Here is a 72,089-nt window from a genome sequence, read left to right on the forward strand (position 1 = left end):
AAAATAGTCCCAAAGGCTCACAAGTTGTGCTTGATTGCAGATTTGATCAACAAGGTGACAAGATGTCAAAAAAAAACTCAAAAAGGAGTGAAACTTGTACAAGTACCAAGACAAGACAAAGCTTAGTCAAACAGGGCCAAGCACACCATTCTGTGCGGTCCGCACAAGTGAAGTTCAGAGAGGTTGTTATTCAGTCCAAAAGGCAATGCGGTGGCAAAAGGTTTTGTGCGGTCCGCATTGGGATCATTGCAGCCGCACTCGATTTAGTGCGGTCCGCGGAGCCAAGGTTCAGAGAGGTGGTATTTTAGAAGTTGAAGCTCAATGCGGTCTGCGGTCCTTTTTGTGCGGACCGCAATGGAAGCCACCGCGATCGCACTCGATTTCTTGCGGTCCGCATTGCCCAAGTTCAGAGAGCTAATTATTCAAGCCCAGAGCCTTAGTGTGGCCGCACTCAATTTTGTGCGGTCTGCACTAGCCCTGCAGGGATATTTTTGTCCAGGATTTTTAGCCTAGTATAAATAGATTCTTTTCCTATTTTTAGGTCATCAGATAGTTTGTACTGAGAGCTGCGCTCGTGACTTCGTTCCTTTTAGCTATTTCGAGTAATTTTAGCGTGATTTCAACATTGAATCTTCAAGTTTAATTTAGCAATTAATTATTATGAGTTTCTCTTCATCTATTTCTTTATTTTCTTCCTAATTATGAGTAGCTAGACCCATCAGCTAGGGTTGTGGCTCAACCCTAGTATGGGTAATTGATGGGTCTTGTATTTTGATGCTTGATTGTCTATGGGTGTTTGATATTTGGGATAATTTAGGGTTTTAATTGTGAATTAGTGGTTGAAAACACTAGTTTATGCCTAGTAGACTTCGGCTCTTCTTGGGAAAGAGAGACTAAGTCCATGAAATTAGTCCAACAAGGAATTGAGGCGTACTCAAGAGATTGATAGCCCCAATTAAAGGGTTAAACTTAGAGATAATAATACCCGACTTGAACCTTGATTGCTTGTGCAAATTTGCATACCCAATTGGTCTTGAGAAAGTCAATTCGAGCAAAATCACTCAAACTACCGAGAGGTATAGAGTGAGTAGAATCGTGCAATGGTTTTATCATACTCCCCAAATGTGACAATCTAGCTTTAGACTTAAGAATCCGTCAATTGACCACCTAGGCGAAAGTTGCTACCCTAGTGCCTTTTAATCATTTGAACAACTCGCAATAGTTTAACCTTAGCTTTATTTAGTATAATTGAGCATTGTAGTTTTATAAACTTAGAATTATAAATCAAACCAAAAATATGTAGAAGTGCAATTAAGAGCAAATACACAACTCCGCTTTAGATAGACACCCGACTCCAATATCTAGCTCCCTGTGGAAATCGATCCCGACCTTAATCGGGTAAAAGCTGCTCCGACCTTTCTCGCTACTCCATAGCAGTGCAGGTTTGACCTCGATCAATACTCAACAGTGGTCAATTACCAAAAAATTATCATAAGTCTTGTTCAACATGGATAATCATCAATTTAAGCATGGACAATACATGATAAGAGTCACAACAGTCACAGTATAAGATTCATGGGCATGCTGGACACCAACATATAGATACTCGTCAGAGTCGTCACCACACCTATACGTCGTACTCAACACTAACACGTACCAAATAAGACGACAACACGTATTCCCTCAAGCTAAGGTTAGGCCAAACACTTACCTCGATTCCACGACCAAAATCAAGCCTCAAATACCGCTTTCCCTCTAAATTCCACCTCCAATCCGCTTGTATTTAGCCATAATTAACTTAACAACATCAATAAATGCTAAAGAATTCAACTTCAATGCTTAATTATAGGTTTTCTATCATTTTTCTCAAAAAGTCAAAAATTAACCCCGAGCATGCTTGGTCAAAACTCGAGGTTCGGACCAAAACCCATTCACCCACGAGCCCAAATGTGTAATTAGTTTCAGATTCCGACCCCAAATCGAGGTCTAAATCCCCAATTTCCCCCCCAAATCTCTAATTCTACCATGAAAGAACAAGATTTAGGCCTAGAAATCTAATGGGTGTTGATGGAAAAAATAAAAGACGAGTTTAAGAATACAAACCTATGATTTGGTGATGAAATCTCTCTTCAAAAATCGCTCAAGGTCTAGTTCTATGGAAGAAAATATGAAATTTTGGTCAAATCCCATGCTGGTTCTATTTTAAATTCGCTGGACAGACCTTCATCGCGTTCACGAGAGGTCTGTCGTGATCGCGATACACAACGGCCTAAGGCCTTCGCGTTCGCGAGTCCATCCACTCATTCACATAAGGCAATTCCCCCCAAGCCATCGCATTTGCGACCCAGTGGTCGCATTCGCGTAGAAGGACAAGACTTCCCTCCCCCAGGTCCCTTGTCATCACGTTCGCGGGATGATGAGCACGTTCGCGAAGGGTACCACCCCAGTGCTTCGCGTTCCTCGCGTTCGCGAAGAAGAAATTTCTCCCTCAGACAATTTTCATTTTGCAATCGCGAGAATTGCTTCGCGATCGTGAAGCACAAGATACCTGTGCATGTGCAACAACAAACAACAGAATTTCCTAAGTCCAAAACATCCCGAAACCTATCCAAAACTCACACGAGCCCTTGGGCTCCAAATCAAACATGCACACAAGTCTAAAAACATACGGACTTGTTCGCGCGATTAAATCGGCAAAATAAAACTTAGAAGTATGAATTTAGCATTAAAATCAATGAAAATCTCAAGAACTCTTAATAGTATTCGGAATTTCTCAAGAAGCTTCGGAATTTATCACACCATAATAGTATTACTTCTCATTCTCAGGCAGAATTAGGGTTACTAAACAAAGTTGTACTCCCAATTGAAAACTGAGTTGGTAGGCGTATCCACCGTAACTACTATTGTGGGGGTGAACTAATTAATAGGTTGCTTGGTTGATCAGATTAATTTCTTACAATAAAAAATAACTAATCATCTAAGGATGCATTTTCTTACGAATGTTGTCCTCACTAGCTGTTTTCTAATGGATAAGTGTGTTCCTTCATGACTTGAATGTATGAATATCCAGTGCATTTATATGTTCATAAAATAATACCATTTGCACCTTTGTGTCTACTGTATTTTCTAAAAAATATTTTTTATAAAAATTATATTTAATATTTTCCGCACAACACGTTGGTACGGATACTAGTATTGATTTAAAAGATAATCACAAGAGGTATTTATTCCTTATGACATAATTCATGCAAACAAAAATATTTTCATTCTAATTGTCACTAAATGCAATTTAATTAATTTATATAACCTCAAGGAGTGTTATTAATTCATTACTTTCAAGTGAAAAAAATATAATTATATTAGCAATAAACAATTATTCTTTTGCAAAATATGTTAAATTAGATTATAATATAATATTATTATCATGTGAATTCAATGATTCCTAATTTTTGGGCCTTCCCTTTGGTTTATTTAAGTATTTTACAAATTTATGACACTGCTCTCCTTTAATCAACTGGTTCCCTTGAATGGTAACTAAGACTATATAAATATGTAGCACATATGGTTTTAGTTCTTGTGGGAACGAACTATACTATAATTTGGCAAAGTCCGAGCAGAAGTTTAGATTCATATTGGCCTCGTCGATATATTTCACATTTCTCATCGACACTAGTAATTGATTGCCCGTGTTGCGCACGAGCCCAACAAACATATGCAAAATATTAGACTATAAATTTTGGGATCTTCATACAGATAGACGGTTATTGTTTTCTTTTTTAGCCGGAATAAACAAAATATACACTAATGATACATGATATATATATACACACACACACACACATTTAACGGGCATTTTTAGCTTAAGCAGTGGGATGGACGGTTATTTAATTTAATTCTTTGTACTTTTTCATTATTAAAGAAGTTTTTGTTTTAAGAGTCCATCTCCAAAGAGTCCTAACGTTAATCTTAAACCATCTAAAATAATTGAAAATGAAAAAGAATATAATTTTATAGGTCCCACCTATTAATTGAAATACAAATTTTAAAAGGAGTCTGCTTTATAAGCATGTTGTGCTAATTAACACGAGCAAATTTTTTGCTTAACTTATGCTGAATGATCGGACCTAATATTATTTTTATATAAGATTTTATAAATGAGTATGCTACAAATGGATGAAATTTAATTTGCAATGAAGGATATAAAAATGGGGTTTTCTATATACTTTTTAAAGTTTATGTTGGAGAAGAAAATATTTTAAAGCACATTACTAAAACATTATAAGTTAGACTCTAGCACACTTGTGAATTTACAAGAGCATGTGTCACTTTCACGCGACATCATCAACAATAATGCCTTTTTGGATGTTGAAATAAGTCCCTGGTATTCATTGGATTTACAAAATTGTATAAGTGCATTTACCGTTAAACAAACAAAAGTAGGGGCAAAATAAAACTTAAAAAATTGCCGCAATTCAATCCATTACCTGTACAAGTATACAATGGAAATTAAAAGAAATAATGCTGATTTTTCAGCAAAAAGTCAAATTTTTAGACCGGACAATGCAATACCCTATGCCAGGTAGGCATATTAACGGAGACTTGCTTAACTCTCTCTTATAGAATAAGGGAATATAGGAAAAGAATCTATTAAAAACGCTCCTAACCCAATTCCTTCCTCCATAAAGCACATGTATTGTAAGTGATCTGAACTTGCCCGGATCGACCCTCCCATAGAGGCGTAGATTCAGAATTGAGCCTGAACTGTCGAAGCAAAGTCACTTTTGGAATTATACTTCCTACAATTAATATGTGTTCTTTTATTATCTATAATTATTTGAAGATAAACTTATTGTATATTAACTTAATATCTACGTAGAAACTCATAAATTTTAAAAGCTATATCTCTCTATTGCTTTCATTATCTATAATTATTTGAAAATAAATTTATTGTATATTAACTTAATATCTATGTAGAAACCCATAAATTTTAAAACCGACACCTGCTTCTGTTATTAGTATTGCTTATACTTCATTTGTAGCTGCATAAATTTTGGAGATGAATAAAATAAAAAACAGCAATTAAAGCATACGTAATTGCTGCCAATAATTTTAAATTTATTCTAATTGTCTAATTATTATAATTCCTTAAATTAACAAATAACTCGTTAAAAATCTCCCGTGGCTAACAAAATCTCAATAATTATTCCCAGAAGAAAAACAAAATATTATCGTTAAAATAAGGATACTATCGTCATAGATTATGAATAGTTTAAGTATTTCTATATTTTTAATTAGACGAAACGAAAAAGAAAAAGAAAACGAAAAAGAAAAAGAAAAAGAAAAAGAAAAAGAAAAAAAGGAATATTAACCAAAATAAAACAGAATATTTTAGTTCTGGCCTGTTTTACACCTTTCTGAATCTCGGAAGCTGCGTTAAACCCAGTTCCTAAAACCCCAGAACCTCTCGTACAGAGAAAAGCAAGTTTGATCTGATACTGTTCGATAAATATGCAGAAGAAGAGCTTCACTCTCCTACAGACAATTGCAATTTCAGGTGTATTCTCTGCCGTTTCTGGCTGGTAATTACCTTTCTATGTATCTCTCTCGTACACACATGTATGCAAAAATATGGCTCTTTTATGCTCTTTTTCTATTAGATATAGGGGTTTAATTTCATTAAAAGAAAAAAAAATTGAAAACTGATTTTTATTTGAATTTACAAATTTATTGTTATTGTTATTAATTAGGTATGGGTTCATGTTCGGGAGAGAGTCAGCTCGGAAGGAGCTAGGAGGTTTGATTGAAAGTCTCCGCAATCCCAATTCTGACTCCGTTTCACCTCCCCCCTCTCACTCCTAATTCTAGCAGGTATTCTACACTTTTCTTCTCTATAACCGTTTTTATGTAACATTATTTGATTGCGCACAAGAGTTTTTAGAAAAATAAAATAAAATAAAAAAATACTTTTGAAACTTGTGGCTATGGCTATAAATGATCTTATTAAGGGTAAAGTGAGAATTTATAAGTTAAATTGTTTCTAGGGAGAAGGGACAAATATCTACATTTAACCTCCGTTATATTATCCGACCAAATTTACCCCTACCGTTATACTATCCGGTCAAATTTATCTCTACCATCAGCAAACTTTTAAAAATACCCCTTGATCGGTTAAGTAATCCAAAATCTCCCAATTTTCTTTTATTTAAATCACTTGTTGTTCTTCTTATTCCACTATTTCCAGAAATTACTATTGACGTGAATGCTAAAGTTACCAGACTATACAAATTATTCATGGATATTGTTAATTACCAATGTACCCATTTCTCTTCTTGTGATAATGAGTTTGGAATTGGTTTACAATTTTATTTATTTTTCAATCATATACACATTGTAGAATTTAGTGGGTCTATTTATTATGTAGTATATGCAGCTGATCATCATGTATGTACATGTATATTCGAATATATTTTGTTATTGTCTAGTTAGTATAGAGTTCGATCGACTAACTTAAGAGTGCATAATGCGTAGGGATTTGATTGAAGCAAAGTTGAATTTGACAATGTAAAGTCTCCAAGGAACTTCAACTTCTATCACTAATGCTTGCAAAGTCTCCATATTTTTGGTGCAACGAATTCATTAAAGTTGGGGTATTGTAAATACTTTTGGAATTTAGACAAGCTACCTAATTTGGATCCTTCAATTTACTATACTTTGTTTACTAACTATTGTATTATTTTAATATTTCTTTCTCTTATTTTTTTCAATTAAGAAAGCAGGTAAATGCCAATTATTTCGAAAATAGTGTATCAAGAAGAAGAATAAGTGACTTAATTAAAATGATAAGGAAAATTCTGGGTCACCTAACGGACTGAGGGATAATTTTTAAACGTTTGCTAATGGTAAAGTTAAATTTGGCGGGATAGTATAACAATAGGGGTAAACTTGGCTGGATAGTATAACGGAGGGTAAATGTAGACAATATTCGAAAGTAGAGGGGTATATTTGGCCTTTTTTGTGATAGACTAAAAAAAGAAAGTGTAGGACGGATGGAGTAATATTTAAGAAGTATTTGGATAAGTTGTTATAAGAAAATAATGTTAACTCCGGAATAGTAATAGTGCCTAACTAATTGGTATGAATGTAATATAACTTTAAGCTACTTAGATGTATCTTTTTTTTTGATAATCGAGAAATCCCTAAGGCTGGTGGCACATGGTTCGAAACTCGGGGTATAAAGGGCCCACCCTCCTATCCTTCTCCACTCTAGCTTATATGTTTTAAGTTAATTGGATTTGACTGCAATGTGCTCAATTATGAATCTTGGAAAAAGGTTACAATATGAATGCTATCATTTCATTTACACTCAATAGTATGTTGACTTGCGATGAATAGATATGATTCTACTTTGATGTGTGATGTGATGTGCTTCTGGTCACAACTAGTGTTTCAAAAGGCATTTTTTGGGCGACCGCTGGGTGAGGCGTACCAAAAACGCATTGAGGCGTACTGGCGGGGCGTAAGTACCGTGAGGCGTGAGCCCCAACATTCTGAGCATTCGCTAGGCGTGAGTCCCAATGTTCTGAGCGTTCATTGGGGTGTAAGCCTCGAATTATTTTTCAAATTTGAACTAAAATTGTGTAAATTTTTTTTCTCAACTTAAATATGCAAAAGTTAACTCTAATAAATTTTCAAACTAAAAATCTCAAAAGCCAAATGTTTTTTTCTAATTGTTTATCCTAATCTCATAATTTACTGCTGAGTAACAAATACACTTAGAACATTTTATTTATTTTTTTGCAAAAAAAACTACAAAATAAAGAGTTTTGTTCTCCAATTCTTACTTTGCTTTTGCACTTGCATTTTCCTTCTTTATGCTTCATTTTCTTCAAATATTTTAATTCTTTATTTATTCTTTTCAAGTTAGTTTTTGATTTCAAAATTTCTTTTGGTATCGCTCTAGGTTAGATATTATTTTGATGATTCTATTTTGGCTATTTGCATTATACAATGAGTATTTGTGATTTGTTATCTAGTTTTAGGTTTTTAAAATATAGTAACTTTATATCATTATTATTTTTATTATTTGAAAAATTAGGAACTAGAATATCATTTTACAACTCTAAGTATATTCTATCATAGTCATTTTATAGGTGTAATGCATCATTACGTCTTTCACTTTTTTTAATTTTATTTTGGTATGTTTCATGCACATGTTAGCATGTTTAGAGATATATACTTTTTTCTATTAATTTTATAGTCTTATTGATATTTTTACAATTTTAATATATTTTTTATTTGTATATTTATTTTATTAATTTATAAATATTAAATATTAAATACTCATGTGGCTTACACCCCGTGCATCAGGGCTTTCGCCTTGCCCCGTGATAGATAAAATGCCTTGCCTCTTGTCCACGCCTTTTAACACACTGGGCTCACAACATGGTCACTACTAGTTTACGATGCTTGCATGTGCTACGGAAAAACTGTAATTACAATTTGCTAAATTGAAGATGACTTTTTGCTTTAGGGATGTTGTTTGTGATGGAAATACTACGAGAACATTGCCCATTTTGGTCGTTTAAGCTTCTGAACTTTTACAGTTTAAGTAAGAGACTTTATAACTTTTGGAAGGTAGGTATATTTTGAAACGACTACAAGTAAGATTTTGGTGAAAGTTAGTGAAGTTACTCTTTTTCTTATTAAAATTTAGAGAAAGTTTGTTTATACAAATTCTTGAAGGATTTGCGAGATGGCCAATCTTTTTGCTATTTCTATTTTCTTGTCTTAGGTTTATTAGCTCTATTTATGAGCAGGTCTTTGACATAGGTCATGGTCTTACTTCCACAAAAGTTTACTTAACAGGTATTATTTTCATTTTTAGCATGGGATAGCTAAGAATTCATTTTAGAAAAAGGAAAGATATTAATTGTGATATCTTTGGATTCTGAAGTGAAAAAATTCCTTGTTAGTTATCAGTTATCACCCGGACAAGTTAGAAAAAGTATTGCTTTCTAGAAATTTTGGTGGAAGTGGCTGAGGAAACGCTAAAATAGAGCTGGAAAGTTAGTTCTGGATATTCACATAAGGTAAACAGCGAATTTTAGGTCTCACAGCAAGGCTTTCTAGCCTGAAGCTGTTGTCATTGACCTTTATGTAATATCATTCAACCAGGCTTAAAGTTTTGTCCCGCCTAGATCACGTTGCTTGATACCATCTGTAGACATGACAAATTTTAAGAGGAAAAATGATATGCAGGTTTTATATTGCCACACATTTTGTCAAGGGTTCAAGACTTGTATGAAAGAACCCATCAAAGTTATAGTTGCAACTGATTAAAATAATTCACATTTCATCACCAGAACTAATCTTGTTATCTTCATAGAAGCAATCCTTTTCTAATCTTAGTCTTCAATTTGCAGGTGCTAAAGAAAGGTAAGATAACACAAGTTTGCATGATGGAAGAAAATGAGTGCCTCATCTCTTCTTGAAGCTGAGACAACTGAAGGCACCTGGACCTTGGTAGAAAGCTCTTTGAGATCGTCACAACAACTTAGATTTCATATTTTTCTCGTTCCTCTGCTGGAAAATTTACTTCCTTGTTCATGATAACTAAATTGCCTGTACTATCGAGATAGAAGTCTGTATAATGATGTTCTTCATTGAGAAGGAAGTAGTGAAATTGTGCTAGATATCAGATATCAATTGTTGACTACTGCTTTACTTTGCCTACTCCATGCAACTATGGAAAATTCTGCAGTAGCAGCTCTTTATCGGGAAAGTTCCATGTTAAAAGTAGTACTAAGTCACATTCTAGTTCTGTAGATTTTGGGGAAGGTAATAGTGTTTTTATGGTTCTGAGGGTTTGAAGGGGGCTGGGCTTTTAAATCTAGCTTCAGTTAAGAAGTATGGCGAATGGAAGTACGCAGTCCATAAATTTCCTCCGTGGGAGGAAAAGTCATGGTAGGCTGTATTATTATTCTGCTTTAGGTTAATCTCTTGGAAACCATGGAATATATCTATGAAGTGCATAGGCTGTGGACCATGTATAAAACAAGTTGATATTGCTGTCACTTATGATTTTTTTCTACAGTACCTGTCTGTTTCTTTTCAGTTTCCTTTGTTATAAAAACACTCAAGATCTTTACATTTTTGTTATGGCTGAGAAGATAACATATGTGTGACAAATATCTTTAATGGGTGAACTTTGTTCAATAATCTTGTCAAATATTCTTAAACATGGCTAAACAGATATTCCTAAGAGGTCCAATGTAATTCTGCGGAGGCTCTAAAGCCTGACTTATCACCATGTTGCTGATATGCTTGTAATCTTTCAGCATAAGTTGTTCCATTGAATGGTTATCTACAAAGGATTGGGGTAGTGGTGATCTTCTCTACTCGAAATGTTCTTTGGACTAGCGATATGTTTATCAGACACTCAAGTAAGTTGCTCGTTGATAATTAATACCTCGAAGGAAGAAAGCAGAAATAATAACGGGAAATAAGTCTGTAAGAAGCAATTGTATGAGGTGTTTTATTTCAATAATAATAAACTTAGAAGGCAGAAAAAAGTTGTTTTAGTACAAAGAAAAGAACATGCCCATTCAAATCTTTGTATGATACTGTCTCATCATTCCAATGACCCGGAGCTTTGCAATCACTGGACCAAAATAGGAAAGATTGACACACTAAGCTTCTTTTTCTTGTCGTCTATAGTTTAGTTTCAGACACAGGTTCAAATTCTTGTGGACTCTTTTAGGTGCTATGAGTATGGCACTTTAACATGTCCGTGTGGTAGAAAAGATCCTTCGCACTTTAACACCTAAATTTGATTTTGTGGTGTGTGCTATTGAGGAGTCTAAAGATTTAGACTCTATGATGGTGGAGCAATTGGAAGGTTCTTTACAGGCCCACGAAGAAAAGATCAAAAGGAGACAAGAAGTACCATTGGAGCAACTTCTTAAAACTCAGGCATCCTTCAAGGATTATGTAGGTGAAACAAGCTATCGAGGAAACGGATGAGGACGACGCCGAGGTCGAGGAGGTCATGGAAGAGGAAGAAGTAATGGTAATAACTTCAACAATGAAGTTAAAATCCACCAAACATTTAGAGGTCGTGGTCGTGGACAAAGAGGAGGAAGAGGACGTGGATACTACCAAGAAAATAATGGACAAAGGTATGACAAATCAAAAATTGAATGTTATAATTGTCATAAATTTGGCCATTACTCTTGGGAATGTCGTAGCAATGTTAAAGAAAAGGCTAACCTTGTTGACGACAAGAAAGAAGAAAATGAGTCAACGTTGTTGATGACACTCAAGGAAGAAGACAGAGATGATTGCAACTCGTGGTATTTGGACAATGGAGCAAGCAATCATATGTGTGGATGCAAAGAGAAGTTTGTGGAGATCAATAAAACAGTGAGAGGTAATGTGTCCTTTGGAGATACCTCAAAGGTTCAAATCGAAGGGATATGTACGATTCTGATTTCCTGTAAAGATGGTAGTCACAAGTTAATTCAAGATATTTATTATGTGCCAAAATTAAAAAGTAATATTTTAAGTTTGGGCCAACTTCTTGAAAAGGAATATGACATCTACATGAAAAATATGCATCTTTGGCTTAGAGATTTAAGTGGAATTCTAATTGCTAAAGTGCATATGGCAAAGAATAGATTGTTTTCTCTGAATCTTAAAACAATTGATGCAAAGTGTTTGAAGGCTAATGTGCAAGATGAATCATGGTGTTGGCACATGCGATTTGGGCACTTAAATTTTGAAGCGCTCAAATCAATGGGAGAAAAGAACATGGTGCATGGGATACCATCAATTAACCATCCCAATCAATTGTGTGAAACTTATCTTCTTGGAAAACATGCAAGGAGGAGTTTTCCAAAGGAGGCCATGTCAAGATCAACCAAGCCGCTCCAGCTTGTCCACACTGATGTGTGTGGATCAATCAATCCACCTTCTTTTGGTAAAAGAAAATACTTTCTGCTTTTCATTGATGACTTTAGTAGAAAGACTTGGGTTTATTTCTTGAACCAAAAATCTGAAGCTTTTGCTGTTTTTAAAAATTTCAAAGTACTTGTGGAGAAAGAAAGTGGCTATGAAATTAAAGCTCTAAGGTCCGATAGAGGAGGCGAATTCACCTCAAACTAATTTAATGACTTATGTCAACTTCATGGAATTCGCCGCCCTCTAACGGTACCTTATTCACCTCAACAAAATGGTATTGCAGAGAGAAAGAATCAAACGATTCTTAATGGCTAGATGTATGTTGAAAGCTAAAAGTATGCCTAAGGAATTTTGGGCCGAACCTGTTTCTTGTGCAGTTTATTTGAATAACAGGTCTCCAACAAGAAATGTTAGAGATCAAACCCCTCAAGAAGCATGGAGTGGAAGAAAGCCAAGTGTCAAGCACTTAAGAATCTTTGGGAGCATAGCCTATGCTCATGTGCCACATCAAGGGAGAGCAAAGCTTGACGATCGAAGTGTCAAGCATGTGTTTGTTGGCTATGATACGAGTTCAAAAGGCTACAAGCTATACAACCCAAGTAGTGGTAAGGTGGTGGTAAGTCGTGATGTTGAATTTGATGAAGAACTGGAATGGAATTGGGAAGCTGAGGAAGAAACTTCATATGATTTTCTTCCATACTTTGGTGATGAAGAAGACCCTGAGACCGTGGAACCTGTGCAGGACACAACTCTACCTTCTTCTCCAACAAATGTTGCATCTCCCTCTTCTCAAGAAAGTTCAAATGAACAGCCGCAAAGGATAAGGAGCATTCAAGAGATCTATGATGACACTGAAGAAGTTACTAATTTTGATTTTTTATATTGTCTCTTTGCTGACAGTGAACCAATGAACTTTGATGAAGCTGTTACAGACAAAGGTGGAGACAAGCCATGGAGGAGGAGATCAAGTCAATAGAGAAGAACAACACTTGGGAGTTAACAACTCTTCCCAAGGGTCATCGAGCAATTGGAGTGAAATGGGTATACAAAATAAAGAAGAATGTTGATGGAGATGTGGAGAAATACAAGGCACGACTTGTGGCTAAAGGCTACAAGCAAAGGCAAGGCATTGACTATGAAGAAGTCTATGCACCTGTTGCCCGCATGGAGACAATTCGTTTGCTGATCTCTTTGGCGCCACAAATGAAGTGGAAGATACATCAACTAGATGTCAAGTCAGCCTTCTTGAATGACTATCTTGAAGAAGAAGTCTATGTTGAACAACCATTGGGCTTCGTGGTCAAAAACCATGAAGATAAAGTGTTGCGGTTGAAGAAAGCTTTATATGGATTAAAGCAAGCCCCGCGAGCGTGGAATAGTTGCATCGACAAATATTTTCAAGACAATGGGTTTACTCGTTGTCTCCATGAATATGCTCTTTACCTTAAAGTTCATACTAATGGAGATATCTTACTTGTTTGTCTTTATGTTGATGATCTTATTTTCACGGGTAATAACCCAAGTTTGTTTGAAGCTTTCAAGAAAGATATGTCCCGTGAGTTCGAGATGACAGACGTAGGGCCCATGTCATATTACCTGGGCCTAGAAGTGAAGCAGATGGAGGATGGAATTTTTATCTCTCAAGAAAGCTATACAAAGGAGATATTGAAGAAGTTCAACATGCTCGATTGCAACCCCGTGAACACACCGATGGAAAGTGGGACAAAATTGTCCAAGTTTGATGAAGGAGAAAAAGTGGATCCCACATTCTTCAAAAGTCTTGTGGGAAGTTTGAGGTACTTGACTTGTACCAGGCCAGATAAACTCTTTGCAGTTGGAGTAGTTAGCCGGTTCATGGAGGCTCCTACCTCTACTCACTTGAAGGTCACTAGAAGAATTCTTCGCTACCTAAAAGGTACGATTGACTTTGGGCTATTTTATTCTTCTTCTAGTGATTTCAGTCTTATGGGATTTTGTGATAGTGATTATGCGGGAGATATTGATGATAGAAAAAGTACAACTGGTTTTGTATTTTTCTTGGGTGATTGTGTTATTTCTTGGAGTTCAAAGAAACAGTCCATTGTTACTCTCTCGACTTGTGAAGCCGAATATATAGCAGCAACATCATGTACCTGTCATGCTATTTGGCTAAGAAGATTATTGAAGGAGCTCAATTTGCCACAAATGGAAGCTACAGAGATTTGTATTGATAACAAATCGGCACAGGCACTCGCGAAGAATCCAGTGTATCATGATCGAAGCAAGCATATAGATACAAGGTATCATTTCATCAGAGAGTGCATTGCGAAGAAGGAAGTCGAGCTCAAATATGTGAAGTCTCATGATCAAGTTGCAGATATCTTCACAAAGGCTCTCAAGTTTGAAGATTTTCAAAGATTGAGATCAAGACTTGGAATGAAGAAAAAAAATCAAAATTAAGGGAGAGATTTGTGGAGTCCATACCTACTACATTGAATAAAAGAAAAAGAAAGAGGAGTGATTGACTCACCTACTACATTGAATAAAAGGAAGAGGAGTGATGGACGGAAGAAAAAAAAAACTTAAGATTTTTCAAGATTGGGCTGGAATTTGCACATTGATTAACCAATCAAATTGGTTTGGTTGGTGAAAATGTGCCTATAAATAGCAGGCTTCATTTCTCCTTTAAAATACACCAAAATAAGAGAGAAACAATAAAAGTTAGAGAGAGTAATCCACAGATTGTTGTCTGTGAGATAACTAGTGAGTGGTAATAATATTGTAGTGAGGTGTGTTAAGTAAAGAGTGTTATTTCTTTCAAAGTTGTAGTAGTCTCTTGACACTACTGAGTTGTAATATTATAGTGGTAATATTGCTACACTCGGATATTGTATTTTATATAGCTAAAATATTTGGTATCATTGTTACTCTCTTGTGTTATTATTATTTGCTGTGGATATTATTCCTGGGCGGGATTATTTATTTTATCCCAACATGAAGTACATAGGCTGTACACCATGTATAAGGCAAGTCGATATTGCTGTCAGTTGTGAATTTTTTTGTACAGTACCTGTTTCTTTTCCTTTGTTACAAAAACTCTCATGATCTTTAAATTTTCTTTAACGGCTGAGAAGACAACATAAGTGCTGACAAATATCATTAATGGGTGGACTTTGTTCAATAATCTTTTCAAATATTCATAAACATGGCTAAATATATATTGCTAAGAGGTCAAAAGTAATTTTGTGAGGGCTCTGAAGCCTGACTTTTCACCATATTGCTGATATGTTTGTAATCTTTCAGCATGCATGGATTGTTCTGTTAAATGATTATCTGCAAAGGATTGGGGTAGTGGTGATCTTCTCTGCTTGAAAATTGAACTAGTGATATGTTTATCAGACACTCAAGTAAGTTGCTCGCTGATAATTGATACCTCGAAGGAAGAAAGCAGAAATATTAACAGGAAAATGCATGTATAGGAAGCAATATTATTAGCTCCTTTATTACAATAATAAACGTGGAAGGCAGAAAATTATTGATTTGTACAAAGAAAAGAATATGCTCATTCAAATCCTTGTATGATGCTGTCTCATCATCCCAATGCCCCGGAGCTTCACAACCTCTGAACCAGAATGGGGAAGATTGACAGACGAAGCTTCTTTTTCTTGTCGTCTATAGTTTAGTTTCAGACACAGGCTCAAATTCTTGTGGACTCTTTTAGGTGCTATGAGTAATGGCACTTTAATACTTTTTGCCACTGTTCTCTGCTAACCTACAATGGGATGACCATATTACCTCTATACATATACATATCTTTACACTAGTGCTATCTCTTGAACTTTCATAGAATGAGTCTTTTTGATAAATCCTACATAGAGGTCTGCCCTGCTTGAGTCACACTCTGGACGTCTAGCATTTCGGCCTCCTTCTGACATGCTTTTCACGAATTGCCCTAAATTCTGCCAATTTTCTGGCTCAAACAAGCGTTTGTTCATTCTTAGGAATGTAAATGCGCTCAATGCATTTCCAGAATCTGACCTGCTTGTTGCCAAAACTTGAGAATATGCTCCACCATCATACCTCTCTAGAGCATTTTCTCCAGCAAGTTCTACTTCAGAAGTTCTAGTTGCTTTTTTTACTTGTCGAACTAAGCCTTCTGGTGAGCAATTTGCACTCTGGGGCTGTTCACCATCCCTCATTTCCATACATGTAAAGTTAAATACAACATGATGTTTCCCGAACATACGTGCAATAGGTAGATACCCATTTGTGTCTCTCGTATTGTAGTATCCTGCTGTTAGCTCTGCAGCATGTGATCTAGTATTGTAATGCCAATGAATCCCAGCTACCTTTCCAGATAGTTTAGCCCCAGTTCCTTGGTATATACTTTCTGCTGCTCCTAGGATCCTGTCGCCATGCTCCAGTAGCTTTCCTGAATACCACTCTAGGAAGAATTTTCCATATTCACTGTTCCATGTTCCATCATTTTGGAAAAATCCAGTATCCTCAGGAAATTGGTTGTACTTTCCTGAGTCATGAGGCCCTCCCTGGCCCCAGTCATCCTTTCCTGCCGCCTTGGCAGATGCTGCCAATGAAGCTCTCATGTACTGTGTTGACAAAAAAGAAGTTAGTTTATTTTTTCCAGCTTCTGAAGGTCTTTCTATTTTTTTCTGAGATTTACTTATGTAAGGAAAAACGATTTTATTAATATCTCTGACAATAGATGCAAAAAGTTACCTTGTCATAGTTCTGGAATTCTCCAATTCCAGGAAATCTCCAAGTACCATTGCTTTCCGGATAGGATGGATATCTTAGCTCCCCACACGGACCCAATCCCACTTGAATCTCCTGTAGAAGAAAATAGAATGTCAATTTCAAGTTTTCCTACCATTTTAGCTTGGAAAATATAATAGGAGTATAACACCCAAGGGTGTGGCCTAGTGGCCAATGAAATATTTTGAGAACCATGAGGTTTCAGATTCAAATCCTAGCGGAGATAAAAACACTAGGTTATCTTTTGCATGCTGTGTGTTTATTTTTCTAAAGCTTGTGCTTGTTCTTTTCAGTTACTGTTGCTTTAGAGTTTGGTAGATTAGTAGGAAGTCTCCTATTGAAGTAAATAATATTGGTTATGTGATTGTATAGCAGAAGTCTTACCACTATGACATCTCCCAAGTAATCGTTGAATCTTTCTCTGAAGCTCCTCATATAGTCAGCGTATACCTGAATGGGTGTCCTTCCATTGAGTACTGGTAACATATCACAACCTAAGGAAATATACTCTGGATTTCTCCTGCCTGATCTATCTGTGTAGACGAGATCTGGATTCTTCCCGATATCTTCAAGTACCCACGGAGGTAGGGGAATACTGCAAAATTCACTACAATTTTTAGCGACAGTTTGATTTCTTCTAGAACTATGATTCTGAATAGCGAGAAGAAATTCCAGTTTCACTTGAAGTATTCACTTGTAAGCTATTAAGTATTACTTTGGATTGCAGCAGACTGTCTTTTGCCAAAGATTATAATTTTGTTAACCATTTCATGCAAGGACTGAGAACTTGAAGAAAGCTGAGATTCTATAGGGGTATTGGATTATTTGAGAAAAATAATAATTGTCTATTCCCTTTAAAAGCTTTGGGAAACACTACTAAGATGACAGGAATTGCCTTACTGGTGTTGTGATTTGTGAATATGAGAACAGAAATGGTAAACTTCCTAGTTTATCATAACCTAACTAGATATTTCATGATCTATGCAAATAATGGTGTATTACTACAGTAGATTGTTGGGGTTGAAGATTTACTCTCTCTATAATACTAGCAGCTTATTAGAGCCAAATGGAAATAGAGCAGAATACAGATTGTGATAAAGCCAGATATGGTGTAATTGAATATTTATTCAAGCATAATACATAAACTGCATTTTATTAGTACCTGCAAGAGTCTCCAACATTTCCACCACACTGGTGAAAAGACATGACAACTTGAAGTTTCAAGCCATGTTCTTTACACATCTTGACAAGCTCAGCATAACCTTCCCAGTTATACTTATGGGGTCCATCTTTTTCAACCAAACCCCACCAAGCATCCACCATTACTCCTTCAACTCCAGCACTTCTCAAGGCAATCAAACTCGCATTCATCAATCGCGGCTTGTTCAATTTCCCTCCCATGGTTACGGTATCAAGTGGCAGCATCACAAAAACAGGTACTGCTGTACTGTTATTGCTGTGAGTAGTTGTTAGCACATGAAGTTTTTCTCTTTTCTCATTTTTCCTCCCTTCTATGGGATTACCGATAACTCTCTCATGAGAGAGGTGAGCTTCTTGCATGGAACTCTTTGTTATGAGAAGGCAAGATGGCTTCGTTTGTGCAAACGAAACCATGCCTAAGAAATCATCAGGTGTTTTAATACCTTTGGTTTCTTTTATATTGATAAAAGAAGTTGAAGAATGAACTGCTAAAGTCATTTGTTTTTTTTTAAAATAGAAAATGTAAGACTTGCTGTTTTTGATAATAGAAGATGTAAGAATTGATGAAGTTGTGGTTGTATACTTGCATATTTATAAAGCAAGATCCTGAAGGTTTCAGGTGCATGATTCATAAAGGAGACAAATTTGGTGGGCTCTATTTAGATATTCCAAAAAAGGTGCAAAGGTTTAAAACAAGTCGGCGTACTTTTTCAAGGTCTGTCTTCTACTTGACGTGGTGACACATATATGATATAACTGCATTTTATTAACCGTTGTGTCCTCAATAATATAACGTATAACGTTGCCGACGTCAATAGGAATGATGGCAAGAAAAAGAAAAAAAATAGAAATTCATTTAAATGTGAAATAAATATAGTCAAATTATACAGAGAGTCGGAGATTATATCGTATGCTTTCCTCTAAATATTACTAGCATTTAATATAGGAGGGGACTTATTGTGAAATTACTTTTTCAATTCTTCTGTTTTCAGCTGTTAAAAGAGTTAAGAGAAAGGCATTTTACCTGATAAAAGAAAAAGAGACAGTTATGAGAAATAACAATCTTATTCTGATTGAAAATAGAATTTAATTGTCCATAATAAGTGAAACTAATCACTTGAAAAAGAAGGCAGACATATGCTACAACATGTAAATCTTTATTAATTGTCTAAAAATTATTTACGTTATCCGTGTATATAAGTTAATTTCTTGAAAATAAAGTAGTCGCCCATGTTGCATGTCCAATATTTTGAGGTAGTTCTTGTAAGGTTTTCTACTTTTCGGTATACTCCTTGTATATGGGCATGTTTTTGCCCTTTTTAATGTAATTTATTACCTTATAAAAAAACTAATTTTATGTAGTTTCCAGGTTTTTCTACCTTTTTATTACAGATCTGCTTACATAATACTTATAGAAGCACTAGAAAATTGCGTTACTGGCCGAAAAGCATGAAAAGAAGTCCTCTTTTTATAAGTTAAAGTAAATCTGAAAAGAATGAATTACTCTCCAGTCCTCAGGAGGTGCATCCATTGACTAAGTGGTCACAATTTGAATCGTCATGTACGAGTTCAAATTTTAATGACCTCAAGTATTTACTGGTATGCAACTCTAAGATATTATTTGCAAAAAAAGGGTTGCCACAATTCTTTTAGATATTTCTAAGATGTTAAATTTCAAGATATTTCTCAAGTTTCAGTTACTTTGTATACCTTCTTGGACTGAGCAATAAGGTATGAAAGCAATGTAACCTAGTCAAAAGAATAATGGGCGAAAGTGAAGTTTCTGTCTTCTTTCCGCACTAAATTCTCAGCCATATTTGTGGTGGTAATCAATGAGTGGTTCTGTTTTGCAAAAATAATGCAACCTCCACAAAAATTAACCGTGTAGCCTATAACTAAAAAACAAGACTTGCTCTTCATTTATACGTGGATATACCCAAAAGAATCTTCATTTTCCCTTATATTCCACTGTTTTGTTAATGTAATTTATTTGAAGATTATTGTGAAGAAATGAAGGATCTATTGAAAAAGTTAAAGCATATGTGGTTATAAGCATAGTATTTACTTTCCTTTTCTTGAAATTTCCTTTTTTTTCCTTCTCAATAATTATTACAAAGTCAGAGGTAACTATTCCTGTTGATCCACCATTACACACTTCTGATTTGTTCTCAAGCGAAAGTTTTTTTTTCTTTTTCTTTTTTGAATTTTGAGTGATAACAAACATGAGAATGGTGTCGTGATGGCTTAGCAGTGTTTTCGGTTTTTTCCACGAAGAGATACTTGGAAGCAATGGAGAAAAGGCTTCTCAAAAGTGGACAATGATGAGTTTGCAATTAAAGTAAGGATTAACTTATAATTAATTTTACCTGTCATCGAAGGCAGTCCGCAATCCCATAAATTTCCTATGTGGGAGGAGAAGTCATGATAGGCAAACAATCAGAAGATCTAACAACGTCTGCCATAATTTTACCTTATTATTATTCTTCTTTAGGTTAATTTCTTATTATTTGCCCTGGTGATGGATGCACTGACGCGCCATATTCAGGGGATGTGCTGTGGTGCATGTTATTTGTAAATGGCATTGTACTGATTGACGAGACGCGAGGCGGTGTTAACAAGACGTTAGAGGTTTGGAGGTATACCCCGAGTCTAAAGGTTTCAAGTTGAGTAGGACCAAGACAGAATACTTGGAGTGCAATTTAAGTGGTGCGACTCAGGTAGTGGACAAGGACGTGAGGCTTGATTCTCAAGGCAACCCTAGGAGAGAAAGTTTCAAGTACCTTGGGTCAGTTATACAAGGAAATCGAGAGATCGACGAGGATGTTACACATCGTGTTGGGGCGAGGTGGATGAAATGAAGGCTCGCTTTTGGTGTTTTGTGTGATAAGAATGTGCCACCAAAACATAAAAGTAAGTTCTATAGCGCGGTAGTTAGACCGACTATGTTGTATGGGGTGGAGTGGTGGCTTGTCCAGAACTTCCATGTCCAAAATATGTAGGTGGCTGAAATGAGTATGTTGAGAAGTATGTGCAAGCATACCACGTTAGATAGAATTAGAAATGAAATATTCGGGACAAGGTGAGCCGTGAGCGTGGCCCCGGTGGATGACAAGATGCGGGAGACGAGATTTAGATGGTTCGAGTATGTGAAGAGGAGAGGCTCATATGCACCAGTGAGGAGGTGCAAGAGGTTGGTCCTGGAGGGCCTGAGGAGAGGTATAGGCAGGTCGAAGAAGTATGGGGGAGAGGTGATTAGGCAAGATATGACGCTGCTCCAGCTTACTAAGGATATGACCATGGATAGGAAGGTATGGAGGTTGAGAATAAAGGTAAAAAGTTAGGTACCCGAGCTTTGTCCTTGTTTGTAACAATAACTTTAGTACATGACTTAGTGTCATTTGTGTATTTTCGTATTCTTGACTTTCGTTATTACTTGTTGTTGCTTTTATTTCGGTTTTTCTGATTGTAGTACCTAGTGTTAGTTTTGTATCGCTTCGGTTTTCTGACTGGTGTGCTTGTTGTTGCCCTTCCTTTTACCTTTCCTAATCTGATGGTCTACTGGAAATAACCTTTTTGCCTTCTTGAAGGTACGGATAAGGTCTTCATAAATACTACCCTCTCCAGACCCTACTTGTAGGATTACATTGGGCTTTGTTGTTGTTTGTGTTGTTTAGATTAATTTCTTAGTAATTGCCATAAAAACCATGGAATATATCTTTGAAGTGTGGAGTCCATACCTACTACATTGAATAAAAGAAAAAGAAAGAGGAGTGATTGACTCACCTACTACATTGAATAAAAGGAAGAGGAGTGATGGACGAAAGAAAAAAAAACTTCAGATTTTTCAAGATTGGGCTGCTGGAATTTGCACATTGATTAACCAATCAAATTGGTTTGGTTGGTGAAAATGTGCCTATAAATAGCAGGCTTCATTTCTCTTTTAAAATACACCAAAATAAGAGAGAAACAATAGAAGTTAGAGAGAGTAATCCATAGATTGTTGTCTGTGAGATAACTAGTGAGTGGTAGTAATATTGTAGTGAGGTGTGTTAAATAAAGAGTGTTATTTTTTTTAAAGTTGTAGTAGTCTCTTGACACTACTGAGTTGTAATATTATAGTGGTAATATTGCTACACTCGGATATTGTATTTTATCCCGCTAAAATATTTGGTGTCATTGTTACTCTCTTGTGTTATTATTATTTGCTGTGGATATTATTCCTGGGCGGGATTATTTATTTTATCCCAACAATGTGGTATCAGAGTCATGGCAAATAATAGTCCGCTATCTTTTCAGTACCCCCGTCTGACAAAAGATAATTATGAGAAATGGTGTCTACGTATGAAAGCCATCCTTGCTCTCAGGATGTATGAGAAATCATAGACAGAGGGTATGCAAAACCCGATAATGAGGAAGCTCTGTCCCAAAATGAAAAGAGGTCTTGGCAAAGACAAGGAAGAAGGATCAACAAGCCCTCACGCTCATCCACCAATGTTTGGATGATGCCATGTTTGAGAAGGTGGCAGATGCTACCACCTCAAAGGAAACTTGGAAGATTTTACAAAATTCTCTTCAAGGAGTTGACAAGGTGAAAAAGGTAAAACTTCAAACTCTAAGGGCTGATTTTGAAGTTTTAAAAATGAAAGAATCCGAATGCATCTCGGATTATTTTTCAAAAGGGAAGGCTGTTGTAAATCAACTAAGAAGATACGGGGAGGACATAAAAGATGTCCGTGTGGTAGAAAAGATCCTTCGCACTTTAACACCTAAATTTGATTTTGTGGTGTGTGCTATTGAGGAGTCTAAAGATTTAGACTCTATGATGGTGGAGCAATTGGAAGGTTCTTTACAGGCCCACGAAGAAAAGATCAAAAGGAGACAAGAAGTACCATTGGAGCAACTTCTTAAAACTCAGGCATCCTTCAAGGATTATGTAGGTGAAACAAGCTATCGAGGAAACGGATGAGGACGACGCCGAGGTCGAGGAGGTCATGGAAGAGGAAGAAGTAATGGTAATAACTTCAACAATGAAGTTAAAATCCACCAAACATTTAGAGGTCGTGGTCGTGGACAAAGAGGAGGAAGAGGACGTGGATACTACCAAGAAAATAATGGACAAAGGTATGACAAATCAAAAATTGAATGTTATAATTGTCATAAATTTGGCCATTACTCTTGGGAATGTCGTAGCAATGTTAAAGAAAAGGCTAACCTTGTTGACGACAAGAAAGAAGAAAATGAGTCAACGTTGTTGATGACACTCAAGGAAGAAGACAGAGATGATTGCAACTCGTGGTATTTGGACAATGGAGCAAGCAATCATATGTGTGGATGCAAAGAGAAGTTTGTGGAGATCAATAAAACAGTGAGAGGTAATGTGTCCTTTGGAGATACCTCAAAGGTTCAAATCGAAGGGATATGTACGATTCTGATTTCCTGTAAAGATGGTAGTCACAAGTTAATTCAAGATATTTATTATGTGCCAAAATTAAAAAGTAATATTTTAAGTTTGGGCCAACTTCTTGAAAAGGAATATGACATCTACATGAAAAATATGCATCTTTGGCTTAGAGATTTAAGTGGAATTCTAATTGCTAAAGTGCATATGGCAAAGAATAGATTGTTTTCTCTGAATCTTAAAACAATTGATGCAAAGTGTTTGAAGGCTAATGTGCAAGATGAATCATGGTGTTGGCACATGCGATTTGGGCACTTAAATTTTGAAGCGCTCAAATCAATGGGAGAAAAGAACATGGTGCATGGGATACCATCAATTAACCATCCCAATCAATTGTGTGAAACTTATCTTCTTGGAAAACATGCAAGGAGGAGTTTTCCAAAGGAGGCCATGTCAAGATCAACCAAGCCGCTCCAGCTTGTCCACACTGATGTGTGTGGATCAATCAATCCACCTTCTTTTGGTAAAAGAAAATACTTTCTGCTTTTCATTGATGACTTTAGTAGAAAGACTTGGGTTTATTTCTTGAACCAAAAATCTGAAGCTTTTGCTGTTTTTAAAAATTTCAAAGTACTTGTGGAGAAAGAAAGTGGCTATGAAATTAAAGCTCTAAGGTCCGATAGAGGAGGCGAATTCACCTCAAACTAATTTAATGACTTATGTCAACTTCATGGAATTCGCCGCCCTCTAACGGTACCTTATTCACCTCAACAAAATGGTATTGCAGAGAGAAAGAATCAAACGATTCTTAATGGCTAGATGTATGTTGAAAGCTAAAAGTATGCCTAAGGAATTTTGGGCCGAACCTGTTTCTTGTGCAGTTTATTTGAATAACAGGTCTCCAACAAGAAATGTTAGAGATCAAACCCCTCAAGAAGCATGGAGTGGAAGAAAGCCAAGTGTCAAGCACTTAAGAATCTTTGGGAGCATAGCCTATGCTCATGTGCCACATCAAGGGAGAGCAAAGCTTGACGATCGAAGTGTCAAGCATGTGTTTGTTGGCTATGATACGAGTTCAAAAGGCTACAAGCTATACAACCCAAGTAGTGGTAAGGTGGTGGTAAGTCGTGATGTTGAATTTGATGAAGAACTGGAATGGAATTGGGAAGCTGAGGAAGAAACTTCATATGATTTTCTTCCATACTTTGGTGATGAAGAAGACCCTGAGACCGTGGAACCTGTGCAGGACACAACTCTACCTTCTTCTCCAACAAATGTTGCATCTCCCTCTTCTCAAGAAAGTTCAAATGAACAGCCGCAAAGGATAAGGAGCATTCAAGAGATCTATGATGACACTGAAGAAGTTACTAATTTTGATTTTTTATATTGTCTCTTTGCTGACAGTGAACCAATGAACTTTGATGAAGCTGTTACAGACAAAGGTGGAGACAAGCCATGGAGGAGGAGATCAAGTCAATAGAGAAGAACAACACTTGGGAGTTAACAACTCTTCCCAAGGGTCATCGAGCAATTGGAGTGAAATGGGTATACAAAATAAAGAAGAATGTTGATGGAGATGTGGAGAAATACAAGGCACGACTTGTGGCTAAAGGCTACAAGCAAAGGCAAGGCATTGACTATGAAGAAGTCTATGCACCTGTTGCCCGCATGGAGACAATTCGTTTGCTGATCTCTTTGGCGCCACAAATGAAGTGGAAGATACATCAACTAGATGTCAAGTCAGCCTTCTTGAATGACTATCTTGAAGAAGAAGTCTATGTTGAACAACCATTGGGCTTCGTGGTCAAAAACCATGAAGATAAAGTGTTGCGGTTGAAGAAAGCTTTATATGGATTAAAGCAAGCCCCGCGAGCGTGGAATAGTTGCATCGACAAATATTTTCAAGACAATGGGTTTACTCGTTGTCTCCATGAATATGCTCTTTACCTTAAAGTTCATACTAATGGAGATATCTTACTTGTTTGTCTTTATGTTGATGATCTTATTTTCACGGGTAATAACCCAAGTTTGTTTGAAGCTTTCAAGAAAGATATGTCCCGTGAGTTCGAGATGACAGACGTAGGGCCCATGTCATATTACCTGGGCCTAGAAGTGAAGCAGATGGAGGATGGAATTTTTATCTCTCAAGAAAGCTATACAAAGGAGATATTGAAGAAGTTCAACATGCTCGATTGCAACCCCGTGAACACACCGATGGAAAGTGGGACAAAATTGTCCAAGTTTGATGAAGGAGAAAAAGTGGATCCCACATTCTTCAAAAGTCTTGTGGGAAGTTTGAGGTACTTGACTTGTACCAGGCCAGATAAACTCTTTGCAGTTGGAGTAGTTAGCCGGTTCATGGAGGCTCCTACCTCTACTCACTTGAAGGTCACTAGAAGAATTCTTCGCTACCTAAAAGGTACGATTGACTTTGGGCTATTTTATTCTTCTTCTAGTGATTTCAGTCTTATGGGATTTTGTGATAGTGATTATGCGGGAGATATTGATGATAGAAAAAGTACAACTGGTTTTGTATTTTTCTTGGGTGATTGTGTTATTTCTTGGAGTTCAAAGAAACAGTCCATTGTTACTCTCTCGACTTGTGAAGCCGAATATATAGCAGCAACATCATGTACCTGTCATGCTATTTGGCTAAGAAGATTATTGAAGGAGCTCAATTTGCCACAAATGGAAGCTACAGAGATTTGTATTGATAACAAATCGGCACAGGCACTCGCGAAGAATCCAGTGTATCATGATCGAAGCAAGCATATAGATACAAGGTATCATTTCATCAGAGAGTGCATTGCGAAGAAGGAAGTCGAGCTCAAATATGTGAAGTCTCATGATCAAGTTGCAGATATCTTCACAAAGGCTCTCAAGTTTGAAGATTTTCAAAGATTGAGATCAAGACTTGGAATGAAGAAAAAAAATCAAAATTAAGGGAGAGATTTGTGGAGTCCATACCTACTACATTGAATAAAAGAAAAAGAAAGAGGAGTGATTGACTCACCTACTACATTGAATAAAAGGAAGAGGAGTGATGGACGGAAGAAAAAAAAAACTTAAGATTTTTCAAGATTGGGCTGGAATTTGCACATTGATTAACCAATCAAATTGGTTTGGTTGGTGAAAATGTGCCTATAAATAGCAGGCTTCATTTCTCCTTTAAAATACACCAAAATAAGAGAGAAACAATAAAAGTTAGAGAGAGTAATCCACAGATTGTTGTCTGTGAGATAACTAGTGAGTGGTAATAATATTGTAGTGAGGTGTGTTAAGTAAAGAGTGTTATTTCTTTCAAAGTTGTAGTAGTCTCTTGACACTACTGAGTTGTAATATTATAGTGGTAATATTGCTACACTCGGATATTGTATTTTATATAGCTAAAATATTTGGTATCATTGTTACTCTCTTGTGTTATTATTATTTGCTGTGGATATTATTCCTGGGCGGGATTATTTATTTTATCCCAACATGAAGTACATAGGCTGTACACCATGTATAAGGCAAGTCGATATTGCTGTCAGTTGTGAATTTTTTTGTACAGTACCTGTTTCTTTTCCTTTGTTACAAAAACTCTCATGATCTTTAAATTTTCTTTAACGGCTGAGAAGACAACATAAGTGCTGACAAATATCATTAATGGGTGGACTTTGTTCAATAATCTTTTCAAATATTCATAAACATGGCTAAATATATATTGCTAAGAGGTCAAAAGTAATTTTGTGAGGGCTCTGAAGCCTGACTTTTCACCATATTGCTGATATGTTTGTAATCTTTCAGCATGCATGGATTGTTCTGTTAAATGATTATCTGCAAAGGATTGGGGTAGTGGTGATCTTCTCTGCTTGAAAATTGAACTAGTGATATGTTTATCAGACACTCAAGTAAGTTGCTCGCTGATAATTGATACCTCGAAGGAAGAAAGCAGAAATATTAACAGGAAAATGCATGTATAGGAAGCAATATTATTAGCTCCTTTATTACAATAATAAACGTGGAAGGCAGAAAATTATTGATTTGTACAAAGAAAAGAATATGCTCATTCAAATCCTTGTATGATGCTGTCTCATCATCCCAATGCCCCGGAGCTTCACAACCTCTGAACCAGAATGGGGAAGATTGACAGACGAAGCTTCTTTTTCTTGTCGTCTATAGTTTAGTTTCAGACACAGGCTCAAATTCTTGTGGACTCTTTTAGGTGCTATGAGTAATGGCACTTTAATACTTTTTGCCACTGTTCTCTGCTAACCTACAATGGGATGACCATATTACCTCTATACATATACATATCTTTACACTAGTGCTATCTCTTGAACTTTCATAGAATGAGTCTTTTTGATAAATCCTACATAGAGGTCTGCCCTGCTTGAGTCACACTCTGGACGTCTAGCATTTCGGCCTCCTTCTGACATGCTTTTCACGAATTGCCCTAAATTCTGCCAATTTTCTGGCTCAAACAAGCGTTTGTTCATTCTTAGGAATGTAAATGCGCTCAATGCATTTCCAGAATCTGACCTGCTTGTTGCCAAAACTTGAGAATATGCTCCACCATCATACCTCTCTAGAGCATTTTCTCCAGCAAGTTCTACTTCAGAAGTTCTAGTTGCTTTTTTTACTTGTCGAACTAAGCCTTCTGGTGAGCAATTTGCACTCTGGGGCTGTTCACCATCCCTCATTTCCATACATGTAAAGTTAAATACAACATGATGTTTCCCGAACATACGTGCAATAGGTAGATACCCATTTGTGTCTCTCGTATTGTAGTATCCTGCTGTTAGCTCTGCAGCATGTGATCTAGTATTGTAATGCCAATGAATCCCAGCTACCTTTCCAGATAGTTTAGCCCCAGTTCCTTGGTATATACTTTCTGCTGCTCCTAGGATCCTGTCGCCATGCTCCAGTAGCTTTCCTGAATACCACTCTAGGAAGAATTTTCCATATTCACTGTTCCATGTTCCATCATTTTGGAAAAATCCAGTATCCTCAGGAAATTGGTTGTACTTTCCTGAGTCATGAGGCCCTCCCTGGCCCCAGTCATCCTTTCCTGCCGCCTTGGCAGATGCTGCCAATGAAGCTCTCATGTACTGTGTTGACAAAAAAGAAGTTAGTTTATTTTTTCCAGCTTCTGAAGGTCTTTCTATTTTTTTCTGAGATTTACTTATGTAAGGAAAAACGATTTTATTAATATCTCTGACAATAGATGCAAAAAGTTACCTTGTCATAGTTCTGGAATTCTCCAATTCCAGGAAATCTCCAAGTACCATTGCTTTCCGGATAGGATGGATATCTTAGCTCCCCACACGGACCCAATCCCACTTGAATCTCCTGTAGAAGAAAATAGAATGTCAATTTCAAGTTTTCCTACCATTTTAGCTTGGAAAATATAATAGGAGTATAACACCCAAGGGTGTGGCCTAGTGGCCAATGAAATATTTTGAGAACCATGAGGTTTCAGATTCAAATCCTAGCGGAGATAAAAACACTAGGTTATCTTTTGCATGCTGTGTGTTTATTTTTCTAAAGCTTGTGCTTGTTCTTTTCAGTTACTGTTGCTTTAGAGTTTGGTAGATTAGTAGGAAGTCTCCTATTGAAGTAAATAATATTGGTTATGTGATTGTATAGCAGAAGTCTTACCACTATGACATCTCCCAAGTAATCGTTGAATCTTTCTCTGAAGCTCCTCATATAGTCAGCGTATACCTGAATGGGTGTCCTTCCATTGAGTACTGGTAACATATCACAACCTAAGGAAATATACTCTGGATTTCTCCTGCCTGATCTATCTGTGTAGACGAGATCTGGATTCTTCCCGATATCTTCAAGTACCCACGGAGGTAGGGGAATACTGCAAAATTCACTACAATTTTTAGCGACAGTTTGATTTCTTCTAGAACTATGATTCTGAATAGCGAGAAGAAATTCCAGTTTCACTTGAAGTATTCACTTGTAAGCTATTAAGTATTACTTTGGATTGCAGCAGACTGTCTTTTGCCAAAGATTATAATTTTGTTAACCATTTCATGCAAGGACTGAGAACTTGAAGAAAGCTGAGATTCTATAGGGGTATTGGATTATTTGAGAAAAATAATAATTGTCTATTCCCTTTAAAAGCTTTGGGAAACACTACTAAGATGACAGGAATTGCCTTACTGGTGTTGTGATTTGTGAATATGAGAACAGAAATGGTAAACTTCCTAGTTTATCATAACCTAACTAGATATTTCATGATCTATGCAAATAATGGTGTATTACTACAGTAGATTGTTGGGGTTGAAGATTTACTCTCTCTATAATACTAGCAGCTTATTAGAGCCAAATGGAAATAGAGCAGAATACAGATTGTGATAAAGCCAGATATGGTGTAATTGAATATTTATTCAAGCATAATACATAAACTGCATTTTATTAGTACCTGCAAGAGTCTCCAACATTTCCACCACACTGGTGAAAAGACATGACAACTTGAAGTTTCAAGCCATGTTCTTTACACATCTTGACAAGCTCAGCATAACCTTCCCAGTTATACTTATGGGGTCCATCTTTTTCAACCAAACCCCACCAAGCATCCACCATTACTCCTTCAACTCCAGCACTTCTCAAGGCAATCAAACTCGCATTCATCAATCGCGGCTTGTTCAATTTCCCTCCCATGGTTACGGTATCAAGTGGCAGCATCACAAAAACAGGTACTGCTGTACTGTTATTGCTGTGAGTAGTTGTTAGCACATGAAGTTTTTCTCTTTTCTCATTTTTCCTCCCTTCTATGGGATTACCGATAACTCTCTCATGAGAGAGGTGAGCTTCTTGCATGGAACTCTTTGTTATGAGAAGGCAAGATGGCTTCGTTTGTGCAAACGAAACCATGCCTAAGAAATCATCAGGTGTTTTAATACCTTTGGTTTCTTTTATATTGATAAAAGAAGTTGAAGAATGAACTGCTAAAGTCATTTGTTTTTTTTTAAAATAGAAAATGTAAGACTTGCTGTTTTTGATAATAGAAGATGTAAGAATTGATGAAGTTGTGGTTGTATACTTGCATATTTATAAAGCAAGATCCTGAAGGTTTCAGGTGCATGATTCATAAAGGAGACAAATTTGGTGGGCTCTATTTAGATATTCCAAAAAAGGTGCAAAGGTTTAAAACAAGTCGGCGTACTTTTTCAAGGTCTGTCTTCTACTTGACGTGGTGACACATATATGATATAACTGCATTTTATTAACCGTTGTGTCCTCAATAATATAACGTATAACGTTGCCGACGTCAATAGGAATGATGGCAAGAAAAAGAAAAAAAATAGAAATTCATTTAAATGTGAAATAAATATAGTCAAATTATACAGAGAGTCGGAGATTATATCGTATGCTTTCCTCTAAATATTACTAGCATTTAATATAGGAGGGGACTTATTGTGAAATTACTTTTTCAATTCTTCTGTTTTCAGCTGTTAAAAGAGTTAAGAGAAAGGCATTTTACCTGATAAAAGAAAAAGAGACAGTTATGAGAAATAACAATCTTATTCTGATTGAAAATAGAATTTAATTGTCCATAATAAGTGAAACTAATCACTTGAAAAAGAAGGCAGACATATGCTACAACATGTAAATCTTTATTAATTGTCTAAAAATTATTTACGTTATCCGTGTATATAAGTTAATTTCTTGAAAATAAAGTAGTCGCCCATGTTGCATGTCCAATATTTTGAGGTAGTTCTTGTAAGGTTTTCTACTTTTCGGTATACTCCTTGTATATGGGCATGTTTTTGCCCTTTTTAATGTAATTTATTACCTTATAAAAAAACTAATTTTATGTAGTTTCCAGGTTTTTCTACCTTTTTATTACAGATCTGCTTACATAATACTTATAGAAGCACTAGAAAATTGCGTTACTGGCCGAAAAGCATGAAAAGAAGTCCTCTTTTTATAAGTTAAAGTAAATCTGAAAAGAATGAATTACTCTCCAGTCCTCAGGAGGTGCATCCATTGACTAAGTGGTCACAATTTGAATCGTCATGTACGAGTTCAAATTTTAATGACCTCAAGTATTTACTGGTATGCAACTCTAAGATATTATTTGCAAAAAAAGGGTTGCCACAATTCTTTTAGATATTTCTAAGATGTTAAATTTCAAGATATTTCTCAAGTTTCAGTTACTTTGTATACCTTCTTGGACTGAGCAATAAGGTATGAAAGCAATGTAACCTAGTCAAAAGAATAATGGGCGAAAGTGAAGTTTCTGTCTTCTTTCCGCACTAAATTCTCAGCCATATTTGTGGTGGTAATCAATGAGTGGTTCTGTTTTGCAAAAATAATGCAACCTCCACAAAAATTAACCGTGTAGCCTATAACTAAAAAACAAGACTTGCTCTTCATTTATACGTGGATATACCCAAAAGAATCTTCATTTTCCCTTATATTCCACTGTTTTGTTAATGTAATTTATTTGAAGATTATTGTGAAGAAATGAAGGATCTATTGAAAAAGTTAAAGCATATGTGGTTATAAGCATAGTATTTACTTTCCTTTTCTTGAAATTTCCTTTTTTTTCCTTCTCAATAATTATTACAAAGTCAGAGGTAACTATTCCTGTTGATCCACCATTACACACTTCTGATTTGTTCTCAAGCGAAAGTTTTTTTTTCTTTTTCTTTTTTGAATTTTGAGTGATAACAAACATGAGAATGGTGTCGTGATGGCTTAGCAGTGTTTTCGGTTTTTTCCACGAAGAGATACTTGGAAGCAATGGAGAAAAGGCTTCTCAAAAGTGGACAATGATGAGTTTGCAATTAAAGTAAGGATTAACTTATAATTAATTTTACCTGTCATCGAAGGCAGTCCGCAATCCCATAAATTTCCTATGTGGGAGGAGAAGTCATGATAGGCAAACAATCAGAAGATCTAACAACGTCTGCCATAATTTTACCTTATTATTATTCTTCTTTAGGTTAATTTCTTATTATTTGCCCTGGTGATGGATGCACTGACGCGCCATATTCAGGGGATGTGCTGTGGTGCATGTTATTTGTAAATGGCATTGTACTGATTGACGAGACGCGAGGCGGTGTTAACAAGACGTTAGAGGTTTGGAGGTATACCCCGAGTCTAAAGGTTTCAAGTTGAGTAGGACCAAGACAGAATACTTGGAGTGCAATTTAAGTGGTGCGACTCAGGTAGTGGACAAGGACGTGAGGCTTGATTCTCAAGGCAACCCTAGGAGAGAAAGTTTCAAGTACCTTGGGTCAGTTATACAAGGAAATCGAGAGATCGACGAGGATGTTACACATCGTGTTGGGGCGAGGTGGATGAAATGAAGGCTCGCTTTTGGTGTTTTGTGTGATAAGAATGTGCCACCAAAACATAAAAGTAAGTTCTATAGCGCGGTAGTTAGACCGACTATGTTGTATGGGGTGGAGTGGTGGCTTGTCCAGAACTTCCATGTCCAAAATATGTAGGTGGCTGAAATGAGTATGTTGAGAAGTATGTGCAAGCATACCACGTTAGATAGAATTAGAAATGAAATATTCGGGACAAGGTGAGCCGTGAGCGTGGCCCCGGTGGATGACAAGATGCGGGAGACGAGATTTAGATGGTTCGAGTATGTGAAGAGGAGAGGCTCATATGCACCAGTGAGGAGGTGCAAGAGGTTGGTCCTGGAGGGCCTGAGGAGAGGTATAGGCAGGTCGAAGAAGTATGGGGGAGAGGTGATTAGGCAAGATATGACGCTGCTCCAGCTTACTAAGGATATGACCATGGATAGGAAGGTATGGAGGTTGAGAATAAAGGTAAAAAGTTAGGTACCCGAGCTTTGTCCTTGTTTGTAACAATAACTTTAGTACATGACTTAGTGTCATTTGTGTATTTTCGTATTCTTGACTTTCGTTATTACTTGTTGTTGCTTTTATTTCGGTTTTTCTGATTGTAGTACCTAGTGTTAGTTTTGTATCGCTTCGGTTTTCTGACTGGTGTGCTTGTTGTTGCCCTTCCTTTTACCTTTCCTAATCTGATGGTCTACTGGAAATAACCTTTTTGCCTTCTTGAAGGTACGGATAAGGTCTTCATAAATACTACCCTCTCCAGACCCTACTTGTAGGATTACATTGGGCTTTGTTGTTGTTTGTGTTGTTTAGATTAATTTCTTAGTAATTGCCATAAAAACCATGGAATATATCTTTGAAGTGTGGAGTCCATACCTACTACATTGAATAAAAGAAAAAGAAAGAGGAGTGATTGACTCACCTACTACATTGAATAAAAGGAAGAGGAGTGATGGACGAAAGAAAAAAAAACTTCAGATTTTTCAAGATTGGGCTGCTGGAATTTGCACATTGATTAACCAATCAAATTGGTTTGGTTGGTGAAAATGTGCCTATAAATAGCAGGCTTCATTTCTCTTTTAAAATACACCAAAATAAGAGAGAAACAATAGAAGTTAGAGAGAGTAATCCATAGATTGTTGTCTGTGAGATAACTAGTGAGTGGTAGTAATATTGTAGTGAGGTGTGTTAAATAAAGAGTGTTATTTTTTTTAAAGTTGTAGTAGTCTCTTGACACTACTGAGTTGTAATATTATAGTGGTAATATTGCTACACTCGGATATTGTATTTTATCCCGCTAAAATATTTGGTGTCATTGTTACTCTCTTGTGTTATTATTATTTGCTGTGGATATTATTCCTGGGCGGGATTATTTATTTTATCCCAACAATGTGGTATCAGAGTCATGGCAAATAATAGTCCGCTATCTTTTCAGTACCCCCGTCTGACAAAAGATAATTATGAGAAATGGTGTCTACGTATGAAAGCCATCCTTGCTCTCAGGATGTATGAGAAATCATAGACAGAGGGTATGCAAAACCCGATAATGAGGAAGCTCTGTCCCAAAATGAAAAGAGGTCTTGGCAAAGACAAGGAAGAAGGATCAACAAGCCCTCACGCTCATCCACCAATGTTTGGATGATGCCATGTTTGAGAAGGTGGCAGATGCTACCACCTCAAAGGAAACTTGGAAGATTTTACAAAATTCTCTTCAAGGAGTTGACAAGGTGAAAAAGGTAAAACTTCAAACTCTAAGGGCTGATTTTGAAGTTTTAAAAATGAAAGAATCCGAATGCATCTCGGATTATTTTTCAAAAGGGAAGGCTGTTGTAAATCAACTAAGAAGATACGGGGAGGACATAAAAGATGTCCGTGTGGTAGAAAAGATCCTTCGCACTTTAACACCTAAATTTGATTTTGTGGTGTGTGCTATTGAGGAGTCTAAAGATTTAGACTCTATGATGGTGGAGCAATTGGAAGGTTCTTTACAGGCCCACGAAGAAAAGATCAAAAGGAGACAAGAAGTACCATTGGAGCAACTTCTTAAAACTCAGGCATCCTTCAAGGATTATGTAGGTGAAACAAGCTATCGAGGAAACGGATGAGGACGACGCCGAGGTCGAGGAGGTCATGGAAGAGGAAGAAGTAATGGTAATAACTTCAACAATGAAGTTAAAATCCACCAAACATTTAGAGGTCGTGGTCGTGGACAAAGAGGAGGAAGAGGACGTGGATACTACCAAGAAAATAATGGACAAAGGTATGACAAATCAAAAATTGAATGTTATAATTGTCATAAATTTGGCCATTACTCTTGGGAATGTCGTAGCAATGTTAAAGAAAAGGCTAACCTTGTTGACGACAAGAAAGAAGAAAATGAGTCAACGTTGTTGATGACACTCAAGGAAGAAGACAGAGATGATTGCAACTCGTGGTATTTGGACAATGGAGCAAGCAATCATATGTGTGGATGCAAAGAGAAGTTTGTGGAGATCAATAAAACAGTGAGAGGTAATGTGTCCTTTGGAGATACCTCAAAGGTTCAAATCGAAGGGATATGTACGATTCTGATTTCCTGTAAAGATGGTAGTCACAAGTTAATTCAAGATATTTATTATGTGCCAAAATTAAAAAGTAATATTTTAAGTTTGGGCCAACTTCTTGAAAAGGAATATGACATCTACATGAAAAATATGCATCTTTGGCTTAGAGATTTAAGTGGAATTCTAATTGCTAAAGTGCATATGGCAAAGAATAGATTGTTTTCTCTGAATCTTAAAACAATTGATGCAAAGTGTTTGAAGGCTAATGTGCAAGATGAATCATGGTGTTGGCACATGCGATTTGGGCACTTAAATTTTGAAGCGCTCAAATCAATGGGAGAAAAGAACATGGTGCATGGGATACCATCAATTAACCATCCCAATCAATTGTGTGAAACTTATCTTCTTGGAAAACATGCAAGGAGGAGTTTTCCAAAGGAGGCCATGTCAAGATCAACCAAGCCGCTCCAGCTTGTCCACACTGATGTGTGTGGATCAATCAATCCACCTTCTTTTGGTAAAAGAAAATACTTTCTGCTTTTCATTGATGACTTTAGTAGAAAGACTTGGGTTTATTTCTTGAACCAAAAATCTGAAGCTTTTGCTGTTTTTAAAAATTTCAAAGTACTTGTGGAGAAAGAAAGTGGCTATGAAATTAAAGCTCTAAGGTCCGATAGAGGAGGCGAATTCACCTCAAACTAATTTAATGACTTATGTCAACTTCATGGAATTCGCCGCCCTCTAACGGTACCTTATTCACCTCAACAAAATGGTATTGCAGAGAGAAAGAATCAAACGATTCTTAATGGCTAGATGTATGTTGAAAGCTAAAAGTATGCCTAAGGAATTTTGGGCCGAACCTGTTTCTTGTGCAGTTTATTTGAATAACAGGTCTCCAACAAGAAATGTTAGAGATCAAACCCCTCAAGAAGCATGGAGTGGAAGAAAGCCAAGTGTCAAGCACTTAAGAATCTTTGGGAGCATAGCCTATGCTCATGTGCCACATCAAGGGAGAGCAAAGCTTGACGATCGAAGTGTCAAGCATGTGTTTGTTGGCTATGATACGAGTTCAAAAGGCTACAAGCTATACAACCCAAGTAGTGGTAAGGTGGTGGTAAGTCGTGATGTTGAATTTGATGAAGAACTGGAATGGAATTGGGAAGCTGAGGAAGAAACTTCATATGATTTTCTTCCATACTTTGGTGATGAAGAAGACCCTGAGACCGTGGAACCTGTGCAGGACACAACTCTACCTTCTTCTCCAACAAATGTTGCATCTCCCTCTTCTCAAGAAAGTTCAAATGAACAGCCGCAAAGGATAAGGAGCATTCAAGAGATCTATGATGACACTGAAGAAGTTACTAATTTTGATTTTTTATATTGTCTCTTTGCTGACAGTGAACCAATGAACTTTGATGAAGCTGTTACAGACAAAGGTGGAGACAAGCCATGGAGGAGGAGATCAAGTCAATAGAGAAGAACAACACTTGGGAGTTAACAACTCTTCCCAAGGGTCATCGAGCAATTGGAGTGAAATGGGTATACAAAATAAAGAAGAATGTTGATGGAGATGTGGAGAAATACAAGGCACGACTTGTGGCTAAAGGCTACAAGCAAAGGCAAGGCATTGACTATGAAGAAGTCTATGCACCTGTTGCCCGCATGGAGACAATTCGTTTGCTGATCTCTTTGGCGCCACAAATGAAGTGGAAGATACATCAACTAGATGTCAAGTCAGCCTTCTTGAATGACTATCTTGAAGAAGAAGTCTATGTTGAACAACCATTGGGCTTCGTGGTCAAAAACCATGAAGATAAAGTGTTGCGGTTGAAGAAAGCTTTATATGGATTAAAGCAAGCCCCGCGAGCGTGGAATAGTTGCATCGACAAATATTTTCAAGACAATGGGTTTACTCGTTGTCTCCATGAATATGCTCTTTACCTTAAAGTTCATACTAATGGAGATATCTTACTTGTTTGTCTTTATGTTGATGATCTTATTTTCACGGGTAATAACCCAAGTTTGTTTGAAGCTTTCAAGAAAGATATGTCCCGTGAGTTCGAGATGACAGACGTAGGGCCCATGTCATATTACCTGGGCCTAGAAGTGAAGCAGATGGAGGATGGAATTTTTATCTCTCAAGAAAGCTATACAAAGGAGATATTGAAGAAGTTCAACATGCTCGATTGCAACCCCGTGAACACACCGATGGAAAGTGGGACAAAATTGTCCAAGTTTGATGAAGGAGAAAAAGTGGATCCCACATTCTTCAAAAGTCTTGTGGGAAGTTTGAGGTACTTGACTTGTACCAGGCCAGATAAACTCTTTGCAGTTGGAGTAGTTAGCCGGTTCATGGAGGCTCCTACCTCTACTCACTTGAAGGTCACTAGAAGAATTCTTCGCTACCTAAAAGGTACGATTGACTTTGGGCTATTTTATTCTTCTTCTAGTGATTTCAGTCTTATGGGATTTTGTGATAGTGATTATGCGGGAGATATTGATGATAGAAAAAGTACAACTGGTTTTGTATTTTTCTTGGGTGATTGTGTTATTTCTTGGAGTTCAAAGAAACAGTCCATTGTTACTCTCTCGACTTGTGAAGCCGAATATATAGCAGCAACATCATGTACCTGTCATGCTATTTGGCTAAGAAGATTATTGAAGGAGCTCAATTTGCCACAAATGGAAGCTACAGAGATTTGTATTGATAACAAATCGGCACAGGCACTCGCGAAGAATCCAGTGTATCATGATCGAAGCAAGCATATAGATACAAGGTATCATTTCATCAGAGAGTGCATTGCGAAGAAGGAAGTCGAGCTCAAATATGTGAAGTCTCATGATCAAGTTGCAGATATCTTCACAAAGGCTCTCAAGTTTGAAGATTTTCAAAGATTGAGATCAAGACTTGGAATGAAGAAAAAAAATCAAAATTAAGGGAGAGATTTGTGGAGTCCATACCTACTACATTGAATAAAAGAAAAAGAAAGAGGAGTGATTGACTCACCTACTACATTGAATAAAAGGAAGAGGAGTGATGGACGGAAGAAAAAAAAAACTTAAGATTTTTCAAGATTGGGCTGGAATTTGCACATTGATTAACCAATCAAATTGGTTTGGTTGGTGAAAATGTGCCTATAAATAGCAGGCTTCATTTCTCCTTTAAAATACACCAAAATAAGAGAGAAACAATAAAAGTTAGAGAGAGTAATCCACAGATTGTTGTCTGTGAGATAACTAGTGAGTGGTAATAATATTGTAGTGAGGTGTGTTAAGTAAAGAGTGTTATTTCTTTCAAAGTTGTAGTAGTCTCTTGACACTACTGAGTTGTAATATTATAGTGGTAATATTGCTACACTCGGATATTGTATTTTATATAGCTAAAATATTTGGTATCATTGTTACTCTCTTGTGTTATTATTATTTGCTGTGGATATTATTCCTGGGCGGGATTATTTATTTTATCCCAACATGAAGTACATAGGCTGTACACCATGTATAAGGCAAGTCGATATTGCTGTCAGTTGTGAATTTTTTTGTACAGTACCTGTTTCTTTTCCTTTGTTACAAAAACTCTCATGATCTTTAAATTTTCTTTAACGGCTGAGAAGACAACATAAGTGCTGACAAATATCATTAATGGGTGGACTTTGTTCAATAATCTTTTCAAATATTCATAAACATGGCTAAATATATATTGCTAAGAGGTCAAAAGTAATTTTGTGAGGGCTCTGAAGCCTGACTTTTCACCATATTGCTGATATGTTTGTAATCTTTCAGCATGCATGGATTGTTCTGTTAAATGATTATCTGCAAAGGATTGGGGTAGTGGTGATCTTCTCTGCTTGAAAATTGAACTAGTGATATGTTTATCAGACACTCAAGTAAGTTGCTCGCTGATAATTGATACCTCGAAGGAAGAAAGCAGAAATATTAACAGGAAAATGCATGTATAGGAAGCAATATTATTAGCTCCTTTATTACAATAATAAACGTGGAAGGCAGAAAATTATTGATTTGTACAAAGAAAAGAATATGCTCATTCAAATCCTTGTATGATGCTGTCTCATCATCCCAATGCCCCGGAGCTTCACAACCTCTGAACCAGAATGGGGAAGATTGACAGACGAAGCTTCTTTTTCTTGTCGTCTATAGTTTAGTTTCAGACACAGGCTCAAATTCTTGTGGACTCTTTTAGGTGCTATGAGTAATGGCACTTTAATACTTTTTGCCACTGTTCTCTGCTAACCTACAATGGGATGACCATATTACCTCTATACATATACATATCTTTACACTAGTGCTATCTCTTGAACTTTCATAGAATGAGTCTTTTTGATAAATCCTACATAGAGGTCTGCCCTGCTTGAGTCACACTCTGGACGTCTAGCATTTCGGCCTCCTTCTGACATGCTTTTCACGAATTGCCCTAAATTCTGCCAATTTTCTGGCTCAAACAAGCGTTTGTTCATTCTTAGGAATGTAAATGCGCTCAATGCATTTCCAGAATCTGACCTGCTTGTTGCCAAAACTTGAGAATATGCTCCACCATCATACCTCTCTAGAGCATTTTCTCCAGCAAGTTCTACTTCAGAAGTTCTAGTTGCTTTTTTTACTTGTCGAACTAAGCCTTCTGGTGAGCAATTTGCACTCTGGGGCTGTTCACCATCCCTCATTTCCATACATGTAAAGTTAAATACAACATGATGTTTCCCGAACATACGTGCAATAGGTAGATACCCATTTGTGTCTCTCGTATTGTAGTATCCTGCTGTTAGCTCTGCAGCATGTGATCTAGTATTGTAATGCCAATGAATCCCAGCTACCTTTCCAGATAGTTTAGCCCCAGTTCCTTGGTATATACTTTCTGCTGCTCCTAGGATCCTGTCGCCATGCTCCAGTAGCTTTCCTGAATACCACTCTAGGAAGAATTTTCCATATTCACTGTTCCATGTTCCATCATTTTGGAAAAATCCAGTATCCTCAGGAAATTGGTTGTACTTTCCTGAGTCATGAGGCCCTCCCTGGCCCCAGTCATCCTTTCCTGCCGCCTTGGCAGATGCTGCCAATGAAGCTCTCATGTACTGTGTTGACAAAAAAGAAGTTAGTTTATTTTTTCCAGCTTCTGAAGGTCTTTCTATTTTTTTCTGAGATTTACTTATGTAAGGAAAAACGATTTTATTAATATCTCTGACAATAGATGCAAAAAGTTACCTTGTCATAGTTCTGGAATTCTCCAATTCCAGGAAATCTCCAAGTACCATTGCTTTCCGGATAGGATGGATATCTTAGCTCCCCACACGGACCCAATCCCACTTGAATCTCCTGTAGAAGAAAATAGAATGTCAATTTCAAGTTTTCCTACCATTTTAGCTTGGAAAATATAATAGGAGTATAACACCCAAGGGTGTGGCCTAGTGGCCAATGAAATATTTTGAGAACCATGAGGTTTCAGATTCAAATCCTAGCGGAGATAAAAACACTAGGTTATCTTTTGCATGCTGTGTGTTTATTTTTCTAAAGCTTGTGCTTGTTCTTTTCAGTTACTGTTGCTTTAGAGTTTGGTAGATTAGTAGGAAGTCTCCTATTGAAGTAAATAATATTGGTTATGTGATTGTATAGCAGAAGTCTTACCACTATGACATCTCCCAAGTAATCGTTGAATCTTTCTCTGAAGCTCCTCATATAGTCAGCGTATACCTGAATGGGTGTCCTTCCATTGAGTACTGGTAACATATCACAACCTAAGGAAATATACTCTGGATTTCTCCTGCCTGATCTATCTGTGTAGACGAGATCTGGATTCTTCCCGATATCTTCAAGTACCCACGGAGGTAGGGGAATACTGCAAAATTCACTACAATTTTTAGCGACAGTTTGATTTCTTCTAGAACTATGATTCTGAATAGCGAGAAGAAATTCCAGTTTCACTTGAAGTATTCACTTGTAAGCTATTAAGTATTACTTTGGATTGCAGCAGACTGTCTTTTGCCAAAGATTATAATTTTGTTAACCATTTCATGCAAGGACTGAGAACTTGAAGAAAGCTGAGATTCTATAGGGGTATTGGATTATTTGAGAAAAATAATAATTGTCTATTCCCTTTAAAAGCTTTGGGAAACACTACTAAGATGACAGGAATTGCCTTACTGGTGTTGTGATTTGTGAATATGAGAACAGAAATGGTAAACTTCCTAGTTTATCATAACCTAACTAGATATTTCATGATCTATGCAAATAATGGTGTATTACTACAGTAGATTGTTGGGGTTGAAGATTTACTCTCTCTATAATACTAGCAGCTTATTAGAGCCAAATGGAAATAGAGCAGAATACAGATTGTGATAAAGCCAGATATGGTGTAATTGAATATTTATTCAAGCATAATACATAAACTGCATTTTATTAGTACCTGCAAGAGTCTCCAACATTTCCACCACACTGGTGAAAAGACATGACAACTTGAAGTTTCAAGCCATGTTCTTTACACATCTTGACAAGCTCAGCATAACCTTCCCAGTTATACTTATGGGGTCCATCTTTTTCAACCAAACCCCACCAAGCATCCACCATTACTCCTTCAACTCCAGCACTTCTCAAGGCAATCAAACTCGCATTCATCAATCGCGGCTTGTTCAATTTCCCTCCCATGGTTACGGTATCAAGTGGCAGCATCACAAAAACAGGTACTGCTGTACTGTTATTGCTGTGAGTAGTTGTTAGCACATGAAGTTTTTCTCTTTTCTCATTTTTCCTCCCTTCTATGGGATTACCGATAACTCTCTCATGAGAGAGGTGAGCTTCTTGCATGGAACTCTTTGTTATGAGAAGGCAAGATGGCTTCGTTTGTGCAAACGAAACCATGCCTAAGAAATCATCAGGTGTTTTAATACCTTTGGTTTCTTTTATATTGATAAAAGAAGTTGAAGAATGAACTGCTAAAGTCATTTGTTTTTTTTTAAAATAGAAAATGTAAGACTTGCTGTTTTTGATAATAGAAGATGTAAGAATTGATGAAGTTGTGGTTGTATACTTGCATATTTATAAAGCAAGATCCTGAAGGTTTCAGGTGCATGATTCATAAAGGAGACAAATTTGGTGGGCTCTATTTAGATATTCCAAAAAAGGTGCAAAGTTTTAAAACAAGTCGGCATACTTTTTCAAGGTCTGTATTCTACTTAACGTGGTGACACATACATGATATAACTGCATTTTATTAACCGTTGTGTCCTCAATAATATAACACATAAACGTTGCCGACGCTAATGAGGAATGATGGCAAAAAAGGAAAAAAAATAGAAATCCATTTAAATGTGAAATAAATATTATCAATTATACTAGTATTTAACATTGGAGCGGACTTATTGTAAAATTAGTTTTTCTTTCTTCTGTTTTCAGCTGTTAAAAGAGATGAGAGAAAGATATTTTACCTGATATATCAGATCATAATTTTATAAGATTATTATTCTATTAAATTAGGGAGAAATTCAAAAATAGCTAGATTTACGATTGATCGTTCAAAAATAACTCAGTTTCAAAAGTAATCGAAATTTAGCCACTTTAGATAAATCTGAGCGAAAACACTGTTCAAAATCCGGAAAATACGCCAGTATATTATATTGGAGTTCCAGCATAAGTATGCTTGAACTCCAGCATATTATACTGGAGTTCCAGGATAAGTATACTGGAACTCCAGCATAATATGATGGAGTTCAACATAAGTACACTAGAACTCCAGCATAATATACTGGAGTTCCAGCAAGTATAATTGTCCAGTATAATATAGTTTGGAGCATCGGTGCTCCAGTCTCCAGTATATTATACTGGAGTCAGCAAAGTATGCCGGTCCAGCATAATATGCTGGAGTTCATGCACAGGTGCACCGAACTCCAGTATATTATGCTGGACCGGTCTCTATTGCAGCAAAATGTGGTTATTTTTCATTGACTTCGTAAACGCTGGCTATTTTTGAACGACCAGTCCGAAAATTGGCTATACCGTGCTATTTTTACATTAAATTATCCGTGCATCGCGTGGGTTCTAACATTAGTTGTCCATAATAATTCACTAATCACTTGAAAAACAAGGTAGACATATGCTACAACATGTAAATCTATGTTAATTGTGTAAAAATTATTTACGTTATCTGTATATAAGTTAATTCCTTGAAAATATAATAGTAACCCATGTCGCATGTCTAATATTTTGAGGTAGTTGCCAGGTTTTTTTACTTGTTTATTCCAGATCTGATTGAGAATACTTATAGAAACATTAGAAAATTGCAATACTGGCAGAAAAACATGAAAAGAAGTCCTCTTTTTATTATTTAAAAGTAAATATGAAAAGATGAATGAATTCCTCTCCAAGTCCTCTGGAGGTTCATTATTTGCAAAAAAGGGTGGCCACGAAAATTTTAGATATTTCTAAGATGTTAAATTTCAAGATATTTCTCAAGTTTCAGTTACTTGTACACCTTCTTGGACTGAGCAATGCCAATAAGGTATGAAGGCAATGTAACATAGTCAAATGAATAATGGGAGAAAGTGAAGTCTCTGTCTTCTTTCCGCACTAAATTCTCAGCCATATTTGTGGTGGTAAAATCAATGAGTGGTTCTGTTTTGCAAAAATAGTGCAACCCCCACAAAACTTAACCGCGTGGCCTATAACTAAAAACTAGAGGGGTCAAATGGGCGGATTGAGCTGATTTTGGGCGAGATAAAATGGATTGAGATTGACCCGCCCAAAATTGGGCTGAAATGGTTTAAGTCAAGATGGGCTAAAACTTGGGTCATAGTCCAACCACGCAACTCTTGCCGAGCTTTAATTAATGTGTATTATTTTCTTATGAATTCCTTAATTGTTAAATAAGACTTTTTATTTAATTTTGTTATAGTTATATATAACATATCAAACAAAAAAGAATTATTTTAAAGATATTTTAGCAAAATTACCCGTGAATCAATTTGGGCTAAAAATCAAGGCAACTTTAGACGGGCTGAGTATAGATTAGTTGAGTTAAACAAATGGGCGGGTCAATGACCGGCCCAATCTTGGACGGATTAGGCGGATTAAATGAGATTGAGCTTAAATTGTCACCCCTATTAAAAACAAGGGAGAAATATAAAAATAGCCAGATGTACAAGTGGTCATTAAATAGCCACAGTTTCAAAAGTAATCGAAATTTAGCCATTTTCGTGTAAGGATAAATCTGAATGAAAACACTATTCAAAACTCGAAAAATACTCCAGCATAATATACTGGAGTTCCAACATAAGTATACTGGAACTCCAATATATTATAATGATGTTCCAGCATAAGTATACTAGAACTCCAGCGTATTAGAATGGAGTTCCAGCATAAGTATACTAGAACCTCAGCATATTATAATGGAGTTCCAGCATAAGTATACTGGAGTTCCAGCATAAGTATACTGGAACTCCAGCATAATATACTGGAGTTCTAGTATAGTATACCGGTCCAGTATAATATGCTGGAAGTTCATACACAGGTGCTCCAATCTCCAGTATATTATGCTGGAACTTTCCGCGTGTTGGAGTTCCAACATAATATGCTGGAAGTTCATACACAGATGCACCGATCTCCAGTATATTATGTTGGATCGGTCCCTGTTGCAGCAAAATAGTGGCTATTTTTCAATGACTTCGTAAACACTGGCTATTTTTGAACGATCAATCCGAAAACTGACTAGCCCGTGCTATTTTAACTAAAAACAAGGCTTGCTCTTCATTTATACGTGGATATACCCAAAAGAATCTTCATTTTTCCCTTATATTCCACTGTTTTGTTAATGTAATTTATTCGAGGAGTGAAGAAATGAAAGGGTTTAATGAAGAAGTTAAAGCATATGTGGTTATAAGTATAGTCTTTACTTTCCTTTTCTTGAAATTTCATTTCTTTTCCTTCTCAAGAATAATTACAGACTCAGAGATAACTACTCCTCTTGATCCACAATTACACACTTCTGATTTATTCTCAAGCAATTTTTTTTTTTTTTTTTTTGGGAATTTGAGCAATGGTGTCATGATGGCTTAGTAGTGTTTTAAGATTTTTGCAGTTTGCAAAATTTTTGAAGTCTGTAAAAGGGATACTTGGAAGCAATGAAGAAAAAGATTGGGAAAACTATCCAAAGTGTCGCTTCATAAATAATTTTAACCAAAACTAGCCCAAAATAAAATATCTATCAAAATAGTCCAAATATCATTTTGTAACACAAGTCTATTTTGCTAAAACACAAAGGTAGTTCAAACTTTTTGATACATTGGACTTGAGTAATATTGCAATGTTTTAATTCATTTAAGTTTGAATTCCGAGAATAAAGCACCTTAATTAGTTTTAGAAATCACTAAACGTTAGTTTGTTGGATTGAGTCGAAAGATTAAACTGAAAGCTCCATGGACAGCCATTGAAGCTTGTTTAAGATTGTTCGACCAAAAAATTTTAAGCTCTTTTTGTTGAATCAATTTAATAAATAGACAAAGGGTGAATCCAAGTTAAAAGTAATAAATCCCAGATCTAAAGTTCAGCAACTTGGAGGGTACAGGACCGTGCTCAAATCAATGAATGCTAAGTTAATGCTCAATGACTGTTAATAAATATGAGGATGAAAACATGCAATATATGTGACAAATGACATTAAATGTAATAAGAAGGAATTTGTCACCCAAGTGTTAAATGGGATGGATGATTCCTTCTTCTAGCTATAGCATGTGACATCAGACTTATGAGAATAAATAACGTGTTCTCGGATCTTGTGAATAAAAGAGGAATGTTTTGTAATGGAATCAAATAGAGGAGACACGATAGGTTTTTTTGTATATTCTTGATAGTCAATTTTTTACAAGGTGATCTTTCATAAAAGTTCCCTTCTCCCTTTTGTTTATTCTCTCTTCCTATTTATAAGGAATATCTCTAGAAAATCCTAAAAAATTATAATATGGGAGATTATTCAATGGAATATTCCTATTCATAATCCTAGGAATATTATAACAGTTGCAACTGTTTGTTCTCTACTCGACCTCGGCGCTGGTCTCTCTCTCTGAGTGACTCCTCGCCACTGGACCATGCTTGATTTTGACCTCGACCTCAGCTCGCCCGCCTGCATTCGCTAAACTAGACTTAATTTTTACCCATACAGTTAGTCCCTCCGCTTATTGAGGTCGTCCTCTTGGGAGTACTCGTTGAGTGAATTTTATCTATATCTAATCACAAGACATTCCGCCGTGACGAACGAGCGGAATTAGTCGATGTCACATTGATGACGGATCAGCTCAAAGGTTGTGGATGGCGTGGCTAGTCATAGGATGATGTCATGGCCACATACGTCATTATTACGCATCTTTCCGATGCAATGCATCGTTTTCTGTGCCTTTGTTGCTTCGATTTTAGTGTCCATGGCAGTTTCTTGCATCGATCTGGGTGCCTCAATATCTTATAAATAGGGGAAGGGAGATTAGAAAAATGAAACTTTTCGCACTTCTTCTGCTTTTTCTCTAGCCCCTGCTTCCGATTTCCTTCTGCTTTTCATCTCTAGCTTACGGTTTCTTTTTCCGTTGATACTCTCCTTTCGGCTCTACTATATACACGTCACTGCAGAAATGACACATTTCCCTCATACTTCTGACATAGTCTCGGATGCCACCCTTTTATCGGTAGCTATGCCTTCCTATAGTGGTGAACCTACAGTTGCGGAAGACGAAAGTTTTCCCACCATGGAGGAGATAGTTCCTCGGAACCCGTCGGTCAAAAATGACTTTCAGAAAAAACCTGCCCCTGCTCCTGAGCAGGTACTATCAGTCATGGGGTCAAAGCAAATATCTGACCTGCGGTCTAAATTCTGTATTCCTGCTCACGTCGATATTTTTTCGGCGAGGAACGACTCAATACAAGTTCACCGGCCTAGGTATTGCGCTTCCTACCAATACCCATTTTTGGTGGGTTACTCTCTTCCTCTCCCCTCACTAGCTGAGGAGTTCTGCCGCTTTTATGGTGTCTGCCCGACACAATTTTTCCATTACCTATACAAAGTTTTTTTGATACGGCAAAGTTCACAAAGTTGGCTAGCTGTGAAGTCTTCATCTGTCATCTGTTGCATCTCTTCTCGCATAATTTCTACCGAGGCACGCTGATTCATCTTCGCCAATGTGAAACCAAAGGATTGGTGACAGGGATGGATAAAAAGGCGAACCGCCGGTTCTGGTGCAATTACTTCTTCGTCAGGACCAAACACGTAGTAACGAACCCAGTCGGGTTCCCTGAGCAGTGGAACTTCAATCGTAAGGGTCTTTTACCATCACATATATTTTGTTTACCCCCCCTCCTTTTGTTTCTGATTTGCTCATGTCTTTCTACTTTTAGCTGGTAGGCGTCTACCTTCCTTGGTACCTGATATCGAAGACTGGGTAACCGCGTCTTACCTCATACTGTGGGAATTCGTGACTGGACGTCCTTTAACAAGCGATTCGGTCCCAAGCCTTTGACTAGTGAGTCTGATTCCCATTTTAAAGACCCTTTCGTTTTCTTTATAGCTTACCACCGTCTTGTCATCATTTTTTGTTAAACATAATTTTCTTTTTGTGCCAGGTCGGCGAGCTTCCAAGAAGGCGAAGGCTCCAGTGCCCGCATTCCGCCAGGCAGTCGCTTTGGATGGAATGCAATTCATACTGGCTGAGTCTGTACAAGTGGGTCAAACTTTAGCTCTGTCGTTGGGTGATTCCACCTCGCAGGCAGTCGTTTTGTCGGCTGAGACCTCTAATTACCACGATCTGCACCTAATTAATGAGTCGTCTCATGACGAGGTGGATGCGATACCGAGGAAAAAGCAGAGGATTGAGACTGGAAGGGTCGGTGCTGCTGATACCAAATCGGAAAGGCCCATTGTTTTGTATGCGGAGGCAGCGCCCTTACTGGGCATTGATGCTGCTCCCATGCTGGCTATCTCCATAGAGGAAAGGCCTTCAGAGGTTGAGGGGACCTTCGACAGAGGGGAGCTTGTACGAATAGCTGGGGTCGGCTCATCATCAGCGGACGAAGGGATAAAACCATCCTCGTAGAAGATGATGGGTCGGGCTCCGATATTGATCCTGAGAAGGTATGGGCTTTTGAGGAGAGGTTTACCCGAGTGGAGATAAAGACGGAGGGGCCTGATCGGTATATAGTCATCCCTGTAGATTATGACCTCTTGGCCAATTCGGAATAGGCGATGCCGGCCTTCGCTCCTCTGTGTGCAGATTCTGAGAACAGGATGCTGCAGACGTTGAAGGATGCGGATCTGTTGTTGGTATATTTGGCATGTCCTTGAGAGTAAGTTTGCTTTTCCTATGTTAGGTTAGTTTATTTCGTATGTGTAATTTACTTCCGCTGACTTGTCTTCATTTGCGTGTCAGACCCTCATTATGGAGATTGAGCATGATCGACGGGAAGAGCGTAGGACGGCCCTTTTCAAGAAGATAATATCCAAGTACAGAGAGTATCGTTCTAAGCACCGAACGCTAGTCGACTTGCTTATCCAGGACGACCAATTTCAGATGCTTCGCGACGGGCTCAAGCAGAAGGATGAGGAGCTGAGAGAGAAGGATGAAGAGCTTATAAGGGCCATTGGCAGGTGCAACATGCTTGAGGGGGCGCTAAGGGATAAGGAGGATGAGCTCGAGGTAAGCAAGGGAGTGATGGCCAAAACCACTGGCCTTCAGGCGCAGGTGGCATCTTTAAGGGTTGAACTCGGGCTGAGCAAAGCTAGGGCCGTCAACTTGAGGGGTGATTTGAGCACCAGGGTCAAAGAGTTGGGCCGAGCTGAGAAAGCAAGAATGACCGCTGTGGCGGAGGCGTCAGCCCTAGGGGGCGCCCATCGTGTTTGCAGGTTTGAGCGAGCTAATGAGGCGGAAACTTCGGTGCTCAAGGAGGCAAGGTTTGAGGAGATGATTGGGTTTTAAAGCTGGAGCTGTCTGAGCTGAATGAGTAGGTTATCGCCCTAAGAGCCGAGAAGGCGCAAATGCAGGCCCAGCTGTCTACTTCTCATACTTCTACTGCTCTCGGTGTGTTGCGGGAGTTGTATGAAATGTGGATTCATGCTGAGGCCCAACTTGACATATACAGGTCTTTGAAGACGGCTGGGAAGATTTCCGAGGAAAAATTTGAGGATGTTCGTGTCAAGGCTCATGCAGCTCGTGATGCATGTGGTTATGATCCCGGTACGCCCGGAGGAGAAGATGATGAAGACGCCTTAGATGGGCTTGCCTCCGACCCTTGGTATGACAATGATTATGTCGGTGACGTTAGTGATAGGAGGGATGATGCAGCGTGAAGTCTTTGTACTTGGTTTTTGCTTTTTTGTTTTTTGCTATTTTTTGTGGGGGAGTCTTTCCAGCCCTTTGAAAAAATGTATTGGAATGGAATGATTGAAATGGAACAGTTGTCTTTTGCTGTGTATTTCTAGCTCTTCTTTCTTTTTTCTTTCCCGTAAGTGTTTTTTTGTGAGAAAGTCCCTGACTTTTAGTCGGTTGGATGTAAGTTGATTCGAACGAGATTGAATGTAAGTTAATTCGAGCGAGGTCGAATGTTGATCGATTCAAACGAGGTCGAATGTAGGTCGATTCGAACGAGGTCAAATGTAGATCAATTCGAACGAGGTCAAATGTAGATCAATTCGAATAAGGTCAATTGTATGTCGATTCGAATGAGGTCAAGTGTAAGTTAATTCGAGATAGATCGAATGTAGATCGATTCAAACGAGGTCGAATGTAGATCGATTCGAACGAGGTCGAATGTATATCAATTCGAATGAGGTCAAATGTAAGTTAATTCGCGTGTGGTCGAATGTAGATTGATTCGAACAAGGTCGAATGTATATCAATTCGAATAAGGTCGAATGTACATTTCCTTTGCATTGGTGTGATGTGTAAATTTGGTGGAGTTGTGTAAGAATGTCATACTGCTTTGTTTATTCATTGGAGAATATTACATATTTCTTTTTGGTCTGTACATACATTCGATGAGTCCCAATTTATCTAGTCCCTTCATCGCTGGACCTAGAAAAGTAGTCGATAGGCGGGGCAATGAACTTAATACCTAAACTTAGAGATGCCCCCTTCGTCGCATCATTAAAACCTCCCCGAGAAAACCCAATTGGGACAAAACTCGGGTGAGGGAAAAAAAGTACAACTTGGAGGATGTCCATCTTCAGAAGTTGAAGTATTTGAGGTGGGCGACGTTCCAATTGTTTGGTCGTAGTTTTCCCTCCATTGTTTGTAGTTGGAATGACCCTTTGTTTATTGTTGCCATGATTTTGTATGGTCTGTCCAATTGGTTCCCAGTTTTCCTTCCCATGGGTCTTTGCTCGCTTGTGTTTTGGCTTTGAGTATATAGTCCCCTACTTTGAGTGGCCTGACTTTGGATTTTTTGTTGTAGCACCATTCTACTTGCTGTTTTTGAGTTATCATTCTTATATAGGCCATGCCTCTTTGCTCATCTGTTTCGGCGAGGTCTCATCGTTACTTGGTCCGCTCTCGTTGGAGTATATCAAACTTGGTTCCCTGACTTCAACTAGTATCACTGTGTCAGTCCCATAGACTAGTGAATATGGCATTTCTCCTATGCTTGTTTTTGGCATGGTGCAGTATGCCCATAGCACTTTCGGTAGCAGTTCCGGCCACAGTCTCTTGGCGTCCTCAAGCTTCTTCTTCATGATGTTCAGTATTGTTTTGTTGGAGGACTCCGCCCGACCGTTGCCTGCGGGATGATATGGCATGGAGAGTATTCGATTGATGCGCCATTTCTCGAAGAATTCAGCGGTATTTTTCCGGTGAATTGGGGTCCATTGTCACAACTGATTTCTTTGGGGATGCCGAAGCGACATATGATGTTCCTCCATATGAATGTGATAACTTCTTGTTCGTGTATTCGGGCGAATGCACCTGCTTCTACCCATTTTGGAAAAAGAAGTCAGTTAAACCAAAAGAAATCGTATATTGCCTTGTCCTGCTGGAAGGGGTCCGACGATGTCCATCCCCCATTTGATGAATGGCCAAGGCGATGTGACAGAGTGGAGGTGCTCGCCCGCCTGGTGGATCATTGGAGTGTATTTTTGGCATTATTCACACTTTCTAACGAAGTCGGCGACTTCCTTTTTCATGGTGGGCCAGTAATAGCCTTCCCGTATGAGGCATATAACGAGGGCTTAATTACCGGTATGTGCTCCATAGTGGCCTTCGTGTACTTCTTCGAGGACGCGCCTAGTTTGGTTTGGTCCTAGGTACTTCTCCAAGGGACCGCCAAATGTTCTTTTGTACAGCTCATGGTTGATGATTTTGTATCGGTTCGCCTACATTCGAAGCTTCTTGCCTTCTTTTTTGTCAGGTGGGAGCACTCCATCCTGCATATATGACATAATACAGTTGCGCTAGTCCCAAGTCAAGTTTATAGTGCATACCTCAATTTGGTCTATCGATGAACGGAGGAGGGTGACCACTTTTTCTTTTTCGCTTATGTTTTTGGTGGCTGCTGCTAATTTGGCAAGGCCGTCTGCTTCAATGTTTTGTGCTCGGGGTATCTGGTCGAGTTGGCACTCGTCGAACTCGGGCAATAGCTTATGAATTTCTGCCTGATATTTTTGTAGCCTTTGTTCTTTGATTTGGAAAGTCCCTGTGATTTGGTTGACGACGAGTTGTGAGTCACAACGGAGGATGACTCGTTGTGATCCATACTTGAGAGCTAGTTTTAGTCCTGTAACTACGGCCTCATACTCGGCCTCATTGTTAGTCATGTCGGGACACCGTATCGACTGGCAGATGACTTTGCCTGTTGGGACCTCGAGTCCCTGTCCAGATCCTGCTGCGTTGGAGGCACCATCGGTGTATAGGACCCATAGGTCGGGTAACTTGGGGAGGTACGGGCGGCTTCCTGCTCGGTCTCAAGCAGTATTTTGGCGCTGAAGTCGGCGAGTACTTGCGATCTTTTTGTTATTTGCGGCTGATATGTTATATCGTGCTTGCTTAATTCGATGGCCCACTTGGTCAATCTACCCGATGACTCGGGTTTATGAAAGATTCTTATTAGGGGGAAGGTCATGACCACCGAGATGGGGTGGCATTGGAAATAAGGTCTCAGCTTTCGTGAAGCTACGACTAATGCCGAGGCCAATTTTTCGAGGTGGAGATACCTAGTTTCGGCATCGACCAGGGTTTTACTAATGCAATAAATTGGACTTTGTGTACCTTTGTTTTCACGGACCAAGACTGCGCTTACTGCGATGTCGGATATGACCAAGTAGATTAAGAGACATTCGCCTGGTTCTGCCTTGGCGAGTAATGGGGGCGAGGACAAGTATGCCTTTAATTTTCTTAGGGCATTGATGCATTTGGGATTCCACTGGAGTCCATTGTCCTTTTTGAGTACGTTGAAGAATTTGTGGCATCTATCAGAGGATCATGAGACGAACCTCGACAAGGCGGCTATACGACTGGTCAGCTTCTGCACCTGTTTCTTGCTGGTCAAAATTTCAGGTATTCCCTCTATAGTCTTGATTTGGTCAGGATTGATTTCGATGCCTCTCTGCGACACCAAAAAACTAAGAAACTTTCCCGAGGTCACACCGAAAGCACACTTCTCGGGGTTCAGCTTCATGTCATATCGTCTAAGTATGTCGAAGGCTTCCCTCAAGTGGTCGATGTGGTCCTCTTTTCTTTTTGATTTGACTAACATGTTGTATATATATACTTCCATTATGTTGCCAAGTTGCTTTTTGAACATCTTGGTGACCAGCTGTCACACCTCCTTTTTCCGCACGCGCGAGGGTGCAAGGGAGTTTTTTCCAATTAAAGGACAATCGAAACGGGATTGGTTTATTTATTTCAGAGTCGTCACTTGGGAGATTTAGGGTGTCCCAAGTCACTAATTTTAATCCCGAATCGAGGAAATGAATGACTCCATATTACAGTCTGCGTACCAGAAATCCGGATAAGGAATTCTGTTAACCCGGGAGAAGGTGTTAGGCATTCCCGAGTTCCGTGGTTCTAGCACGGTCGCTCAACTGTTATATTTGGCTTGATTATCTGATTTTATACGAATATGAACTTATGTGCAAATTTTAACTTTTAACCGCTTTATTATTATTGTTTTTACAAGAATGTGAACATCGCTTAAAACACGTCTTTGGACTGCGTCACATGAAATGCACCCACAATCCGGAACGCATTTTATTTGATGTTTTGAGATTTGGATTTGGGTCACATGAAATGCACACCCGAGTTTAAGAAAGTAGATTATTAAACACGCGCCTAAAGAGACTATCGTGTTATTATTTTGGGAAGGTCACGAAATTCGCTAAGCGGCCCTCCTGAATTCTAAGTAAATTTAAAACAAGTATTTACTGAGGGCCCCGCAATTTGCATTTTTTGTTTGTCGAGGCTCGTCCCATTTATTATTTTAAAAAATTGAATTTGCAACGTCATAGAAATGCATCTCAGACCACGTCACAGTCAATGTACCCGTGATTAGAGACACATTTCGATTTCGTTGAGATTTGGATTTGGGTCACATAAATGTGCACCCGAGTTTAGGGAGATAACATTATTAAAGGCGCGCCTAAAGCAACTAGCGCATTATTATTTTTTGGGTAGGGCCGTGAAATTTGCTAAACGGCCCGTCCCGGAATCTAAGTATTTAATATATACATTTAGAGGGCCCTGCAATTTGTCCCTTTTATTTGGCGAGGCTCGTCTCATTTTACTTATTTTTTTTTATTATTTATTTTTATTTTTATATTTTTAAAAGGATGCCATTTTATGCCTTTAACAATACTAAACCTTATAGCCTATTTACAACTGAAATCTCATAACTCGTTACAAATTTAATAAAAGGAATCTAGCAAAATGAGTGTTTTGGAAGTAATAACAACAAGTAATGCTAGTTTTGTCCGAATGAACTAAGCAAGGGAAAAGACGAACAAATTGACGTTAAACTGTGTCATAGAACAACTAACCCTACTTAATTAAATGATATCAAATAAACAAAAATACATAACACCAAAAATGAACAAAAACGCATATGGTGAAAACATAAGCAGAAAATTATCATACCAATTTCTATATTGCATTTTTGAACTTTTGACATAACATCTCCTTATTCAATGTTTGAGGTTTACTAACCTGAATAAACAAAAACGGATAGAGCCATGGAGCAGTCCTCAACATTGATTTCAACGGATGACCTCGAACGGGAACCCATGGAAATAGTCATCAAAGCTCAAACGGAATAGCTCGCGTCATAAGCTCGAACGCGAACGGACGAAGAAGAAGATGATGACTGCTACTGGTTTTTTCGTGTGGTCCTTTGAACGTGAGGGGGCTGGAAGGAACTACTATATACTGGACGTGGAGATGGGGAAGGACACCAAGCTTCTGTTGGTGAAGCAGAAGAAACGCCACAACAGCTGGGATTGGGACGGAGAAGAAACGCAGTTGTCGCCTGAGATGGCGATACTGGTTCGTTGCGAGGGGTGAGGAGGCGGCCTGGGGTTATGGTCGCCGGACTGCTTGGTTCAGTTGTGCGCAAGGAAGCAGCTATGGCAGGTGGTTTGGGCAGGATGGTGCAGCAATGGTGGTGGTATTTTCGTCGTGAGGAAGACGATGGAGTTGGTGCTGGTTATGGCGTTTGGACGTAGGGTCAACGGACAGCGACGACGCAGCAACAACAATTGCTGCTCGACGGCTTTAATGGAGGTTCGCCGGAAAATGGTTTGACGGAGCTAGGAGTAGGAGGAGTGGTGATGGTTTCCGGCGTTGGTTTTGGACAGTGTCGACGGTTATGGGTGACGGACTGGTGGAGACGGGGTTTCGACTGGTTTTTCGGGGTAGGGTTCTAGGGCTTTTTCTTCTTCTTCTTTAGGAAGAAGAAGGGCTACAGTACCCAGCCAAAATATTTTCCAAGTCTGTCCGTTTTTTATTTTTTAAAAAAGTCCTCCCTTTTGTTCAGCAAAATGTCCGTGTGTGCCAAGAAAAATGAGCCCTACGCGTGGTGGGGTTCAAGGCATATGTCCCCCACGCGTGGTGGGGTTCCCCACGTGTCGTGGACTCGGTTTATTATGGGCTAGGTCCGAAAATTAGGCCTAAAACCAGGTAGTTTGAACCCGAATATATTTTTTTTGCCCGGCCCCGAGAAATAGGAACACGACGTTGCTCAACTAGTAGTCCTATGCAAGCAAAATAACTACCAAAAATAAGACTAATATTTAAACAAAACTATATCTTCTCTTTTTTTTGAATATTTTTTCAAGATTTAAAATAGCTACAAAATATTAATAACACTATTTTTGTAATTTTCGTTTTTATATATAAAGATAAAATATGAAGTAATATTTTTTTGTATTTTTCAAAATTATAATGACTGCAAACATTAATAGAACTATATATTTTTTGTAATTTTCGAATTTATATAAATTACAAAATAAAGTGCAATTTTTGTATTTTTTCAAGTTTATGAGAAATACATAAACTAAAATTTATATATGTATTTTTGTGATTTTTCTTTTTGCAACGAAATAAAGTAAAAATAGTTAAAATGGCTATATTAGACCCAATTACATATTTATGCTAAAAGAAAATGTAAAAATCCTCGGGGAGGGTCAAAAATCACGTGCTTACAGCTGCCCCTCTTTGACTGGAAACACGAAGAGTTTTCCGACAAAGAACGACTAGACGTGTTTTTGACCCGACCATTACTTGGACGGACTACACTTAAGGAAAGGGAGGGAATGTGACCGAGCCCTGGCATCTGAGATGCCTACATATCCTTGGTTTTTACAGGAATCAGGCCACGTGTAGTTCGGAAATGAGAGATATGGTAAAGTGTACCGAGGTGAAGAGCCGATCGAGGTGCCGTTCCGTTGAGGTTCCGTTCTGTGGTCCTGCCATTACATCAAAAATGATAACTGAAAAAGACTAACTAAACCTATTAGCTACTAGTTACAAGAATTCCTATCTCTAAGTCTTTTGAAACTTGATCTTGAGTGTTGAATGGTGCTTCATACAGACTTTGGATTTGAACCTTGATACTTGCTAGTTGTAGGCGCTAGTTCTTGAGCAGATCACATCTGTTCTCCACTTCCGTGCTTTGGATTCATTCATTTTTTCTTTTTTTTTGTTTTTTTTTTTGTTTTTGTGACTAGCTTTTGTTGACCATCTCAGCCTGTTGACTCGCCTTCTTGAGGCGAGCTTCTGCTATTTATAACTTGGTTGAATGCTGGGGATTTTTGTTGTAGCCTTCTGCTTCCCAATGGGTTGCGGCTTGACTTTGAACGATGTTCCGCTGTTCTACAGGAGGACCCCTAACTTATTCAATCTTCGGCATACAACAACCTCCGCTCTACAGGCAGGCTCTGATACTACTGATGCCATGCTGAGAGTGAACTAAAGACTAGACTAGGATGTGCATCTCCTACGAGTAAAATCTCCATTTAGGAAGTGAGTCTCCTAAAATAAAATATAACCTAAAATGTATTCCCTTGTTATACAGGTGGGTGCCTAACTTCAATGCTTGAAATGTAAAGGCTGAAATGTATTCCTCTTGTTATACAGGTGGGCGCCTGGAGCATGAAATGCAAATACTGAAATGTATTCCTCTCGTTATACAGGTGGGCGCCTGGGTTCAACACTTGAAATGAAAAAGATTGAAATGTATTCCTCTCGTTATACAGGTGGGCGCCTGGGTTTAGGAAAATGACTCATTTTTTTTTCTTTTTTTTTTCAAAATGTTTTTTTTAGCATCTTAGGAGAAAGATTCATCAGACTAAGATTTTGATCCTAGGAGAAAGCTCGTCATACTAGGTCTTGTTTTTTTTTTTGGTATCTTAGGAGAAAGATTCACCAGACTAAGATTTTGATCCTAGGAGAAGGTTCGTCAGACTAAGTCTCTATCTTAGGAGAAAAATTCATCGGACTAAGATTTTGATCCTAGGAGAAGGTTCATCAGACTAGGTCATTTTTGTTTTTTGGTTATCTTAGGAGAAAGATTCATCAGACTAAGATTTTGATCCTAGGAGAAGGTTCGTCAGACTAGGTCTCTATCTTAGGAGAAAAATTCGTCAGACTAAGATTTTGATCCTAGGAGAAGGTTCATCAGACTAGGTCATTTTTTGTTTTTTGGTTATCTTAGGAGAAACATTCATCAGACTAAAATTTTGATCCTAGGAGAAGGTTCATCAGACTAGGTCTCTATCTTAGGAGAAAAATTCGTCAGACTAAGATTTTGATCCTAGGAGAAGGTTCATCAGACTAGGTCATTTTTTGTTTTTTGGTTATCTTAGGAGAAAGATTCATCAGACTAAGATTTTGATCCTAGGAGAAGGTTCGTCAGACTAGGTCTCTATCTTAGGAGAAAAATTCGTCAGACTAAGATTTTGATCCTAGGAGAAGGTTCATCAGACTAGGTCATTTTTTGTTTTGGTTATCTTAGGAGAAAGATTCATCAGACTAAGATTTTGATCCTAGGAGAAGGTTCGTCACACTAGGTCTCTATCTTAGGAGAAAAATTCGTCAGACTAAGATTTTGATCCTAGGAGAAGGTTCATCAGACTAGGTCATTTTTTGTTTTGGTTATCTTAGGAGAAAGATTCATCAGACTAAGATTTTGATCCTAGGAGAAGGTTCGTCAGACTAGGTCTCTATCTTAGGAGAAATATTCGTCAGACTAAGATTTTGATCCTAGGAGAAGGTTCATCAGACTAGGTCATTTTTTGTTTTTTGGTTATCTTAGGAGAAAGATTCATCAGACTAAGATTTTGATCCTAGGAGAAGGTTCGTCAGACTAGGTCTCTATCTTAGGAGAAAAATTCGTCAGACTAAGATTTTGATCCTAGGAGAAGGTTCATCAGACTAGGTCATTTTTTGTTTTTTGGTTATCTTAGGAGAAAGATTCATCAGACTAAGATTTTGATCCTAGGAGAAGGTTCGTCAGACTAGGTCTCTATCTTAGGAGAAAAATTCGTCAGACTAAGATTTTGATCATAGGAGAAGGTTCATCAGACTAGGTCTTTTTTTGTTTTGGTTATCTTAGGAGATAGATTCATCAGACTAAGATTTTGATCCTAGGAGAAGGTTCGTCAGACTAGGTCTCTATCTTAGGAGAAAAATTCGTCAGACTAAGATTTTGATCCTAGGAGAAGGTTCATCAGACTAGGTCATTTTTTGTTTTTTGGTTATCTTAGGAGAAAGATTCATCAGACTAAGATTTTGATCCTAGGAGAAGGTTCGTCAGACTAGGTCTCTATCTTAGGAGAAAAATTCGTCAGACTAAGATTTTGATCCTAGGAGAAGGTTCATCAGACTAGGTCATTTTTTGTTTTTTGGTTATCTTAGGAGAAAGATTCATCAGACTAAGATTTTGATCCTAGGAGAAGGTTCGTCAGACTAGGTCTCTATCTTAGGAGAAAAATTCGTCAGACTAAGATTTTGATCATAGGAGAAGGTTCATCAGACTAGGTCTTTTTGTTTTTGGTTATCTTAGGAGAAAGATTCATCAGACTAAGATTTTGATCCTAGGAGAAGGTTCGTCAGACTAGGTCTCTATCTTAGGAGAAAAATTCGTCAGACTAAGATTTTGATCCTAGGAGAAGGTTCATCAGACTAGGTCATTTTTTGTTTTTTGGTTATCTTAGGAGAAAGATTCATCAGACTAAGATTTTGATCCTAGGAGAAGGTTCGTCAGACTAGGTCTCTATCTTAGGAGAAAAATTCGTCAGACTAAGATTTTGATCCTAGGAGAAGGTTCATCAGACTAGGTCATTTTTTGTTTTGGTTATCTTAGGAGAAAGATTCATCAGACTAAGATTTTGATCCTAGGAGAAGGTTCGTCAGACTAGGTCTCTATCTTAGGAGAAAATTCGTCAGACTAAGATTTTGATCCTAGGAGAAGGTTCATCAGACTAGGTCTTGTTTTTTTGGTATCTTAGGAGAAAGATTCATCAGACTAAGATTTGGATCCTAGGAGAAAGTTCATCAGACTAGGTCTTGTTTTTTTTATATCTTTAATAACCACTTAGGAGGAAATGCATCTCCTATGGGTAAAACATAAACTTAGGAGGAAATGCGTCTCCTATGGGTAAAAACAAACGAACTTAGGAGGAAATGCATCTCCTATGGGCAGAACTCTAATGATTTCAAACTAGGAAGTGCGTCTCCTATTAATGAAACCTTCGCTTTTTTTTTTTGAATTATTTACTTACCTATGTTGTCCTCCCTCGAAACTGTTGGGGATTATTTAGATGGGGATGACTTTTTACCCTTTTTTTCATTATTATCTTTTTATTCTTTTTTTTATTCTTTTTTTTTGCATAGCTTCTTCCTTCAAATACTACCTCCCTTGAGAGTCGTGTTGGACCCCTCGCAACTGCTAGGGATAACACTGTTGAGGAATTATTTACTTACCTGTTGGGGGTAAAATGTTATCAGCTGGGGGTACCTGACTTCCAGAAAATTTTCTAAATGGAAGGAAAATTTTCTGCCCCAGTTTGATAATATCCCTTGCGGCATGCGTTTCTGCATCAATGTCATTTCCTTTACCTGTTTCAAATCAAACAAAATTTGTTAGTTTAAAACATGGTGGTTGGCTGTGATACTCCTATTGGGATGGCTTTCCCTTTCTCCTTCCTTGATTTGCGTTCAACAACTTGTTGGGGATGATATTATGTGCTGGGGATAATCCCTTCCTGCTGGGGGATATCCCTCTTCTTCTGGCATTTCCCCGACCTTTTAATCTAGTATGGATTTCGCCAAATCATGCTCACTACTCTCCTTGCTTTGTTCACGGGCCTTGTCTTTGAGGTTTATAACCTTGGTTTTGGCAAGGATATCCCTCTTGACGCTCGTCAATCCTTTTGTCAATTCCCTTTTGCTGGGGATATCTTTATTGACACTGGCATCGCGCTTGTTCCTTGCTGACTATACCATTTGGATGTACTAGTCAGATCTCATCTTGAAGAGCTGATGGCATGTTTGAAGTCATTTCATACTTGTTCTAACCAGACAGACTCTATCGGGGGGTTTCTCTATGAAAGGAGAAAGATAAGAGAAACAAAATAAAAGACAAAGGAAACGATGACTCTTTTACAAAAGAAACTATAAATAAAAATCTATCAAATGCAGATACCGACTCTAATGGCCATGACATGCGTATGTGGCCTATCCTCTACCGTCAATCATCTTTCAAGATATTCAATTGGCGATTCCCCATTTGATTCTCAATCTTATTCGACTTGTAGTGCCCGAAGGGTTTTCACTATCAAGTCTCTCTCATTTTTGGGTTCTTCTCTCAGCTTTCATCGCCTTAAGGTGTCTGTGAAGGTTTTCACCAATAAGACTCTCTCGTTTTATATCTCTCTCCAGCTGGGGGGATTTGGAGTGTTGACGGTATGACTCTTTTTGTTGGAGATTAGAGTCCTTTTTGCTGTGGAACAGAATGTTATGTTCGCCGGTAAGACTCTTCATTTGTATGACTTGGCATCTTTTGAAGACTGATCAAAAGGTCTTTCTTTGGACCGTAATGTGAGTTTTTGGATAGGGCTAGAAAAAAAAGGGTATTAAAGGCTCAAAAAATGCATTAATTTTGGGTTATTAGTTACAACCTTCGGAATTAGATTTATTTACAACAAACGCAACCTTTGCCCCAATTTCTTGCTTGGGGATATTTTAATTGATTTTTTCATTTTTCAAAACTATGACCGAGCCGTGAAGCGCCTACGTATCCTCTTTGAGGAATCAGGTCAAACGTAGTTCTCAATTCCTCAGTTTTCATTTGACTTTCCTTTGTTTTTTTTTGTTTTTTTTTATCATTTTCCCTCTCTTTTCTCTTTTTTTCGTTTTGTTGTTTTCTTTTTCTTTTTCGTTGCTACTGATTCCGAACGAGGGGTATGAAAGAAAATAAATAAGGCTCAAGAGGGGTAACGAAGGATAAAGTGTTTAAGTAGCAGAACAAAATGCCTTCGTCATTCTAGTCTTCAAAACATGCCAAGTGCAAACAACACAATTTAAATTTGTAGTCTCTCCTGATGGTGCTTGACTTGACAATTATATTCAACATCCGTTTGTTCATTTGTCACTTCTAAAGCACCGTTGGGCGACACTCTCATTCTCATTATTATGAACGACCCTCACGCAATTTGGCGAATCTTTGCTTTTTTAACGGTTTTCTTCATATTTTACTTGCCCCAGCTCCATATGACTCGAGCTCTGAATAATCTCAACCGTCCTTATTTCTTTTAAATGGTCTGATCGCCTTTCCAGGGTTTTATAATTAACTTTAAAGATTAGGCCCAGATTATGTGCGCATGTCATGTCATTAGAATCGGCGTTGAATAAAAAAAATGATAAGAAGACTAAACAAAAGAAGACCGAAAATAATAGAAGACCGAAATTTGCATTAGATTGCCGGTGAAATGGTTTAAATAACAAAACAAACAAAACAATCCAGAACAAAATCCTAAAACAAACTGGACAAGACAATGTCCGACTTATAACCCTAAATCCGAACAACAGAAATGACAGCAAAATAAGCCACCACAAGCTTCTCTCTTGCTGACCAAGGAACGAAGCGTCCTCCCACTTTATCAAAAAATTGGCATCTTAGCCACTGAACTTTGCATTAGTATTGCAATGAACATTGCCAACTTCAATATCATTACCCTTAGTCAACAAGTTCCCAATATCATTACCCTGATCCCCGCTGAGTGTGCATCAGGAGGTGCAAGTAAAGGATTCTGGGTGTCATTGTCTGGCTTACCACAAACCAACCACCTTAACTTTATTTGCAAAACAAACAGGTTAGAATGGACTCAGTCGGTCCTCATTATTGACACCATATTTTTTCTTTTTCTTTTTTTTCGATGTTTTTCTTTCTTTTTTTTCGATTTTTTTTCTTTTCTCTTTTTCATTTTTCTCTTTTTTCATCTTTTTTCTTTTTTTTTTTCGATTTTCTTTCTTTTTCGACTTTTCATTTTTTGATTTTTGATTTTTTTTGTTGTGGTCGAATCTTATGGAGATTGCCTACGTATCATAACCCCGCATGAATCAGACCTTGCGTAGTTCGGACTGATGAAAGATAAACAATACTAAACATTTTTCATATTAGAACAAACTGGGTTTCAAATGTTTGAATATGACCTACAAACTCAAAAATCAAACAACCCACATATTTTAATCAAAAGCTTTACAAACTCAAAAACAAAAGGCTAGCTCCCTTTCTCTGTTTGACAAATGCAACCAAACGGTTATTTTGCAAATGTGGCCCCTTCCAAACTTCACATGAATTTTGAGGCCGGGGAGGATTATTTATGACACTTTACAAACTTGTCCGTTCTTTTACGAAAATAGCCTTTCGACAACTGAAAGATACTTTAAGGCTATTTCGGCAAGAACGGTTTAAGACGCGGCCGAAGCTGGCCCGACTTATTTTATTTTTTCATTTTTTTTGACTAAACATCCAAACGGCATTCACCTGACCGTTTACTCTTTGTTTTTTTTCAAATTACGATAAAAACCTTGTGTTGCAAACACGGCCTTTCGACGTCTCGGGGACGAAGCTTTTTAAGGTTGTGTGGGTCAACTGGACCAAACTCCTAGACATGACCCAAAAGGTGGCTGTTTACGCAAAGTCAGCCTTCCGGCGTCCCTTTCGGGAACATTCGGCTATTTATGACAAACAGCATCTCCTGACTTAGTTATGACTCTTTTTATCATTTTTTTTTCAAAAATAGGAAACTCAATATTGCAAACATGGCCTGTCAACGTCTCGGGGACGAAGATTTTTAAGGCTGTGTGGGTCAACTGGACCAAATCTTAAAATGACCCAAAGGTGGCTGTTTATGCAAAGTCAGCCTTCCGGCGTCCCTTTCGGGAACATTCGGCTATGTCTTGATAAAACAGCGTCACCCGACTTCTTTATGACAAAAACTAAAATTTGACATGTATTTTATTATTATTATTATTATTATTATTTGTTTTTTGGCTTTTTTAGCAAAAGGTGGGGTTGGACCCGATGAGGGTTGCCTACGTATCTCACATCCGGTGAGAATCAAACCCGTGTAGTTCGGGCAATCAGGAATAAGTAGATGAACTAACTCCTCCTTTTTTTTGTGAATTTGTGAAAGAACTACTTTAAAAGAAGAAATGAAGTATATTTTTTGGATTTTTGATTGATCTTTTTTTTTGAAAGAAATACTTCTAAGATATATTTTTTTGAATTTCATTTGCTTTTTTTTATTCTAAAGAAGAAGAAGAAAATATTTTTTTTAAAATTTTACCTTTAATAAAAGAAATGCTTCTAAAATGTTTTTTTTTGAATTTTGAATTTTCTTTTCAATTTTTGAAAGAAGAATCAAAATATTTTCGGATTTATTTTTTTATATTATATATATATATATATTTATAATTTTTTTTTAGAAAAACAATTAGAAAGACTTTCTAAAGAAGTCAATAATGAAAAATATTTTTGGATCATTTGTTTTGAAAAATTGGGATTCTAAAAACTTTTGGCAAGACCAATATTCTTGCAACAGATAAAGATATATATACATTTTTTGGAAATAAAGAAAAACTTTTGGGTTTTATATATATATATATATATTTGCAATAATAAAACCACTTTCAACGCCCGACTCCCCTTTTTTTTTATAACATAATAAAACTTATTGGACTTTTTGACATTTTTCAAAACAAGACTTGCTAATAAAACAAACTTAATAAGACACATTTTTTCATTTTGTCAAAATTTCGGCAGAGCTTCGACTCTACTCGGACTCTTTCACGGTTTTCTAATATGTGGAAAATGATGACAACATACAAAATTTTTTGAATTTTCATGCTCTTTTTTTTTATATATATATTTTTTTATATTTATTGTATTTTTAAAAAATGTGGCATGGGGGACATAGGGAATTCCAAGACTTCTTTGATTCCGCAAATGTTCCTCATGTGCTTTTCCCAAAAATGAAGCATGGGGGACATAGGGAATTCCAAGACTTCTTGGATTCCACAAATGTTCCCCATGTGCTTTTCCAAAAACGAAGCGTGGGGGACATAGGGAATTCCAAGGCTTCTTGGATTCCACAAATGTTCCCCATGCTTTGATTAAAATAACATCATGCTGGAAATGACCAAATGACCCATTCGCCCTTGACTAAATACAACATGTAGCACATAGGATGCCAAAAGATGGTCTATTATTTTCAGGTTGCTTGTCCTAGACGGACCCAACCCCTGTGTTGAGTCCCATAAGTCAAATGCACATGATGCAAATAAACGTTCCTACTAGGGATCCGGCATGTGGCTTTGTTATACTAGGTTCAGACCGGGGTGTTTGTTCTAGACCTGGCTTACCCGAGCGGACAGCTCGAGCCGAGGGGGGCAGCGTACCGGGAATACAGAAGCTTCACCGGCTTAGCAACTTGTCCGAACCTCGTTCTAAATTAGGATTTGACACTATACAGAAAAGAAGTCGTACGAAGTACACCCTTCTTCATGATTTAGAAGACTCAGAAAGGATATGGGTTTCGGCACAGTTTATATACAGTTCACGTAATATCAAAGCGGTAAAAGACAACATTTAGTATGTTATGTCAACACATGTAATATATATCAGATAATAAAGCCAAATATAACAATTATTCTAAGCTCGAATCCTTGAGCCCTGAACCAGCGGTTCTGGGTTTAATTTCCAGCAGCGGTTTTGTCATACTGGGTTTATAACCTGGGTATACGTTCTAGACTGTGTACCCGAGCGGACAACTCGAGCCGAGGAGGGGGCTACGTACCGGGGACCCGCGAGATCGTCCGGCTTTGTAACTTGTCCGACCTCTTTCTTATTTCAGGTATTGACACTAACAGAATAGGGAGTCTCGTCCAGCGAGCTTCTCCCCGGAGGTAAGGAGAGAAAGGTTTCAGCACAGTTTATATGTACAGTTCAAATAATATCAAAGCGGTAAAAGCAGCATTTAGCACATTAGGCTCAAAACATGTAATAAAATCAGATAATAAATAAAGCCAAATAATAACAATTATTCTAAGCTCGAATTCTTAACCCTGAACCGGTGGTTCTGGGTAAAATTCCCCAGCAGAGTCGCCAGAGCTGTCACACCTCCTTTTTCTGCACCCGCGAGGGTGCAAGGGAGTTTTTTCCAATTAAAGGACAATCGAAACGGGATTGGTTTATTTATTTCAGAGTCGCCACTTGGGAGATTTAGGGTGTCCCAAGTCACCAATTTTAATCCCGAATCGAGGAAATGAATGACTCCATATTACAGTCTGCGTACCAGAAATCCGGATAAGGAATTCTGTTAACCCGGGAGAAGGTGTTAGGCATTCCCGAGTTCCGTGGTTCTAGCACGGTTGCTCAACTGCTATATTTGGCTTGATTATCTGATTTTATACGAATATGAACTTATGTGCAAATTTTAACTTTTAACCGCTTTATTATTATTGTTTTTACAAGAATGTGAACATCGCTTAAAACACGTCTTTGGACTGCGTCACATGAAATGCACCCACAATCCGGAACGCATTTTATTTGATGTTTTGAGATTTGGATTTGGGTCACATGAAATGCACACCCGAGTTTAAGAAAGTAGATTATTAAACACGCGCCTAAAGAGACTATCGTGTTATTATTTTGGGAAGGTCACAAAATTCGCTAAGCGGCCCTCCTGAATTCTAAGTAAATTTAAAACAAGTATTTACTGAGGGCCCCGCAATTTGCATTTTTTGTTTGTCGAGGCTCGTCCCATTTATTATCTTAAAAAATTGAATTTGCAACGTCATGGAAATGCATCTCAGACCACGTCACAGTCAATGTACCCGTGATTAGAGACACATTTCGATTTCGTTGAGATTTGGATTTGGGTCAATTAAATGTGCACCCGAGTTTAGGGAGATAACATTATTAAAGGCGCGCCTAAAGCAACTAGCGCATTATTATTTTTTGGGTAGGGCCGTGAAATTTGCTAAACGGCCCGTCCCAGAATCTAAGTATTTAATATATACATTTAGAGGGCCCTGCAATTTGTCCCTTTTATTTGGCGAGGCTCGTCTCATTTTACTTATTTTTTTTTAATATTATTTATTTTTATTTTTATATTTTTAAAAGGATGCCATTTTATGCCTTTAACAATACTAAACCTTATAGCCTATTTACAACTGAAATCTCATAACTCGTTACAAATTTAATAAAAGGAATCTAGCAAAATGAGTGTTTTGGAAGTAATAACAACAAGTAATGCTAGTTTTGTCCGAATGAACTAAGCAAGGGAAAAGACGAACAAATTGACGTTAAACTGTGTCATAGAACAACTAACCCTACTTAATTAAATGATATCAAATAAACAAAAATACATAACACCAAAAATGAACAAAAACGCATATGGTGAAAACATAAGCAGAAAATTATCATACCAATTTCTATATTGCATTTTTGAACTTTTGACATAACATCTCCTTATTCAATGTTTGAGGTTTACTAACCTGAATAAACAAAAACGGATAGAGCCATGGAGCAGTCCTCAACATTGATTTCAACGGATGACCTCGAACGGGAACCCATGGAAATAGTCATCAAAGCTCAAACGGAATAGCTCGCGTCATAAGCTCGAACGCGAACGGACGAAGAAGAAGATGATGACTGCTACTGGTTTTTTCGTGTGGTCCTTTGAACGTGGGGGGGCTGGAATGAACTACTGTATACTGGACGTGGAGATGGGGAAGGACACCACGCTTCTGTTGGTGAAGCAGAAGAAATTCCACAACAGCTGGGATTGGGACGGAGAAGAAACGCAGCTGTCGCCTGAGATGGCGATACTGGTTCGCTGCGAGGGGTGAGGAGGCGGCCTGGGGTTATGGTCGCCAGACTGCTTGGTTCAGCTGTGCGCAAGGAAGCAGCTATGGCGGGTGGTTTGGGCAGGATGGTGCAGCAATGGTGGTGGTATTTTCGTCGTGAGGAAGACGATGGAGTTGGTGCTGGTTATGGTGTTTGGACGTAGGGTCGACGGACAGCGACGACGCAGCAACAACAGCTGCTGCTCGACGACTTTAATGGAGGTTCGCCGGAAAATGGTTTGACGGAGCTAGGAGTAGGAGGAGTGGTGATGGTTTCCGGCGTTGGTTTTGGACAGTGTCGACGGTTATGGGTGACGGACTGGTGGAGACGGGGTTTCGACTGGTTTTTCGGGGTAGGGTTCTAGGGCTTTTTCTTCTTCTTCTTTAGGAAGAAGAAGGGCTACAGTACCCAGCCAAAATATTTTCCAAGTCTGTCCGTTTTTTATTTTTTAAAAAGGTCCTCCCTTTTGTTCAGCAAAATGTCCGTGTGTGCCAAGAAAAATGAGCCCCACGCGTGGTGGGGTTCAAGGCATATGTCCCCCACGCGTGGTGGGGTTCCCCACGTGTCGTGGACTCGGTTTATTATGGGCTAGGTCCGAAAATTAGGCCTAAAACCGGGTAGTTTGAACCCGAATATTATTCTTTTGCCCGGACCCGAGAAATAGGAACACGACGTTGCTCAACTAGTAGTCCTATGCAAGCAAAATAACTACCAAAAATACGACTAATATTTAAACAAAACTATATCTTCTCTTCTTTTTTTTGAATATTTTTTCAAGATTTAAAATAGCTACAAAATATTAATAACACTATTTTTGTAATTTTCGTTTTTATATATAAAGATAAAATATGAAGTAATATTTTTTTGTATTTTTCAAAATTATAATGACTGCAAACATTAATAGAACTATATATTTTTTGTAATTTTCGAATTTATATAAATTACAAAATAAAGTGCAATTTTTGTATTTTTTCAAGTTTATGAGAAATACATAAACTAAAATTTATATATGTATTTTTGTGATTTTTCTTTTTGCAACGAAATAAAGTAAAAATAGTTAAAATGGCTATATTAGACCCAATTACATATTTATGCTAAAAAAAATGTGAAAATCCTCGGGGAGGGTCAAAAATCACGTGCTTACACCAGCCTCTGATAGGTCACCCCTACATATTTCAACCCGAACAGCATGACTCTGTAGTAGTACGTCCCTTGATGGGTGATGAAAGTGGTTTTTTCCTAGTCCTCCTCCTCCATGAGGATTTGGTTGTAGCCCTAGTAGGCATCCAAGAAGCTTAATAACTCGTGCCCCGTTGTTGCGTCGGTGATTTGATCGATATGAGGCAACAGGAAGGAGTATTTCGGGCAGGCTTTGTTTAGGTCAGTGAAGTCTACGCACATGCCCAATTTCCCATTTTTATTTTTCACCATGACCATGTTAGCGACCCATTGGGTGTATTTTGACTCTCGAATGGAACTGTTGGCGAGCAATTTTTCTACCTCTTCGCGGACGACCTAGTTGATTGTTGTATTGAACTTTCTTATGACTTGTCATACTGGCGGGCAGAGTGGATCGACATTCAGCTTGTGTGTTGCAATATCTTTCGGGATACCTGGCATATCTACATGGGAGAAAGCAAACAGATCAACGTTGTCAGTTAAAATTTTATGGAATTTACCTAGTTCTGTGAGTTTGCGGCCGATGTAGGCTTTTTTGTTTTGGTCGTTTTCGTCCAGCTGGATGAGATTGAGGTTTTTTACTATTGATACTGTGGCTTTCACGACGTCGGGGTCTCTGACGACGTCTATTTGTTCGCCGAACTCGGGCCCCAACTTCGGTAATTGCTATGCTCCTGAGCCCTCCTCTCTTAACTATTGGGTATATGTGCAATCTTGGGCAATACGGTAGCATTCTTGAGTTGTGCGTTGTTCACCGCGGATGCTGAATATTCCCCATGGGGTAGGGAACTTGATTACCTGATATAAACTGGATGGGATGGCCCTCATGGCGTATATCCAAGGTCGCCCTATAATGATGTTGTAGGTGGTGTCCTGATTCATGACATGGAATGTTGTTTCTAGGGTGACGACCCCGGCCAGGACGGGCAATGTTATCTCTCCGGAAGTTCGTTCAACTGCATTGTTAAAATCTGTTAGTGTTATGCAGTGTGGTACTATTTTATCCTCGAGTCTCATTTGTGTGAGAACTCTGGGTGGATAATACACACGCCGCTCTTGTCGTCTACCATGATTCTTTTCATATCGGTATCTGAAATTTGTAAAGTAATGATAAGAATGTCAAAATGAGGAAAGGTCAAACCATGGGTATCTGACTTATCAAAGATGATACTATCGTCGAGGTCATCATATCGTTCATGGGTTATCGACCATTTTAATTTGTGTGTGGTGGTGAACTTCATATGGTTGACTGTTGCTTCGTCGCCTCTGCCGATGATTATTTTGGATGGTGCGGGTAGGGGAGGGTGGCTTTGGAGGGCCTTGATGTGGTTCTCGTCCACGGGCAAAATTGGCTCTCTTTCGGTCGCTCATCAGCTCCTTTAAATGTCCTTGGTGGAGCATGTTCACTACTTCTTGTTGTAGGGCTATGCAATCCTCGGTCTTGTGGCATCGTTCCTGATGGAACTTGCAGAGGGCATTCGACTTTCTGGAATTTGGGTCTGACTTCATCTTTTGTGGCCATTTCACCTTAGGACCGAGCTTCTCTAGGGCGTAAACTATTTCTAAAGGAGAAACACAAAAATTGTGAGCAGATAAAAGTGGAGGCATGCCTCTTTCATTTCGGTGAGTTCCCGTTTGTGGCCTGGATGACCCTTCGGCTTGGCGGGGAGGTAGTGGAATGGTCGCCTTGATGTACGGTTAGTGCCTTTACCTATTGAGGCGTGGACCTGCATGATCTCTTCGGCTATCGTTCTGACGATCTTTCCTTGATTCCATTTGGACTGTCGTTAGCTGTTGGGTTGGATCATTGAGTTCGTCTTCATCTGCTCTCACCTCGGCACAGTAAGCATTGTGAATTTCTTCCTAGGTGGTGGGAGGGTATTTTATGAGTCTGCTTAATAATTTTCTGGTCGCCCTCGACCCGTTCCCGTTTAACCCATTTGGAAAGGCTGCTATTGCCATCCCTTCTAACATATTTGGCAGGCTCACTCTTACTCTATTGAAAAGGGCGAGGAAGTTCCTAAGTCCTTCGCCAGGCGATTGTTTGACGGCAAATATGTCATTCACTCTAGCTTCTGCTTTCTTGGCCCCAGCATGGGCGATGACGAACTTGTCGGCCATTTCCTTGAACGTCATTATGAAGCGTGCTAGTAATTGTGAGTACCATGTTAAGGCTCCTCCTATTAGGGTTTTGCCGAACTTCTTCTGCAGCGCCGATGGTACCTGCTCTTTCGAGAGGTTGTTGCCTTTTACCACCGTTACATAATGAATGATATGGTCTTCAGGGTCCGTTGTGCCGTCGTATATTGTTAGGTATGGTGGCATTTTGAAGGTTTTGGGTATGGCATGTGGGGAAGCCTCCTCGCTGTATGGTTGTTCCACAAATCGGCCGACGTCCCATTTTGGCAGGATTTTTGGGGTTCCTGGTATCTTATTAACTCTTTCTTGGTGCTCCCTCATTTGGTCGCGGTGCGCTTTATTCTCATTCTCCATTTCTTCCATTTTATTCAGAATAGACACGAGGGCGTCGTTACCTGCATCAACAACGGCGTGAGGGTTACTTTTTGGTGGAGGAGTGTATTGCTCGTTGACGGTTATCGGGTGTCAACTCATGCGGTGTTCCTACTCGCCCCTTGGGCGGGTTTATCAAGTATACTGCTTAGGGTACTTGTCAGCCACACCTCCAATAACTTTTTCACTGCGGGCAGAGCTTCTTCCGTCGTGGACGTGAAGGCTCCCTTCTCATGTGAAGCGGTTACACTCCCATGAGGAGGAGGTGAATCACTTTGCCTGGGTGAGGCGCTCGGCATCACATTCTCCTCGTCTTTGTGAGCACGTGATTTTTGCCCGAATAATAATATTCCTACAAAGGTCACAAATGAATTTTTCTTTTGAGTGTTTATTATTTTAGGAATTTATAAATGATTGTTTGGTAATTGTTTGCATTTAGTTACAATTTGGTGCATATTTAGTATTTCAAAAATCATGAGAAATATCCTAAAATGTTCAAATTTCATGCATTGCACTTTTAGGTTGATGTTTGCATTTTAGGCTTAAGTTGTTAGTTAATTGCATTAATAGAAAGAAAAATAAAAAATATTGGTCATTTTTACATTTTTAGTTTTTAGTCTCAAATTAGTAATTTCTTTGCATTAAGCTTTAAGTTAATTAATTATTTTTATATTTTAAATAAATAATTAATATGGTTGTACAAATTACATTTTAGTCTAGTATTCTTAATTAAATTTAGTAGTTAAAAAAATCAAGAAAAAGAGAAATAAATAAAAAAGGGGGCAACTTTGAACAAGACTCGAAATTGGGCCATGTAATGAGTGAGCCCAAATCCATCAATACCCCTCTTCACTTAAACTAGCCCATCTCCTTACCCAGCCTAAGAAAAATCGGACTTGAATCCAAATAAGTCTCTGACCGCCCATTTTCCCACAAAAAATCCTAAACTAGACCCAAAACACTACAAAAAAGAAAAGAGACCTAGAGGACCTAAAAAGAAGATCTGAAAAGCAAACCTAGACCTTAGGAGCTAGAGAGACCTAGAGACAAAAAAGGCTGACAGCCGCAAAAAAAAAAGAAACCCCACGCCCCCTGACTTCGTCTTCTCCAAACGAACCCACCCAACCCCCACCCCCCGAAAATCCATCTCCTTCACCTCACAGCCGGGCATCATCAGAAACATGCACACACGCACTAACGACCTCATCCATTCCTCAACCACGCTGCCAGCGACGTTGTTCTATCCAAACGACCACAGCCCCACCTCCGTCGGAATCTGGTAAACCAGCGGCCATGGCTTGAACCACTGGCGAACAACCCAACGACCACCCTTGAGCCACCACAGTCGTCGTCACCTTCACCCTA

The 72,089-nt window shown here is 38.1% G+C and overlaps 3 protein-coding genes across 3 annotated transcripts; all 3 read right to left on the reverse strand.

The window, feature by feature from the left end:
* Positions 1-15,411: 15,411 nt before the first annotated feature.
* LOC107773095 (beta-amylase 3, chloroplastic) lies at positions 15,412-18,555 on the reverse strand. Its single transcript, XM_016592539.2, has 4 exons — positions 17,873-18,555; positions 17,095-17,305; positions 16,675-16,785; positions 15,412-16,544 (listed from the first exon to the last, which is right to left on the reverse strand). Exons 1-4 carry the CDS (start codon positions 18,406-18,408, stop codon positions 15,753-15,755), a joined length of 1,650 nt encoding a protein of 549 aa, XP_016448025.1. The 5' UTR covers positions 18,409-18,555; the 3' UTR covers positions 15,412-15,752.
* Positions 18,556-27,265: 8,710 nt separating this feature from the next.
* LOC142179393 (beta-amylase 3, chloroplastic-like) lies at positions 27,266-30,409 on the reverse strand. Its single transcript, XM_075249233.1, has 4 exons — positions 29,727-30,409; positions 28,949-29,159; positions 28,529-28,639; positions 27,266-28,398 (listed from the first exon to the last, which is right to left on the reverse strand). The coding sequence occupies exons 1-4, from the start codon at positions 30,260-30,262 to the stop codon at positions 27,607-27,609; spliced, it is 1,650 nt and encodes a 549-aa protein (XP_075105334.1). The 5' UTR covers positions 30,263-30,409; the 3' UTR covers positions 27,266-27,606.
* An 8,710-nt stretch (positions 30,410-39,119) lies between these two features.
* On the reverse strand, positions 39,120-42,190 carry LOC142179396 (beta-amylase 3, chloroplastic-like). The gene is made up of 4 exons (XM_075249239.1): positions 41,581-42,190; positions 40,803-41,013; positions 40,383-40,493; positions 39,120-40,252 (listed from the first exon to the last, which is right to left on the reverse strand). Exons 1-4 carry the CDS (start codon positions 42,114-42,116, stop codon positions 39,461-39,463), a joined length of 1,650 nt encoding a protein of 549 aa, XP_075105340.1. The 5' UTR covers positions 42,117-42,190; the 3' UTR covers positions 39,120-39,460.
* Positions 42,191-72,089: the final 29,899 nt, after the last annotated feature.

The sequence above is a fragment of the Nicotiana tabacum genome, chromosome 1 (genome assembly GCF_000715075.1).
Source record: "Nicotiana tabacum cultivar K326 chromosome 1, ASM71507v2, whole genome shotgun sequence".
NCBI lineage: Eukaryota > Viridiplantae > Streptophyta > Magnoliopsida > Solanales > Solanaceae > Nicotiana > Nicotiana tabacum.

Bases quoted from the DNA above. Each gene is read 5' to 3' on its own strand.
- LOC142179393 (XM_075249233.1), bottom strand. From the start codon at position 30,262: ATGACTTTAGCAGTTCATTCTTCAACTTCTTTTATCAATATAAAAGAA. The intron at 29,160-29,726 runs GTACTAATAAAA...TGAATTTTGCAG, and splicing joins AATGTTGGAGACTCTTGCAG to TATTCCCCTACCTCCGTGGG. The intron at 28,640-28,948 runs GTAAGACTTCTG...TTTCTTCTACAG, and splicing joins ACTTGGGAGATGTCATAGTG to GAGATTCAAGTGGGATTGGG.
- LOC107773095 (XM_016592539.2), bottom strand. From the start codon at position 18,408: ATGACTTTAGCAGTTCATTCTTCAACTTCTTTTATCAATATAAAAGAA. The intron at 17,306-17,872 runs GTACTAATAAAA...TGAATTTTGCAG, and splicing joins AATGTTGGAGACTCTTGCAG to TATTCCCCTACCTCCGTGGG. The intron at 16,786-17,094 runs GTAAGACTTCTG...TTTCTTCTACAG, and splicing joins ACTTGGGAGATGTCATAGTG to GAGATTCAAGTGGGATTGGG.
- LOC142179396 (XM_075249239.1), bottom strand. From the start codon at position 42,116: ATGACTTTAGCAGTTCATTCTTCAACTTCTTTTATCAATATAAAAGAA. The intron at 40,494-40,802 runs GTAAGACTTCTG...TTTCTTCTACAG, and splicing joins ACTTGGGAGATGTCATAGTG to GAGATTCAAGTGGGATTGGG. The intron at 40,253-40,382 runs GTAACTTTTTGC...TTGTCAACACAG, and splicing joins AATTCCAGAACTATGACAAG to TACATGAGAGCTTCATTGGC.